Source organism: Zingiber officinale, chromosome 3B (assembly GCF_018446385.1).
Source record: "Zingiber officinale cultivar Zhangliang chromosome 3B, Zo_v1.1, whole genome shotgun sequence".
NCBI classification, from domain to species: Eukaryota; Viridiplantae; Streptophyta; class Magnoliopsida; order Zingiberales; family Zingiberaceae; genus Zingiber; species Zingiber officinale.
In genome coordinates this window covers 129,893,030-129,965,118 of record NC_055991.1, presented here as the reverse complement: position 1 = coordinate 129,965,118, position 72,089 = coordinate 129,893,030, and the positions used below count along the sequence as shown (strand labels likewise).

Sequence of the window (72,089 nt, the reverse complement as noted above, 5' to 3'; positions counted from 1 at the left end):
TAATAGGATAAATTTATCATATCTATGATTTTATAATTACTATCATAGTTATAACAATTACAATTTCATAATTATAAACTTATCTTATTTAACAATATTCATATTATTATAACTATAAAATTATAATTATAGTACCCCTCAGTATAAGTGTATAACTAAGATTTTCAATAATGAGATTAATTCAATAAATATAAAAAATTAATACAACATAAAATTAAATTATCCAACTCTAAAAATTTTAAAAAACTTTATAAAAAAATATAAGCTAAAATTTTTAAAAATTTTAAACATTAATGTAGGTTGATTTTCACAATATAAAAGTTTAAATTGTGAATTTAAAGAGCTGAAAACGAATTTAAATTCAAAAATTTTACCCTTAGCTCTTGGTTCTAATCAGTGTTCTAATTAAAAAGTGGTTGAGGTCATCACTTAAGCACTGCCTAGATGAAAGGCGGACCTCAACTGCACCGCTTTTATGGAAGGTCGTGTTTTAGGCGTAGGTTAAAAAACATTGACACTTTAGGTGATTTCAAAACAACTCACGCTCACGCCTCCTTCTGCCTCGAACCGTCATTGTTGTTGCCCCATCGTTGTTGACGCTACCATCGTTGTCACCGCCGCTTACTTGATGAGAAGTCTAAACTTGATAGTTCTTTGCATTATGTCGCTTACTTGTTGAATCCGATTTTACTTTAAAGATTCAAGTATATAAAACGATATCAATGTTATGAATGAGTTCTTAAATTGTATTGAGAGAATTTTTTCCACATATAAGGGCATGCAATCCATCATTTCTAATGATGAATTGTTGAAGTATAAAAGGAAATTCAAAAACTTTGGAAGAAAGATGACGGTCGCGGCATATGAGAAGGTTGATGTGTATCATGACTTTGATCTGAGTGCATCTCTTTCCTTTATTTTTATTCACTAATATACATGTCTCTTTTACTTATTTTTGGGTTTATTAATTTTTTATCTCTTTCCTTTTTTAAGTTAAATGGTGGTCCAATTATGATGGTGATATTCCAAACTTATAAAAAAAATGACAATGAGATTTCTCTCTTTGACAAATAATTCATTGGTTGTGAAGGAAATTAGAGCCAATTTGAAGAGATAAGTAACAATTCATAAATTATATTATCTTTTTTTCTTTTTATTAGTTTTAATAATTTTCTAATTCTTTAGATATATACTAAGGAGAGGAATAGGCTCGATATATCAACATTGAATGATCTTGAATATGTCAAATTCAACGCCGATCTTATAAAGAAAAAGAGTAAAAGAGAAATGAGCGAAGATTTGCTTCTATCCTCTTAAACCAATGAAGCTCAAGGTTGACTTATTAATGGTGGTGATGAAGATGAGGTGGAGTCGGGTTCGGGATTTACTTGGAGAATGGTGGCAAAGGTCTCAGGAACAGATTAAGTGTTATAACTAAAGAGGAGTTCAAGGAATATTCTCATTAGAGAACTTGATGAGGATTTATATACATCAAAGGAGGAGAATGAAGAAGATGTTGATTTTAAGTCTGATAATGAGAGGATTATAGTGGCAAAAGGCGAATACACTAGCCCCCAGCGCCTCCACTAACCCGTCCCAGGGCCAACACGGAGAAGGTAAAAATCACTAGCGGCTACTAGCCTTTGGAATAGTGACTAACACATAAGGAAGACATTTACTTCGACTTTGCTGAGATTCGAACCCTCAGACCTTATGGTAGCAACACCTCATACGCTAGCCACTACACCATAATGAGAGGATTATGGATATAGTTGATGGTGCATGTGTAAGATGTTAACATAGGAGAAAGAGGATTCATGCATCCTTTTACTATTTTTTATTTTTTTATATTTTTTGAGTATCTATGGTATTTTTTATATTAAGAGTATTTTTAATAATTTCTATCTTTTATATTTTTAAATTTTCAGGGAGTTTAAAGATTTTAGTAATTATAAGTTTTTTTATTTTTCTTTTTATAGGATTTTTTTTTACTTACAATATTTTTTTTCTTTCTTATAGAATTTATTTCCTTTCTTTACCAAATTGAGATTGAGATTTCTTTCTTTTATTTAAGTCTTAGTTTTTGGATCTATATAAGAGTCATGTTTAGTGATATAAAATTAACCCTCTACTATTGAATAATATTTTCCCTTTTACAAGAAAATCTAGAGGGTTGTGATTTTCTCTTCTTGTCTTTGTTGCAAATCAAACAATATGTAGCCGGAGATTTACAGGAAATTAGCTGAATCTAAATACTCGAATTAAATTCAACTCACAGTTAAGATGACCTGAGCAGATAATCTCAGGCTGCCAGCAGGGGCTGGTTTTCTGACCTCAGAGTCTGAGCAATCAAAGTGTCCGAGCAGACTGAAGGATAGACAGGCAGAGCGGGAGACCGGTCGGGTATATCAGAAGGGCGAGTGGCCGACCCAGCAGATGAAGAGTCCAACCGAGCGGACAAACAGAGCAGCGGACCGAGGCCTGCGATCGACGCAGTTTCCTTGAAACAGATTCGTCCCACCTCCGGCTGTGCTTCGAGGTTTTCTCGGATCGTCTGTTTCCCATGATACAATGGCAAAACCACGAACGCAACCAAGCACTGGTTGTTCGTGGCGAACTGAGAATGCACCTGAGTGCTATCACAAGTAGTTTAGCCGAGCGGATGCACGACTGAGAGAAAAGAATCGGGGAACGAAGGTGGAGGAATTCTCTTGCTTTTGCTTCGCTTTCGCTTTCTCTTCGCTTTGCTCAAGATCCAGCCTCCTTATATAGGAGCTCTCATCTTGCCTGCAATAAATGATCAAATTATGATCATTTAATACTAAGTTTAATTTCGTCATTAATGGGTTTAATGTCTTCATTAATGTCGAGACGTTACAGAATCATTATTAATGAGATTAATGTTGTCATTAATACTGAGACGTTACGAAATCACCATTAATGAGTTTAATGCCGCCATTAATGTCGAGACGTTACGGAATCAGCATTAATTTCACATTAATGCTTCCATTACACCCTTGAGCAAGATTCAAGTGCCAATATATTGGTTCATTCTTTTGGGTAAATTTTACCTCAACCGGTCCGACATTCGACATGCGTAAATTGTGCTCGCGCACGAGTCAACCTTAGTTCAGTACAATCTGGGCCCTGGATTTGCACCCACCCCTGCGCACTCACACATGAGAGAGTCTCTCCCCATGCATATGTTTACAATGCATGTGTCATAATTTAAACCAACAATAAAGTCAAGAAACTTCTAATGTGGGACTAAACTCATGCACAATAGAGTCTCTTCGTCTCCACCTCTTTATTCCATTCACATTTCCAACAATCCCCCACATGAATAGAAAACAGGGCATGTGATAGCATTCAACAGTTGAGTCAAGTATAGGATAGATAGATTTTACCCTTTGAACCTTCCCGTGTGAAGATCTGGTTGCTTACTGGCTGATAATAGACACAATGTCCTTGAACTATACTGTCGTCTGTGTAAGCAGTGATAAATCTCACCCAAGACTCTCCTTGATACAACTCAGTTCTCATGAGTGCATTCGTTCTTGGCCATGAACACGCCTGGTTCTGTGAGAAGCTCTAAGAATTGTGCCTCCAATTCTCTTCGAAGTGGCCCCACTTCTTTCTCACATAGGTGATCCCTCAAGAGTTACCATCTACTCGTTTTGATCATTAAAAGTCCATCAGCTTATCCTGGTCTAGTCACTGTTTCATTTGGCTCCCCCCCACAGTGTGTCTAGTCAGTGCAGATTAGTTGTCCCTTTGAACCTAGTTCTTGGGATCTCCAGTCAACATAGGTTGGGTGTTCTCTGCACTGATCGCTGACAACGGCATCAAGCTCATTCCTCTTGATGAGCTTGCAACTAACTCTCGATTTAACCCTTTGGTTAGCGGATCCGCTAGGTTATCCTTTGACTTTACATAGTCAACAGTGATAATTCCAGTTGAGAGTAGTTGTCTAATGGTATTATGTCTATGACGTATATGTCTAGACTTACCATTATACAGATGGCTCTGTGCTCGACCGATTGTTGATTGACTATCGCAATGTATGCAAATCGTCGGCACAGGTTTCGACCATAGAGGAATATCTTCTAAGACTTGTCGTAGACATTCAGCCTCTTCACCGCACTTGTCAAGAGCTACAAACTCAGATTCCATCATGGATCTGGTTATTACGGTTTGCTTAGAAGATTTCCAGGAAATGGTTGCACCTGCTAGAGTGAAGACATATCCACTCGTAGGCTTAGAGTCTTTTATGTCAGATATCCAACTTGCATCGTTGTATCCTTCGATCACAGCAAGATATCTCGTGTAGTGTAGTCCATATTCACGAGTATACCTCAAGTACCTCAGTACTCTTGTTATCCCTTTCCAGTGCTCAACACCGGGCTTACTCGTGTATCTACTTAGTTTGCTTACTGCGTAGGCCAAGTCTGGCCGAGTACAACTCATCAAGTACATCAGACTTCCAATCACTCAAGAGTACTCTATCTGCGAGATACTTTCACCTCGATTTTTCGATAGATGTTGACTCGTATCTATTGGCGTTCGTGCCAACGCAGTATCACCCTTAGTGAATTTCTCAAGAATCTTGTCCACGTAATTGGACTGACTAAGAACAAGTCCTTCTGTCGTTCTAAGAGTTTTAATTCCTAGAATCACATCAGCTAGGCCCATGTCTTTCATGTCAAATCTTGAGTTCAACATATCTTTAGTGGATTTGATTATCTTATCATTGCTCCAAATGATAAGTATGTCATCTACATAGAGGCACAAGATGACATAGTCACTCTCTGTGGCTCTCATGTAGACACATTTATCACATTCATTGATCTTGAATCCACATTCTTTCATGGCATTATCGAATTTCTCATGTCACTGCTTTGGTGCTTGTTTCAATCCATATAATGACTTCACCAATCTACTGACCTTGTTTTTCTATCCTGGCACAGAAAACCCCTCAGGTTGGTCCATGTAGATTTCCTCTTCTAAATCCCCGTTTAGAAAGACTGTCTTTACATCCATTTGATGTACTTCGAGATTCCATAGAGCGGCAATAGCCAACAATACTCTAATGGAAGTTATTCTCGATACAGGAGAGTATGTATCGAAGTAGTCAAGGCCTTCTCGTTGTCGGTATCCTTTAATTACCAATCTGACCTTGTATTTATCGATTGTGCCATCTGATTTCATTTTCTTCTTGAAGATCCACTTGCAACCTAGTGGTTTACTTCCTAGAGGAAGATCCACAAGTTCCCAAGTGTGATTTTGCAAGATAGATTCTATCTCAGATGCAATTGCCTCTTTCCAGTGAGGTCCATCAGAAGAGCCTACAGCTTCTGAGTAACTTCTGGGCTCACTCTCCAACATGAAAGTGATAAAATCTGATCCATAGGATTTTTCTACCCGAGCTCTTTTGCTTCGTCTAGGCTCAACCTCCACGGGTTCCTCGTCGTCATCATCTTCTTCTTCGCCTTGTGTTTCAGTTGCCCGTTTTGAGGAGCTAGCATCCTCACGGGTCTTATACAGAAACACATTCTCGAAGAAAGAGGCATTTCTCGATTCGATTATCGAGTTCTTGTGTATCTCCGGTACGTGTAACTCATACACACAAAATCGATAAGCACTGCTGTTATGTGCATATCCAATAAATATGCAATCAACAGTCTTTGGTCTTATCTTAATCCTTTTCAGATCAGGTACCAACACTTTGGCAAGACACCCCCACATTCGTAAATATTTGTAGGACGGTTGTCTTCCATTCCACAACTCATAAGGGCTCTTATCTATTTTCTTCCGGGGCACCTTATTTAAAAGGTAATTAGTTGTTAACACAGCTTCCCCCCACATGGACTCTGGCAATCCAGAGCTTAATAGAAGAGCATTCATCATCTCCTTAAGAGTTCAATTCTTTTGCTCAGCAACTCCGTTTTGCTGAGGAGTATATGGAGCTGTTGTTTCGTGTCTGATCCCATGTTCAGCACACAACTCAGCGAATGGTGACACATATTCACCGCCTCGGTCACTTCGAACCACCTTAATTTTCCTATTAAGTTGGTTTTCAACCTCATTCTTATAGAGAGCAAATTTCTCTATAGCTTCATCCTTACTTTTGAGAAGATACACATAACAATATTTTGTGTTATCATCTACAAAAGTGATGAAGTATTTATTACCACCACGTGTTGGTGTACCTTTTAGGTCGCACACATCAGTGTGGATTAGGTCAAGTGGTTCATTATTTTTTTCAATATGTTGAAAGGATGGCCTTGTCATTTCGCTTCAACACAAATCTCACACTTGTGTTTTGGGTCAAGGTGGAATGTAGGTATGCTTTGCATGTTTATTAATCTACGCAATACATCATAGTTAACATGTCCTAGTCTACCATGCCACAAACACGAAGACTCAAGCATCTAAGTGGAAGAGCTTTCGTTTTTATTTATCTTGGGTCTAATGGTCATTACATTGAGCTTAAACAGCCCATCAGATACATAACCTCTTCCTACAAACATTCCATTTTTTGACAATACAACTCTGTCCGACTCAAAAACAATGCGAAAGTCATGCTTGCTTAACAGTGATCCGGACACTAGATTCTTCCGAATCTCCGGCCCACGATGAACTTCTTTGCCCCTGCATCCTCCGTCTTGTATTTCTTGTCCAAGGACTCTCACAGCTCCTTAGCCGTTCTCTTCATGTTATACACAGCGTACAACGAGTCGGCAAGGCAGTTGAGGATATAGTTTCGGCAAAGGAACTCAGAATGAGTCCATGCCTCCACTGTACTGATGGTTTGCGCATCAGCATCCTCAGTGCACTTGGGAGGGTCCTCGGTCAAGAACCGAGCCAGATTGAGCGTGGTCAGGTAGAAGAGCATCTTCTGCTGCCACCTCTTGAAGTTCAGTCCACTGAACTTCTCTGGCTTTTCCCCATAACTGATTGGCACAGTTCTAATCGGGGCGGAGAGGGCCTGCACGTGTTGAGTCTGTTGCACCTCAACATTTCGTTCCGTGGCCATCTCAATAGAATCGAATCTGTTTCAAGATTGTTGTAAACCAAACAATCTGTAGTCGGAGATTTACAGGAAATTAGCTGAATCTAAATACTCGAATTAAATTCAACTCAGAGTTAAGATGACCTGAGCAGATAATCTCAGGCTGCCAGCAGGGGCTGATTTTCTAACCTCAGAGTCTGAGCAATCAAAGTGTCTGAGCAGACTGAAGGATAGACAGGCAGAGCGGGAGACCGGTCGGGTAGATCAGAAGGGCGAGTGCCCGACCCAGCAGATGAAGAGTCCAACCGAGCGGACAAACAGAGCAGCGGACCGAGGCCTGCGATCGACGCAGTTTCCTTGAAACAGATTCGTCTCACCTCCGGCTGTGCTTCGAGGTTTTCTCAGATCGTCTGTTTCCCAGATACAATGGAAAAACTACGAACACAACTAAGCACTGGTTGTTCGTGGCGAACTAAGAATGCACCTGAGTACTATCACAAGTAGTTTAGCCGAGCGGATGCACGACTGAGATAAAAGAATCGGGGAACGAAGGTGGAGGAATTCTCTTGCTTTTGCTTCGATTTCGCTTTCTCTTCGCTTTGCTCAAGATCTAGCCTCCTTATATAGGAGCTCTCATTAATGCTTCCATTACACCCTTGAGTAAGATTCAAGTGGCAATATGTTGGTTCATTCTTTTAGGTAAATTTTACCTCAACCGGTCCGGCATTCGACATGCGCAAATCGTGCTCGCGCACGAGTCAATCTTGGTTCAGTACAATGCGGACCCTGGATTTGGTGGGTTTAGGAGAGTCTCTCCCCATGCATATATTTACAATGCATGTGTCATAATTTAAACAAATAATAAAGTCAAGAGACTTCCAATGTGAGACTAAACTCATGCACAATAGAATCTCTTCGTCTCCATCTTTTTATTCCATTCATATTTCTAACAGTCTTCTCATCAAATTTTTCTTTTCATCAACTCATAGAATAATTATTATCTTGTTAGACGTCAATCCTTTAACATTAATTCGACAAAATCTTCTTGTAGCTGCTGTATTTCTATTGGTAAATCAAGGTCTAAGGCTGTTGCATTCATATTACTACTTTTTAAATGTTTTCCACCTCTATTATCACTGTCCCTAGACTTTCGTGTTGTGATAACTTCTGCTTCAGACGGCAGACGAACAAAAAAAGAAAAAGGCGCTTGCATGGTATTTTCTAAATCATGCCTAATCAACATTGTACAAGGTGAATCCGAAGGGTCTAGATGGGATCTTGTAGCAGGAATTTCATATATCGAAGATATTTCCTCCTTTAAACCATCAATTGAAGAAGCATCTGTAAAAGCAGTCACTACCGATGAAACACTAGTAACACTTAATGAAATAAAAGTTTGATCAGGTTCTCTAGAATCATCTTCAACGACATCACTGGGAAAAAAGATTTCTTTGAAATAAAAAATCTGAATGTTATTCTCTTTCACACATATCATACTAAGGATTAGAAAGTTGAGAAATATCCTTTGAATCTACAACATCTCTATCTTTAACCATCCCACTTTTGTCATCATCTTCCAAATCGTCCTTGAGAGTCAAGAATCTTACGAATAAGTAAGGTCTCATGGTTATCATCATAAAATACCTCATCAATTTCATCATCATACATGTATGGTTCATTAGTCACCTTGATCTCGTCTTTCATGCCTCCCTTAATCAACAAATTGTTGTCTTGCACGACTACCAGATGGAATGTAAATCCTGAGGATGAGTTGGCCAACGATTTTGACCGCCCTTGATCATTTGTTTTTGGTTCTATGGCTTTTTACCAACCAGGAGGTGTTGAGAACTTACATCCTACCTCAAAGTATGTATCCCCTATAAGATTCGAGAGTAATCAAAGGGAAGAAAATGACCTTTCATTTTTTAAAATTTTCTCTTAATCAGTAATCTTAGGTTTGTCTTTTTTTTTTTGTCTCGTGAGCATTGCAATTGCTCTCACCACATCGATGTTGGACACTTAATTTTGATGACAACCAACTTCATTTTTACACGATCATCTATCATGTCACAATTTCTCTTAATACGTTCTAACATTAATTGACATCGAACAGAATAATCATTATTTTAGGGCTTGTTTCCTCAGAGGATTTACAAAAAAAGATAAAGTATTTGATAAACGAAGAAGAGTCGTCTATATATTTAAATGAAAAAAAATTTTATTTTCAAAATCAAAATAAAATATTTAACATCAACCCAAACAAGTGTTTAAATAGATCCAAAAAAAACCTAAGATGCAAAACACAAAAATTGTTAGGGCCCATGAGAGGATGAATAATTTCGATCACTTCTCATAGTTGTTGTATGCCCGTCATTGAATGCGATAGAGAGGACAACAAATCGGACGGAACATTCGATGAATGTAAACTCTACGGGACGGAACCGCATGGACAACTGGATGGACGAAAAATAGGATGGATGGTAACTGAAAGAGGTAGAAAACTTGACGGATGGAAAGTACTGTAAGACAGATAGAAAATTGAACGGGCGGAAAATGTAGCTGAAAGAATACTTGACGAATGGAAATTAAAGAAGATGGAAAGTTACGCAGACGAAATGTGACTCAAAAACGAAATTAAGGAGGGAGCATCGGATGGATGAACAACTAGACGAACGAAAAGTTGGACCGATGAATGATTGGACGGAACGGTAGACGGACGAAAATTAAGGAAAATGCAAAACTTGACGGATGAAAAAACGGAGAAATAACGGAAAATCAGAAGGATGGACAACTAGAGGGACAGAAAGTTTGACGGACGGACAACTGGATGAATGGAAAATGAGAAGGATGGAAAAGGTAATTCCTTAAATTTAAAATGTATAATTCTCCTAATTATCTAACAACAGTTAGTTGCAATGGTAATTTTTTTATTAAACTGATCTATTTTTTATTAATTTAATTTTGGGAGATTATGTTTTCACTAATTTTATTTTAGGAGAAAATTACGATGAAGTAATTTGATATCGACCTGTTTTTTTTTTTTTTTGTTGCATCGCCATGTCTAAGCAAAAGATTATAGCATGATTTCCACCTTAATTTTAATGAAAAAATCTCACATGACAACAAATAAAAAAGATAAAACAAAGACGGCGACCGCAGTCAGCGCCAGCGAGATGACTTAGTAGGACACTGGATATCCTTCACCGGCATATAATTCACTGCATGTAGTAGGCCAGGAAGGAGAAGATGGCGGCGCCAAGGGCTGCTCCGGAGAGAGGGGTGACATCTAAGGAGGCGCTGGCGGCTGGGCCTGGGGCGGGGGCCTCGGAGGCGAGGGCTCCGGTGGTCATGGCGGCGGCGACAAGGACGGCAGAGACAATCTTTCTCATCTCCATTTTAACGTGCTTGATTTTGTTTTTTAATTACTTCGGATGTAATTTAGAGATGAGATGAGGAAGAGAGCGAGGGACTTTATTAGAACTATGCAAGCCTGAAGAGATGGAGGGGAGGGAGGAGGGTATTTATAGAGTGTTCCTGTGGCTTGGAGAATTAACCGGGTGCGTTATCGTCGACGAACGAGAGAGTTTGGTCAAACTTACAGCACGCGGATATTTTGGTCAACAATGTTGACTTTCTGAAATTGTGGAATCCATTTTTTTCCTTTCAAAAACATAATTTCACTTCGTGATGGTAAAAAAGATGAATACGTTCGTCCTCAGTGTCTCCATCAATCTGTCCCAAAGTTAATATAGAAGAGATAAATCACGGGCGATTACTAACCTTTGGAATAATGACTAGCACATAAGAGAGACATTTATCTCGATTTTATTGATATTCGAACTTCAGATCTCATGATGATAACACCTCATGCGTTAGTCATTAGACTCATCCGAGGAGACAACATAATTCCACTTCAATATCATTGGATGGTTATTTATGTCATTTTCATGTGAAGTGATATTGTGAAAATATCAAAGAATCTTTTGTTACACGGGATACAGTGTCATGCCTCTAATAATAAATTAGAAATCTAAAATTTAAAATTTTATATTATTAAAAAAAAAAATCTTTAATAGGTAGCAGATTTAATAATACTAGCTATGGATCTTCATGTATACTTTTTTTTAATTTATCATATGAAAAATTTTAGTAGGATTGAATTGATTGTCCTAGATTTAACATTATATGACCTTATTAATTATTTTTAAAAAAAAATCAAAGAAAGTTAGTTTTTAATTTATTTTTTTATTAGAAGAGTATCCATATGCCTTCATCTTTTATGTTTTATTAAATGGGCACATCCTGCATTAGTCGCTCTAATATATTCGATATTATTATCTCATAATATTAACTTGATAGCCCAATTATATTAATAGAAAAAGTTTATAATAAGTTACGATTTTATAATTATAACATTACAGTTCATAATTACTATAAATATAAATATGAATTTACAACATTAACATTATTATAACTAAGAAATTGTAAGTACAGTTTGAATGACACGCTAAGATTTTCAATCATGAAATAAATTCAAAAAATTTAAAAAATTAATACAACACAAAATTTAATTATCCAATTCTAAAAACTCGAAAATACTTTAAAAAAACTATAAGCTAAATTTTTTGAAAATTTTAAATATTAGTGTGGGTCGATTTTCACAATTCAAAAGCCTAAATTTAAAATTTAAGGAACTAAAAACAAACTTAAATTCAAAACCTTGAACCTTAGCCCATGGTTCAAGTTGAAACAACGATATGTCAATTCCCGAAGTTTATCTATGACTCAAAGTTGAAGAATTATTTGTGATCTCACTTCTTCGTAATATTTAACAATTTTATATATAAGACATCCATTTTGATCTAAATAATCATCCTAATTAGCAATCTAATAAAATAAATTATATATTTTACAACTCTCCTTCAATTAGGAAATATAGAAGAAGAAAGGAAAAAACTTACTTCTTCTATTATTATTGTGGTTGGACAAAGGGGAAAAAGAATTGCTCATTGAAAAAAATAAAAGGAAGATCCTTGCTTTTGAAAAAAAAATAGAGAAAAGAAATGAGGAAAAAGTAAAAGAGTATAGCTTTACCTTCTTAGTTATCAACATCGACTAGCTTCGGTGAGCTTAAAAATGACACAAAAAAAGCAACGCAAGGTAAAATGGGGTTTTTCTTACGGTGCCAATAAAATCCTAGAAAAGACGAGAAGAAAAAGAAGATGCGAGGACTACTCTTGTTGTTGGAAGAGGGCAGCAGCTGATGATGTGTTTCTTACTTGCTGGAGAAGAGAAAATATAAGAAAAGAGAGCTCTTGTGCTTGAAGAGGAGAAGAAGGAAATGATGAAGAAGAGAGGAAAAAAAAGGATGAATGAAGGTATCACTAAAAGAAACACTCAAACAATGACATTATTAGTGATAGAATATTAATTCCATCATGAAATTAATGATGCAATATTAATTCTGTTGCTAATTAGCGACCGAATTAAATATATTGTTGGTACCCCGAGATAGTTTTGATGTACTTAAATAAGTTAAGTTAAGTTCTGTGTTTGTTTGATGTCTTGTATCCAAGTGTGCAAGAACTTCGGAGTACAGGAAGTCGAGCGAAAGACGCAGCTAGTGAGAAGGATGGCACAAGAGAAAGTCGACGGACTCGATACATCTAGGGACAAGATGCCACGGAAGAGTACGCTGGCGGATAAGGAATCACACATCATTTCTGAGAGACAAGAAGCCTGAGCAGAAGACTGCTCGAAAAGGCTGAAAATGGGTTCGAGTGAGTCCTATTTCGGATTACCGAGATCACCCAAGCAAGCGGAGATGGAGCGAGAGCTCGGACCAAAAAGTCAACAAATCTGTTGACTTTGGTCCGGGCCCCAGGACCAGTCAGGGCACCCCGAGCTCACGCCCTGGCTGAGGGTTGGTTCAGCCCGGTCCGGGCGCCTGGACCACAAAACTTATCCACCGCTAAGCTGTAATCATCCGTCGTGACATGGATAAAGTTTTATTCATGCCCAGGCTTCCGGAACCCTTTCAGGTGTCCAGAATAGAGCTATAAATACAGTCATGATCTCAGTAGTTCAATATCACATGTACACGAGTTTCTTTATTGTTCTACTGCTTTGATTGCGTGCTTCCAACGCTTGTATGAAGCATCTCCACTTACGAGGAAAGGAGAATTTGACTAGTACTTCAAAGTATTGGATTAACAATCTTCCCAGTTGTAATCAAGTAAAGTCGGTAGCCTCTTTCTTTTAATTAGTTTATCAATTCTTTTTATACAAGTGCTTTAATATTTCAAAAGATCGAGAAATGTTTCAATCTCTTTTTGAAGGGCAATTCATCCCCTCTTGCCAGTTGCACGGGTCCTAACATATATGTGGCTAATTAATGGTTGGATCTTATTTAAGTCGCTAATTTAGTGACAAAATTAATATTTTATCTCAATATTAGTCATTAGTAACTAAAAATCATAGTTAATCTATTTAATTAGTGATAAAAATTTAATTCTGTCGTTAATTTAGAGACTATTAAAAATTTTCATCGCTGATTTAAAATCATTAGGGTTTTTTATCGTGAACTTTTTCTCGTTGATCCCTCTCTCCTTTCCTCTTCGATCCCCATTCTTCAGCATCCAAGTCTGATCTCCTCTCCGGCGTGAACTCGTCTCTGGCATGAGATAAACCTTTCCTCTCCCTATCGACCTCGGCGAGATCGTTGGCTCTCGCCGAGGTTGCTTGTGCTCACGAGGTTGACCGCGGCCTCACGCTGTGCTCACGAGGCCAACCGTGGCTTCATGCTGTGCTCACGAGGCCAATCGCGGCCTCACACTATGCTAGTGAGGCCGACTGTGACCTCGCGCTGTGGGTCGACGTCTCGAGCCTCTCAACCTTGGCTAACTACAAGTTCTTCCCCAGTCTCGCATTTAGGCCATTGTGACCTCAGGCCTAGCCGGCCTGGTTACGCGGTCGTGGTATGTCACGTAGCCGTGGAAGACTATGTAGTTGTAGGCAACCGATCGTGCAACCTTATCCTAGCGGGCGACAATGCAGCCTTAGTCGGGTGGGCAGCCATGCAGCCTTATCTTGGTAGCCAGTTATGCAGCCCAGGTCAAGCGTCTAGGCACGTACACAGCTATGGCTGAATGGTCGGGCAAGCATGCGACCCAAGCCAAATAGTCCGGTGCACGTGCATCCCTAGCTAGGTAACCGTGTAGTCCTGGCCCGACAATCTCTTGCATGTAGCCTTGTTCGTGCGCCTATGCAACCCTGGTCGAGTGGTCCGGTGGCTATGCGCGAGTGTGACTTGGGTGGTCATGCGTGCGTGTAGCTAGTTTTTGGGTAATCAATGATAAACACTCAAATATCGACGAAGACTTATAAACTATTAATGTTAATGAATTAGATTGTAATGATGATTAAATTTTTAAATATGTTTGCTTTTTTACATGTAAATCTTAGTAGTTCTCTCATCTCGTGTAAGATATTATTGTTTTGATTTAATTATTATTTTATATGTGCATATTTTATAATGTTATTTTACATATATAATTATGTCAGATATTGTAATACCGTGACCAAATTATTTTGACGGTTTTTATGGTTTGGTAAGTATTGATATTATTATTAATTTCAATTCATCTAATCTTTTATTTATTATTTTGATAAATAAAAAAATTATGTAGTTTTACTCTAATGGTCATGGTGTAGCTGCTTATATAAGCAAAAAAAAATCTAGTAATTTGAATATTATTGATACTATATATTATAATATCCTTTTATAATAATTTTCTCGATATTATTACAGAAAAAATAGTTGAGAGCTAGGACACGAGGCATAATTTAAAGAAACATGAATAATTATTATACAAAACTATACAATGATTTATTATATAAGTGGAGAAGGAAGGAAACAAAATCAACATTTGAGCTACAGAAAATAACAATAAAATTAATCAACTACTTGAAACAATAGAAATATTGAGCTACCTGGCCCAGCACCAGAATTTCAAATCATACAGCTATATCACGATCTATTGTAAAGCATGCAATATACTTGATAAGTTTACTATCAAGTTATATTAGAATTTTTTTAATTATTAATGAACTTATTTTATTTTATAAAAAAATTATATAGGTAGGTTGGAATTTTACAAAGACTTTCCACTTATTGGGAGATATTTCAAAAAAAAAAAAAATATGACACTTTTGTCAATGCTCGATCAAAGGTTATAAACGTAAAAATATAAACTTTATTACACTCACATTTAACAAAAATACATAGGATGAAATCACTAATCAAGTTACTCAGATGTCTCAGTCTGCTATAGAGGGAATTTTTGACTCTATGACATTGTCAGTGGAAGAAAAAAAAGAACTCCCTTTACAACCTTAACTTCCAGACAAAAGTTGCATATAATCATGTGATGACTCCTATGCTCAAGGGTCATCCCAGTTTTTCATCTACTCAAGTGGAAACATTAATACAAGAAAAACAAAAATTGAAAGATCGAGTCATGACATTAGAAAAATCTTAGGTCAATAGTGAGCAGTTGATGGAAGATCAAATCAAAACATTAGTAGTGTAAGTACCCCGGGGTAGTTTTGATGTGGTCAATCAAGTTCAGTTATGTCCTATTATATTTGATCCTTGTGTCTAAGTGTGTAGGAGTTTAGGAACACAAGAAGTCGAGCGGAAGATGTAGCCAGCGAGAAGGATGACACAAGAAAGGAGTCAACGGGCTCGGTGCATCCGAAGGACGAAGTACTGCGGAAAAGTACACCGGCGAACGAGAAGGATGCGTGCAGCGGTCTGAGGGATGAGAAGCGGGGGAGGAAGGTTGCTCGTGGAGAAGGCCAGAGTTGGGTTCAAGTGAGCTCAATTCCAAATGGTCGGAGCATCACCCAAGCAAACAGAGTAAAAAATGGTTAACAAGGGAAGTTAATCATTTTCAGATGAATAGTATTGAAGGCGCCCTCAAAGGCTTTGAAGGCACCTTCTGTAAACAATACTGAAGGCGCCTTCAAAGGCTTAAAAGGCACCTTCAATGAACAATACAAAAACGCCTTCCTACCCTTGAAGGCGCCTTCCGACAGCCATTAACAAAGATAAAGTTTTATCTTCACACGGATAAAACTTAACAGATTGAAGGTGTCTTTCACCCTTGGATAAGATTTTCCAAAAGCTATAAAATGGCCCCTGGAACTAGGAAATATAGAACAACTATAACTACAACTCTTGTACTCTTTCCTAGTCTATTTCTTGAGCTGTCAATGTCTGTAAGAGGCTTCTTTGCCTACAACGAAGGAAATCTACTAGTGCTCTTCACGACATTGGATTAACAACCGTCTAGGTTATAAACTGTTGGTGCAACCTTAGGTCAAGGTTGACTTGGTTGAACTGACTCGAGTTGGTCAAGGGTGACCTAACTCGAGTTGTATTTTGATGTTTGACAATGTTTGACGAGAGTAGAAAAGTTGTATTCTGATGTGTTGACAAGAATACGAACTTGGGAGATTGTTGGTGCAACCGTAGGTCAAGGTTGACCTGGTTGACCTGAAAAGTCCAAGCAGGGAGCTTGGCACTGGAAAAGTCCAAGTATGGAGACTTGGCACTGGAAAAGTCCAAGCAGGGAGCTTGGCACGCGAAAAGTCCAAGTATGGAGACTTGGCACTGGAAAAGTCCAAACAGAGAGCTTGGCACGAGGGAAAGTCCTAACTGGGATGTTAGGCAGTTGGAAAGTCCTGGTGAGTGAAGCCAGGCAATGGAAAAGTCCTAACTGGGATGTTAGGCAGTTGGAAAGCCCTGGTGAGTGAAGCCAGACAGTGGGAAAGTCCTAACTGGGATGTTAGGCAGTGTGGAAAGTCCTGGTAAGTGAAGCCAGGCAGTGGGAAAGTCCTAACTGGGACGTTAGGCAGTTGGAGAGTCCTGGTGAGTGAAACCAGGCAAGGAAAAATCCAGATGGATCAGGGATGATCGGACTTCTGGTGTTGGAAAGTCCAAGCAGGTCAAGGGAGTGACCAGATGCTAGGGATGATGTACCAACAGGTCAAGGTTGACCGGATGTTGGTGTGGAAGCCTTAGGTTTAGGGCTGAGAAGTTTGGATCGGTCTGGTGACCGATCCAGTGATACTGCGTTTGCCCTGATCGGTCTGGTGACCAATCAGAATCAGATCAGTGGCTCACTGATTGTAATCTGATCGGTCTGGAGACCGATCAGGAACGCACTCAGAAGCACACTGAGTGCAATCTGATCGGTCTGTGGACCGATCAGGTGATAATATCGCGGAAGGAAAATGGAGCTCGATCGGTCTATGGACCGATCCAGATCCAATCTGATCGGTCGTCACGACCGAGGGACCGAAGCCTGATCGGTCTGTGGACCGATCAGGAGGTTCCCTGATCGGTCCATGGACCGATCAGGAATCTAGCCGTTGCGACGCAACGACTAGTTCTCTGCTCTTCTTCGCAGGTATAAAAGAGGGCTACAGGACTTCGGTGAGTCTCTCTCTAAAAAGCTACTTCTTCTTCCTTCTGGAAGTTCTCTCCTGCCAGAAGCTTCTGCTTCTTCTTCCTGCTGAGCTTTGTTGAGCTCGTTGGGTGCTAAAGCTTCGCGTGAGCTTCTTCCTGTTGCTGGTTTTCTAGCTAGGCTTGGATCCGAGAAGCTGCTGCTTCACCAGGGTTCCTGCTGACTTCAAGAAGGCAAGCAAGTGTTGTTTACATTTCTGTTCTTGTTTTCTTGTTCCTATTTGTACTCCTATTGCTGTTGCAAAGATTGTGGTGAGGTTTCTCCACCCACAAGGAGTATCTATTAGCCGGGTTTCCGGGGACTCATCCACCGACGGATTGATTGGGTTCGTCCACCTTACGGACACGCCGAGGAGTAAGAGCATCATCTCCGAACCTCGTACATCGCTGTGTTAAGGTTTGATATTCTTCCTTTCGTTTCTAGTTTATTTTTCCGCTGCGCTAACGAATTGTAGGAAGAAACGCGAGCGATTTGGGGTCGGCTATTCACACCCCCCTCTCTAGCCGTACAAAGGATCCTAACATAAACAAGTTAATTTCTTAGCCTCTTCTATTTTTAGTTATTCAATTTCTTTTGTTATAATTGTGCTACTAATCCAAGTTGGAAGATCGAGAAAGTTAATTTTTATTTTACAGGCAATTCACCCCTCTCTTGCCGCCCCCGCTACCCCAACAATTAGTATCAGAGCTAGAATGCCTTAAAAGGACTAATCGCGTACTGAAGCACTGCGATGATGGCCAGACCGAGCATCTATCCACCGAAGTTCAAGGGAGAATTCGCAACATAGAAGAAACACATAGAGGTATTTTTTTAAAATAGATTTGTAGATTTTTTTTTTAATTATAAAATATGGTTTTGTAACTCCCAAAAACCTACAAGGAAATGAAAAAAGAAGAATACCAATAACTAAGAAGGAGCAAGCAGACTTCGTAACGAACGGATGAACCAAATTCCACCTGCTCAGCTTACTTCCATCATAGGAAGTCAATCGGATCAGAGATTATGAATCAGTAAAAGAACTCTGGGAGATGTTCCTGGAGCTACACAAAGGGACTTCTGAAGTAAAGTTCGGGAGATGGGACCTAGTCCGGAACCAACTAACAAACCTCTAGACAGAAGAAAGTGAAACAGTCGCACATCTGCACTCGAGAATCAAAGAACTCATCATCAAACTTACGAATCTCGGAGAAAAGGTAACGAATTGAGATTCATTAAGGTACGCTTTAAATGCATTTTCTAGGACACCCGAGTGGACCTCTATAGTCGACTCATTTTATATATCTAAAGACCTTGAAGTGAGTGTTGGTTGCTACTCGGAAAACCTAGAGGTTCCACTGTACAAAAATTTTGTACAAAGGTCTGAACCTTTTCCTAGCTACCATGTGTTCTTTTAAATTAAATTTTGGATCGCCTGCGAAACTTAACACGTTTGATCCAAAACTTAATCTATTCGTTCTTTTAGGTTTTGACTTGGGTCTCCTGCGGAACTTAACACGTTCGACCCAAATCACCTTAAGTTATTAATTCCATTAAATATTAATTTCCATAATTGGTTCCCAGTACTGACGTGGCGAGGCACATGGCCTTCTTGGATATGGGAGCAACCACCACCGACTAGACAAAACCTTTTATAGAAAGGTAATATTTAATTTCCTAAAATAACTTTAGGTTAACCGAAAAGAACAATCAAATCACAAGGAAAAGAAAAAACAAAAGAACACAACATCGAAAAACATATTCGAAATTCTAGAATCATAAGCCTCTTGTATTTGGTATTATTTCCATAAATAACTAGCATGATGCGGAAAGGAAAAATTACTAGTTATACCTTCTAAAAGACCTCTTGATCTTCTACCGTATTCCTCTTCTAACCTCGGACGTTGTGTGGACAACGATCTTCCGAAATGAGAACCACCAAGCACCTTCTTCTTCCTTACAAGTTTCGGCCACCACAATTCTCCAAGAGAAGTAGAGGTCCGGCCACCACCACCAAGCTCCAAGGGATGCAAGAAACAAAACCACCTTTCTCTCCTTCTTCTCCTAGCTAGAACCGGCCACCATCAAGAGCTCCAAGAGAGGTTGCCGCCGGCCATAAGAAGAAGAGAAGAGGAAGAAGCTAGGGCCGGCCACCAAGGAGGAAAAGAGAGGAGAAGAATAATAGAGTTGATCACCCATGAAGGCACCTCTACCCCCTCTTTTATAATCCTTGGTCTTGGCAAATAAGGAAATTTAATTAAAAACTTCCTTAAATATTTTGTCATGAAAAAGAAAATTTTATTTAATTAAAAATAATTTCCTTTTTACAAATACAATGGTCGGCCACACCATTCCACAAATCAAGGAAATTTTAATTCACACAAGAATTAAAACTTCCTAATTTGCTTTCGGAAATTTATAAAAATTTCTCAAATAATTTTTCCCTTCATGGTGGTTAATAAAAAGGAATTTTTATAAATTAAAATATTTCTTTTAAACATGTGGATAAAAAGAAAGTTATCTCTAAAAATTAAAATCTCTTTTAATCTACAAATAAGGAAAGATATCAAATCTTTTCTTAATCTTTTGTAAAAACTTATAAAAGAGAATATTTAATTTTAAACTCTCTTTTAAATCATGAACATGATTAAAATTGAAAGTTTTCTTAAAATTTAAAATCCTCCTTTAATCAACAAATAAGGAAAGATTTCAAATTTTAAACTCTCTTTTAAACATGTAGATGATTTACAAATAAGGAGAGTTTTTACCAAAAATTAAAACCATCCTTTTAATCTACAAATAAGGAAAGAGATTAATCTCTTTTCTTAATCTTTTGTAGAAAGTTATAAAAGGAAATTTTTAATTTTTTAAACTCTCTTTTAAAATCATAATATCCACATAAGAAATAATTTTAATAAAAATCCTTTTTAATATTCTAGTGACCGGCCACCTAAGCTTGGGACCCAAGCTTTGGCCGGCCACCTACATGGCTCATCCACTTGGACTTGGCAAGCCCTAGCTTGGGTTCCAAGCTAGCTTGGCCGGCCCCATTGGATGGGTAAGAAGGTGGGTATGTGGTGGGTATAAATCTCTATATACTAGAGGCTACGATAGGGACCGAGAGGAGGAATTGGTTTTGGTCTCCCGATGAAATTAAGCATCCCGTGTTCGCCCCGAACACACAACTTAATTTCATCAATAATAATTCATTCCACTAAAGAACTATTATTGAACTACCGCACCAATCCCAAATTACATTTTGGGCTCCTTCTTATTATGAGTGTGTTAGTCTCCCTGTGTTTAAGATAACAAATGTCCACTAATTAAGTAAGTTACTGACAACTCACTTAATTAATATCTGGCTCCAAGAGTAGTACCACTCAACTTCATCGTCATGTCGGACTATGTCCACCTGCAGGGTTTAACATGACAATCCTTATGAGCTCCTCTTGAGGACATTCTCAACCTAGATCACTAGGACACAGTTTCCTTCTATAATCAACAACACACACTATAAGTGATATCATTTCCCAACTTATCGGGCTTATTGATTCATCGAACTAAATCTCACCCATTGATAAATTAAAGAAATAAATATCAAATATATGTGCTTGTTATTATATTAGGATTAAGAGCGCACACTTCCATAATAACTGAGGTCTTTGTTTCTTTATAAAGTCAGTATAAAAGAAACGACCTCTAATGGTCCTACTCAATACACTCCAAGTGTACTAGTGTAATTATATAGTTAAGATAAACTAATACATAATTACACTACGACCTTCCAATGGTTTGTTCCTTTCCATTTTAGTCGTGAGCTACTGTTTATAATTTATAAGGAAACCGATAACATGATCTTCTGCGTGTGACACCACACACCATGTTATCTGCAATATAAATTAATTGAACAACTACATTTATCATAAATGTAGACATTTGACCAATGTGATTCTTATTTCTAGATAAATGTTTATACCAAAAGCTAGGCTTTTAGTATACACTCTAACAATCTCCCACTCTAAATGGTATTTTAAAAATTAAAAATATTTCACAAACTTATTTTTAGAAACGTTTACTTTTCTGTAATAGAACATGATGATTCACTATCATTATAAAATTCTTTGACATTTTTTGAATTTTCCTGGAATTATTATGAATTATTTTCTGAAAAGTTAATTAAAAAAAAAGTTTAGAAGAATTTTCAGAGTTAAAAAAATATTTTTTATTTTCACAAAATTGATTGTTCTAATAAAATAAATCAGCTAGGTTCGTTACCAATTTTTTTATGAAAACATTTCTACTGATTATTTCTAAACCATGTTAGCTTACTAATACTTTTTGTTAAGTACCCCTAGAGAAATATTTCATATTTTCTAAAAAGTTTATTTTATTTTTTTTTAATTTTTTTTATGTGATCAAAGGGGAGAAATAGATACAAATTCAGGGGAGTTAGGATTTAGAATTTTTACTTATTTGTTTGTAAGTAATTTTTTTTTTTACTTATTTTGCAAGCAATTTGTTATCACTTTTATTTTATTACAATCTTTACCCTAACTTGAACTTGGGTTAATGCACATCAAAAAGGGGGAGATTGTAAGTATCCCAGGTTAGTTTTGATGTGGGCAACCAAATTTAATTATGTTTTGTTGTGTTTGATCTTTGTGTCTAAGTGTGCAAGAGCTTATGAATACAAGAAGTCAAGCGGAAGACGCATCCAGTGAGAAGGATGGCACAGGAAGGAAGTCGACGAGCTTGGTGCATCCGAAGGACGAAGTACTGCGAAAAAGTACAACGGCGGACGAGAAGGACGTGCGCGGCAGTCTGAGGGATGAGAAGTCGGGGAGAAAGGTTGCTCAAGGAGAAGGCCGAAGTTGGGTTCAGGTGAGCTCAATTCCGGATGGTCGGAGCATCACCCAAGCAAACGGAGCGAAAAATGGTTAACAAGGGAAGTTAACTACTTCTGGATGAATAGTGCTGAAGGCGCCCTCAAAGGCTTTGAAAGCACCCTCAAAGGCTTTGAATGCACCCTCAAAGGCTTTGAATGCGCCTTCTGTGAACAGTATTGAAGGCGCCTTCAAAGGCTTGGAAGGCGCCTTCAAAGGCTTGGAAGGCACCTTCGATGAATAGTATGAAGGCGCCTTCCTACCCTTGAAGGCGACTTCCGACAGCCGTTAGCGAAGATAAAATTTTATCTTCACACGGATAAAACTTAATCGATTGAAGGCGCCTTCCACTCTTGGATAAGATTTTCCAGAAGCTATCAAAAGACCCCTGGAGTTAGGAAATATAGAACAACGGTAACTACACCTCTTGTATTCTTTCCTAATCTATTTCTTGAGTTATCAATGTCTGTAGGAGGCTTCTCCGCCTGTAACGAAGGAGATCTACTAGTACTCTTCACTACCTTGGATTACAATCATCTAGATTATAACCAAATTAATTTCTTAGCCTCTTCTATTTTTAGTTGTTCAATTTCTTTTGTTATAATTGTGTTACTAATCCGAGTTGAAAGATCGGGAAAGGTTAATTTTTATTTTGCAAGCAATTCACCCCCCTCTTGTCGGCCCCGCTACGGCAACAAGTAGAGTAACAAATGTAAGAATTCTTCTCTTGCTTTTCATTAATGAGTCATTCTGTATTTTCAACGTCGCATGATTTTAGCCCACAGGAGACTCAAGACATGAATGATATTGATAATTAGCTCATGGTTTTGAGATAGATTTTTTGTTTATCACTTGTTTTGTTAATTTTAACATTATATGTCTCTCAAATTATATTACATCTTTTTGTAAACAATGTAGATAAAGGTATATTCTATTATAATTATTATTATTAAATATTAAAACTCTTATTAAGGTATATTTTTAAAAATCATTTGTTTCTTAGTTTATATATATTTCTGATAAGTAGGTTTTCCTTGCATATATTTATTTTAACTTTAGGTTTACCATAAGAGTAGGATTTTTTTATATATATGAGTAGTTTCCTTTTTTTTTTTAATAACCTATTGTATAGTACTTGTTGTAGGATTGATTGATGATGAATATATTAGGAATCGTAATCTAGGATGGGATGTATTGGATTTGGATGTGTTGTGTTTGTTTTTGTGATAGAATTGTTTTAGAACAATGCATGATGTTTAAATGAATGAAGGAATTATTTTTGAATGTATTGTGGATGGATTATGAATTGTTGGTGGATATTTTTGATACTGTTTGTGATTCTTTTTTTTGGAATGTTTTTGAATTGTTTGTTAATATATCGTGAATTATTTATCAATGATAATGATTTTTGAATGTTAATGTATAATAATGGTTTGTAATGTTATAATTAAAATTTGGATGTAAATATGTTTTAAATCTTGAAATTAAAGGGGTGCTACCAAAATTTAACCTAAATCAACGACAGTTTTTTTTTTTTTTTAAAAAAAAAAAGTCATTGAATTTTATCCTAATTTAACAACTACTATTTTATTTCCATCGCTAATTTAGATACGAAATTAAAATACTCATCGCTAGATTTAACAACAGAACTAATTTTTTCATCGCTAAATTTAGCGACTACAATTAATTTCCATTGCTAACTTTAACAATGGAAATAATTTTTTTTTAATTAGCAAAAAAATAAAATTTTGTCACTAAATGATGTCGACGCCCAAAAAATAAGTGACTAAAATTTTCGATTGCTAGCGGGTGTTTTTGTGTGCATAAGGAGGGAAAAAAAAAGCAAAAAGAAGATTTCCTTAAAAATATCATAATTCATTTTAAATCAACCAAAATCATTTAAACCTTAAACTTAATTCAATCATGATCAAATTAATCTCAATTTGAACCAACATAATCCTTATCTTAATATCTACCTGTTGGATTTAATTCGAACCCGATCTGATTTTAATTTTATACTCTCATTTTAGGTTCTATAATTTAATTTATCTATTTATTATTATATATTTTATTTTATAATTTCCTTAACATTCCAAATCGTCATATTTTCTTGTATCGTAAATTTGATTAACCAGAATATGAATTTATCTAGTTAAAAAATAAATTAAACTAGTTAAAATTTTAATTAAGTATTATTAATAAAAATTAATTAGGTATTATTTTTAAAATTAAATATTTAAATAGGTAAGAAAAAATATAATTGATTCATAAAATATGGTATTATTTAGACGCCTTTAATAATAACTCTAAAAATTATTAAAAAAATTATTCTTGTAAATTAAATTCTAATTATTTAGCATTATCCTTTCTTTCGGATAAAAATGATATCATTTGATAACTTAGAGCATCCACAGTGGGAGCTCCTTCAAAGCTCCCACTGTGACATGGCATAAATGAGAAACCTCCCTCCCATAGTGGGAGGGAGGTTTCTCACTTTGCATGACGAAGTGGCTCCGTGGTTACGGAGCCGCTTCGTCGTGTTTTTTAATTTTTTTTTATATTAATTTTTTTTAATAATTATAAAAAATAAAATACAATGGTCAGAATAATACCCTTCATGTGCTATGCCGTTGAACAACGGCTATTTTAGCCGTTGTTCAACGGTTAAATTTATTTTTTTTATTTATTTTTTTTTATAAATACATGATCGATTTCATTTTTTTTTCATTCATCTCCTTGTTATCTTTGCTTTCGATTTTTTTCTTCAACTCTCTATATTTTTCAACCACAAAAATATCTTGATTTATTTCAAATGACTCAAAATCCAGATCGATCTATGCTCCATGAATTCTGGAGAAATGAATTGGCGGAAGATGCGGAGGATATAGATGAACGAAGAATGCTCCAACTATATGAGCAGCAACAAACGGTACGTCAAAGAGCTCAAACTTCTTCCGATAGAACACAGAGGAGAAGGTATTTGAATCGGGATCGTGAAGTTGGACATGCTCGTCTTTTCAATGTCTACTTTTCTGATAATCCGGTATATCCTGATGACATATTTCGACGTCGATTTCGAATGAAAAAAGAGTTATTCCTTCGAATAGTTGATGCCGTGAAAAATCATTCCGAATATTTTCAATAGAAGGTTGATGCAGTGGGGAAAAAAGGTTTGTCACCACTTCAGAAATGCACAGCGGCTATTCGTCAATTGGCGTATGGAGTCTCTGCTGATCATTATGATGAGTATCTACGGATTGCTGAAACAACTACCATCCAATGTTTATTCAACTTTTGTCGATGTGTAATTGAAGTGTTCGGGGCCTAATATTTAAGAATACCTAATGTTACTGATATTCAACACTTGCTTGAAATGCATGAGCAGAGGCATGGTTTCCCTAGCATGTTGGACAGTCTTAATTGTATGCATTGGCAATGGAAAAATTGCCCCGTGGCTTGGAAAGGTCAGTTTACTCAAGGAGATCATGGCGTCCCAACAATTATGTTCGAAGCCGTTGCATCTTTGGACTTGTGGATATGACATGCCTTTTTTGGGATTGTAGGGTCACGCAATGATATTAATGTGCTTAACGAATCACCGTTATTCAATGATGTCTTACAAGGGAATGCACCCGAGGTTAATTTTACGATTAATAATACACAATATACAAAAGGATACTATCTGACCGATGGGATCTATCCAGAATGGACTACTTTCGTCAAGAGCTTCCATGTCCTCAGGATCCCAAGAGAAAAATATTTAAGGAACGACAGGAGGCCGCGAGAAAGGATGTCGAGAGGGCATTTGGGGTGCTCCAATCACGATGGGCAATGATAAAAGGTTCAGGATGATTTTGGTACAAGGATAATTTGAAGGACATCATCTATACCTGTATTATTTTGCACAACATGATTATTGAGAATGAGAGAGATGCAATAGTCAATTGGTCGGATGATGAAGGCTCCACTCAAGAATTCCAAGCATACATCCGCAGAAATTATGAGGTACGTGATAATCAACTACATCATCAACTTCGAGCCGACTTAGTTAAGTATATCTGGGCACGCTATAATTGTAATCAGTGAAAAAAATTTTATTAATTGTGATATATGTATTGTGATATTTATGTAATTTTTTAATTATGAAAGTTATTTTATGTTAGTAATTTATGAATTTAAATTTTATTAAAATTTAATTATATAAAATGTAAATATGAAGAAGAGATAATGAAATATATATAATGAAAAGTGTATGATCCATGAAAAAATTGTTGAGAGATTTTTTATAGTGGAAAAGGGTGTGAGATTTTTAACTTTTGATGTGGTACAGATATGATAACGAAAAAATTTTCAATGGGTTCTAATAATTGTGGATGTCCTTAGGTCGGTGGTTTTTTTTAAATATGTTGTTAATTTTAATTTTTCGATGATAAAGGGTGAATCAATCGACCAAACTGAGGTGAGATTTTGATATTAATTTCTTTAAAAAAAATTAAGGAGGGGCAGTCGTACTCTTCCATCTCCACGGTCGAAGTTATCAACTGCTGTACGGCTCTTCTCAATTCCCATGTGATTTTATTTGTTCCTGGGACGTTGATATTCCAGTGCATCAGAATGGGAGTCCTATTGAGATGGATCGACGGGAAAGATGCACTTTGATGAGATCGAACGGCAGACACGTGTAGTCGCACAATACTTGCTCCGCGGGCGTCCGCACGTTTTGTTTCACGAAAGCGCCTCGAACGAGCACCAATAAGATGCACTGGAATCGCAACCTGACTCCACCCCTCGCGCTTGCGTTCCCAGCGCTACTTCTCTGTCTCCGAGAAAAGAGGGCAAAGAAGAGCGAGGCGCTTCGGAAGGGTAAAATCCCTGATCCAGCTTGTAAATCGAGGATTTTTTCTTCTTCTATTTCTATTTGCCTTTCTTTTTTTGGCTATATTGAGAGATCTGTGCGGATCTAATGTTATTTTCATGTTTCTCTTGTGGTTTTATTTGATACGTTTTGTTTTCTCCGAAATCGACGCCCTAGTAATAGTCGGCATCGTTGTTTGAACAATTCTCGGCTTCTGATATATAGTGCCTCACAGATCTGTGTATTCCTCCCTCGTCGTCGTTAATTGTATTGATTCGTTTATTTAGGTTGGAATAAGGTCAGTGTAATTGTTGCTTCTATGTCTACAAACTGCTAGACTGGTAGATCTGGTGCGTTTTATGCTGATCTATTGTTATATGTTCGGGATTTACACAATGTTTGATTACATATCTTATTGAATTGGTGGGTAATTCTATCGAGAGATTCAGATCTATTGGGGGATTTCAGATCATTTTTAGCCTGTTTATCATCATGCTTTTATTGATTTACGAATGTAGGAATTGTGTACAACAGTTGTACTATCTGGATTTAGCTTAAACACCCATGGAGCTAGTTATGTGTTACAGAAATCCTAGTCACGAGGTGCTTACACCGGTGATTTTCCTCACTTTGCCTGCGTTTACGAAGTTTTAAAATAAATAGTTAGACCTTATGCGAATATATAAATTTTAGTAGATAAGTACACTTTAAGAATCCAAAGACATTTTGGGAGAAAAGAAAGCTTGGCAAATAATTTCAAGAAAACACATTCAAGCTGGTGCGCTTAAGACCTTTGTGTGTGTGTGTGTGTGTGAAAACACATTCAAGCTGGTGCGCTTAAGACCTTTGTGTGTGTGTGTGTGTGTGTGTGTGTGTGTGTGTGTGTGTCTCTCTGTCTCTCTGTCTCTGTGTCTCTGTGTCTGTGTCTGTGTGTCTGTGTCTGTCTTCTGATTGTACTTTATTTTTTTGAATTCGTTGCTTTCTTTTGTTTTTTCATTGTTGTTGTTTTGCCCTTATTTGGATAGGTTTTAATACATTTGTGGTGAATTTTAGACAAGAAAAGAATATTTAGTATGTACAATGCTGTGAGAAAGTAATGCATGCAAATTGTAGTTTTAGTGCTGCAACTATTGGTATAATATGATTTTTCTATATAAGTTTACTCAAGGGCCATGTTTGTTATTGTTGGTTTACATCAAAGTTCAGCTTTATGTCAATCTTTGTTTATGTTAGCAGTTAAGTATTTGATGAAGCCACCAATCATTTGCAAGAAATATCTTCTTGTGTATGACTATATGTTAATTAGAGTAAGGTTAAACCGTTAAAGATTGAATCAACAAGAAAAACTTTAGAAATGAAGGATTTTAAGTTAAACAGAATTAAAACTTAGATTGAATATATTAATGTACTTTTTAATTATAAAATAATTCAAGGAAAATTGTGATTGATGGGCATTTAATTTGTGTAAGAGTTTTAAATATCTTTGATCTATTTATTTAGGAGATTTATAAAGATATGAATAATAGAATGAAAAATGAATTGATGATGCAGAGAGGAGTTTCTAGAGTCTTGTTAATTGTTGTGCGTGCCTCAAATTTTAAAATTGTGATTGGATCCATCATATTTTCTGGATCAGAGTGTTGGGAAAGATTTCTTTACTGGCTCTTACATTTCTATCACCTGTGTTGCTACCTATCCAACTCCTAGACAGTTAAATCTTTGAATAACAAAGGGTCCTTGACTAGAGAGGCTATGTATGGTAATTGTTGAATCTGCTAGTCTATGCTGCTGATCTTTGATTGTTGCTGAAATGTAGGTCTTTTAAGTCTGTCATGGCTGATCAGGTCAATCACCCAACTGTAATTCAGAAATATGCTGGTCAACTCCATCTCAAGTCCAGCTTTTTGCAAGATCCTAAAGCTCAGAGATGCAGTTTGTATAATCCTGCTCTGTATGAGAGGCACTTCACGACTGTAAACTACCTAAATGGAGGTTTTCAGAAACCATTCATGCAGGTGGGCAGTTGTAACTATGATGCCTCCACTGTGCTCTCTGTGCATCCTGTTTATGCTCAGGCTCCTGCTGAGAAAGGCTTTAAAAACTTTGCTATTGATTTCCTCATGGGAGGAGTTTCTGCTGCCGTCTCCAAGACAGCTGCCGCTCCCATTGAACGTGTGAAGCTGCTGATCCAAAATCAGGATGAGATGATCAAGGCCGGTCGCCTCTCTGAACCTTACAAAGGAATCTCAGACTGTTTTGGCCGAACAATTAGAGAAGAAGGTGCTTTGTCTCTGTGGAGAGGAAACACAGCTAATGTCATTCGTTATTTTCCTACTCAGGTATTTCATATGTGGTTATCTTTAACGTGTTCCTTCATTTTTCTCATAAGTGGCTATTAAGTTGCCTAAAAAATATAAAAAGGGAATCTTCACCTTTTAATGTCATCTTGTAGGGTTAACATGGTACAGTTTGTTTGTTTCTCGTTACTGAGATATATGCTTTTCACTTTAAGAAACTTTGTTTGAATTTGTTGAGTATTTGCTTTTACTGCAAGGTTCTGTTAATTAGATATTTAACTATCAAATTGCAAATATATTTATTTCAGTGTTTAGGATAACTTCTACTGTTGTAACCTTGATATAGTTCAACTATAACTAGTTTGTCAGCATATGTGATCAAATCAATTCTCAAATTCATGTGTGCGTTGCATAGAACTCATGCTTTTTGAGTTTTGCTGACAATGTTTGTAGAATAGGGTTGGCAAATTGAGGTTCACATCGGGAATTATTTTGGTGAGTTTTGAAATCATGAATCTTTAAATTATGGATTATAAGTCTTAGATAATAATAAAAAAAAAAGGGCAGCCCGGTGCACGAAGCTCCCGTCATGCGGGGTCCCGGGGAAGGATCCATTGTACGCAGCCTTACCCTGCTTTTTTTGCAAGAGGCTGTTTCCAGGATTCGAACACGTAACCTTTTGGTCACATAGCAACAACTTTACCGTTGCGCCAAGGCTCCCTTCTATAAGTCTTAGATAATAACTTATAATTTTTGTTTTGGATTAGATTGACATTTAGAATTATGTACAATAATGGAATATTTGATTTAATAGCATAATAGCAAAGAGGAAAGTTAATTTTGATTCATGAAAAAAAATAGTCTCAGATCTTATATTGATGACAATATACAAATTAGCATTTATTTCATTTCAAACGTATCTCTATGTGTTGTTTCCCATTCCATTTATTATTTTAAGATTCTACTCTCCACAGCCTTAATGTTAATATCATAATATTTGTATTGTATAAAATTTACCCTTTTTTCTTTCTTTCTATAATGGTTTAGATTTAATTTTTACTATGTTGTGTTTAATTTTAATTTTTTAATGGGTTAGATATAGTTTCTATTAGTTAGATTTAACCTTTATTACTTTTCTTTCTTATCTTTAGAATCATATAAAATAAAATTTGTATTCAGTCCTATTAAATGGAATCATAATGGTTCTTTTAATTTATCTTATGTAGAATCTTGAATCATAACTAATTGTATGATTTTGATTACTATACGGTAGAACTTTTGCTTTGACCTTTGACATATTTTAACAAGTAATTATTATAACTAAAATATTGATATCAGCTGTTTGATACATCGTTGTTGGTGGAACAAATTTCATTATTCATATTTAGTATAACTTATAGGAAAATGTGTCTTGTTTATGCATTAATATGATACTTATGAAACAAACAGAATGTATATGTTGCCTTTTTCGTTTACTACTCAACAGCTCAATTGGATTTTTTAATCTTTTTGTTTCTAATGGTAAAATCAATAAATTCTTTGCCAGGCACTGAACTTTGCATTTAAGGATTATTTCAAAAGGATGTTTAACTTTAAGAAAGATAAGGATGGATACTGGAAGTGGTTTGCTGGCAATCTCGCTTCAGGTGGTGCTGCTGGTGCTTGCTCTTTGTTCTTTGTTTACTCTCTGGACTATGCCCGTACCCGTCTTGCGAATGATGCAAAAGCAGCAAAGAAAGGAGGAGGAGGAGCAAGGCAATTTAATGGTCTTATTGATGTTTACCGGAAGACCTTACAATCTGATGGCATTGCTGGACTTTACAGAGGATTTAACATTTCCTGCGTCGGGATTATAGTGTACCGTGGTCTCTACTTTGGAATGTACGATTCATTGAAACCAGTGCTCCTTACTGGAAAGTTGCAGGTAATTGTTTTTTTTTTGGAAAAAGAGTAAAAAGAAATATATGTAGGTGTACTCTAGAGTCAAATTGCCTATTCTTCTTATGGGAAAAAGACAATGTAGTCCAGGCTTGGTAAAGCCACCTCCACTCACTAGCATCAAATTGTCTACCGTTGTGATTGCAGGATAGTTTCTTTGCGAGCTTTGCATTGGGTTGGCTAATCACCAATGGAGCTGGTCTTGCATCATACCCTATTGACACGGTCAGAAGAAGAATGATGATGACCTCTGGAGAGGCCGTCAAGTACAAGAGCTCATTTGATGCTTTCTCACAAATTCTGAAGAACGAGGGCGCCAGGTCCCTGTTCAAGGGTGCTGGTGCCAACATACTACGTGCCGTTGCCGGTGCTGGTGTGCTTGCTGGTTACGACAAGCTGCAGCTGATCGTCTTTGGCAAGAAATATGGATCCGGCGGTGCTTAGAGACGCAGCGTTTTTCCAAGATAATGACGAATTCTATTTAAGTGAACCATCAGTTTACAAGAAATTTTTAGACTTGAATAATTTTTGGCAGTGGGAGAATTTTCCGAGCATTTTTCTAGTGGAGTTTTGTTCTCCAAAACCTCGTTTAAGTTACCCTTGTCGGATGCTTCTTTTCTTGTTTATTGGCAGATGGGTGCATGCTCCCATGCTCTGCCTCTCATTTTTTTTCTACAAAATGACGTTGTCAAGATATCTCTAGATTTTTATATTGCTAATTATGCTTGTGAGTTTCTCTTACATCATTAGCTAAATAAAGCCGTTTGTGTCAAAATAATGTTTTTTAATATAAATTGTATATTTATCTTATACTGTTAATTGGTTTTCATTCCCCAGCAAATTTGATTCTCCATAGTCAAAGCTACGAGTATTGATCATTTTGATAATATAGATAGTTGAGAATTTTTTCAAATATTTGTTGATTTTTTAGATCAAAATATTGATTTAGCAGACAACAGAGACTGCCCCCCCCTATCCACGCTCGCTCATGGAGGATTCTCAGCAACAAATCAAATCATAAATAAATCAGATGAGCTGCTCATGTTGCACAAATATGGATCCCACAAACTAAAACCAGAACCAGAACCAAGATGCCTCCTCTCTCAAGAAGTGGCCTTCATGCCTTATTTTATGACGCAGGAAATTTCTCAACTTGCCAGCTTTTGTTCTTCTGATTCAATTTTGCATTAGTGGGAGGGTTGAAACTTAACAATGAGACCCGGCCCCTTCCTCCTGACTTATTCTGTCATGAGGAAGGGGAGGTGCATGCCGTGTCAATAAGCCTTCGGAGCTGTGTCTAACTCTAAATTAAGATCATGGCCTCCGAGGACACCAGGAGCGCTGCCAAGAAAGAAGATAATTTGATGGGGAAAGATGGAGAGGAAGAGATTGATAGCAGTGAGGAGGAGAGGTTCAAGAGGCAGATGAGCGAGGCCGCTCTCTATGCTACAGAAGACGAGGATGATGATGAAGGCAATGGAGCTCAAGGCATTGACTTGGGGCCAAGAATTAGCCTCAAGTCTGAGATCGAAAAAGATAAGGTCTGCTTCCACTTCTTCTCTTCACTTACATCTATGTTCACTTGTATCTGAAACAATAATTTGGTGCAGGATGATGAGAGCCTTAAGAGGTGGAAGGAGCAGCTATTAGGAAGTGTTGATCTCAACTCAGTTGGAGGCAGCTATAATCTTCCCTCAATAAATATATATAATCTGTAATTATCAATATCTTACTGTATATGTTTTCTTTTGTTTTGTTGTAGAAACCTTGGAGCCAGAGGTTGAGATCCTGAGCCTTTCAATCGTTTGTTCTGGTAGGCCGGACATTGTTCTGTCAGTTCCTGTGCCACCACCAAACCACAAACGTCCTTGGTTTATTCTGAAAGAAGGTAGCCATTACAAGCTCAAGTTCACCTTCATGGTCCGCAACAACATAGTTTCTGGATTGAAGTACACTAACACAGTTCGGAAGGCCGGCATCAAGGGTGATCATATGTTAATCTTTTCAAATGATATATTAATTTGTTCAATCTAAATCAAAGTTAATGTTATATGCAATGTCAAAATTAATTAAGATTATTATGGTTTACAGTGGACAAAGCAAAAGAGATGCTTGGTACTTTCAGCCCTCAGCTTGAGGTATACACATTCGAAACATCAGAAGAGATCATCCCTTCTGGCTTCTTTGTTAGAGGATCATATTCTGCAAGAATGAAGGTATAATTAATATTCTTGTCTACACATCATTAAAGGTACAACAGCTAATGACATAAAAATCTCTCTTTGTTAATGTCGTTCAGTTCGTCGACGATGATGGCAAGTCTCACTTGGTGATCAACTACAGCTTTGACATCCGAAGAGAATGGCCATCGTCTAGTTGAGAATGAACTATTTCCTTTTGACAAATTCTTGATTATTTATGGTTTTAAGCTGAAATCTAAACTCCTCCGATAGAAAGGCTAAATTTCTTGAGTTACAAGATGAATGAGTGTACTCCTTTCTTTTGTTTCCTTTATTTCTTGAGGCTGGAATTCCATCTTTGCTGTTTCAAGCATCATTTTTTCTTGTTATGAGTACTTTACTACTCAATTAAGTAATCGTACAGTACAGGCAGATGATGATCGTTGAACTCATTTTAATTTAGGACCATAGATTTTAAATCCCATTTGTGTCCTTTCTCTTAGCATAATGATACGGGACAAGAACGAATAGTAGGAGTTGCTCTCGGAGCATGATTAAGTAGTAAGTACTTGGAATAAGACTGTAATGATTGGGGGGGGGGGGTCAAAACTCAACAGAGGGTTTCATAGCCTCTGTACACTTCCGCTCAAACACTTGCCACTTGAATTTCCCTATTTAACTTCCCTCTCAATGATAGTAAGCGATCTGGGGGGCCGTTAATGCTATAATTTGTTATAATTGGAGAATAGTAAGGGTTGCCCTCGGGAGGGGAGGGCATGATTCAATGGTAAATACTTGGGATAAGACTATAGTGATCGAGGGGTCAAAACTCAGGAGAGAATTTCATTACCTTTATAGACCTCCATCCAAACACTTGCCACTTTAACTTTCCCATTTTACTTCCCTTCCAACAGTAGTGGATAGCCTGGGAGGACTGTCAATGTGACAGTTCCATAGTTTTTGAATAATAGTAGGAGTTCCATATTTTTTTGAAGAATAGTAGGAGATACTGTAGTTTTTTTTTTTTAAAAAAAATTAAGAACAAATAATAAAGATAAAAAGAGTGATAAAAATCATGATTCCAAAATAGTGGTACAAAAATGGTTTAATGCTCGGCAGTCATGTCCGTAGCGCGATGGACCATCGTGTTTGTTTTTAGAAATAAGTATCAAGTGCAATTGCAAAATACCTTTTTTCGACACTGAATTTTTCTTAAAGCAAAGATGTGTCCCACATAACATTGTGATGATTATTAATTTTCACAACTTGTGAGAAGCAAAGCCATTATGGAAACCTTCCATGCTAATATTTGTATAGTAGAAAATATTTTAAAGCGAAAAGAAACTTTTACGCATTCATACACACAAAAATATAATAATAAAACTCAAACGACCTAGTTGATAAAATTGAATTAGTTATGAACTATTACTCAATGTTGATTGTGTGATCATTTTGCATGCACATTACTAGGTTATTTGAAGAAAAAATTGATGCATTTCTTCCAACTGCGATCAATGAATTTGATATTTTATGATTGACTGATGCGTAAACCTTTGATGTACTACGAGATGCATTGTGACGGACAATTATCAACTTTCCCGCATGCCATGTTCTCTAGATGAAGCATAAATTGAAGGTCGATATTCCCATATCACACGGGGAGTAAAATATTTTCGATTGAACATAGTAAAAAAGTCTATTAATCTTGAAATTTACCACATGACATCCGTTTAGAGGACATTCCTACAACGAGATTCATATTCATCCCGTGATATGGATGACATTCCTACAAGGATATTCATATTCCATAGAGATTCATATTCATCAAGCCATCGGATCCACCTTTTCACACAATTTATTTATCTATAATCTAATTGTTTTAGATAATGACTTCAGCAGTTGTATATTTAACAGGGACGAAATGCAACCTTTCAACTCTTGAATTTTGGGATGAATGGAATGGAACAGCTCAGTCTTTATAATGAGTAGTTTCAAATTATTCTTCCCAATACCGAAATGAAATCATAGAAGGAATAAATCACTCCCATTTCATTGCATCCTACCCCCTACCAGATCCACCAACAGAGAAACGCACACAATTATGGAAGTATCAGTCGAGTGGACGAAACAAGCTGCAGTAGACAACGCTGTGGTATTACAATAACTTATTCAGATCATTTTCACAAACACAACCAAGAACCTCCACGTTCATTTCAGGATCTGATGGCAGAATCATCTTATTGCCTTTGTAAATGCCAATCGCATCTCTGATAACAACCACCAAAGGTTACTTGCATTCAGAAGATCTCTCCAGCCACTAATGGTACTGAGCACGCCAACTCAATTTGCTAACCAAAATTACCATTTAGTATGATCATCTTCTCCTACCATGCGAATGATAGTACCCACTAGATGGATGTGGATGTTGTCGTGGCCGCAAACCCATCCTCATACCATCCCAATTACCTCGGACTGCAGTCCGGTTACCACTGCTGTTCCCAGATTGCATCCAGTTCCCAGCTTGCAATGATGCTCCACTTAGTTCCTCTTCTTCCCTCTCATTATATTCCAGAATCCGCTTCTTCAGATGTTGTTTCTCTTCCAACTCAGCGGCTTCCTTTTGTTTTGTACTTTGCACGAGAGTGCAGTCATGGGGGACATACATTTGCTTTGTTTGCTGCTTGTTGCCTCTTTTCATCAGCACTTTAACTCTCACCTTGTTTGGTCCTCCACCACCATCTTCCTCTACAGTGTCTTCACCACTCTCCCCCTCGACAAACCTCGGGTCCTTAGAACCATCAAAAACATTCATTGGTATTATCATATTAATAGTAGGCCTAGCCCTTATGTCCAGCTTTCTTGATTCCAAGCTTTCCTGCATCAGAGTCTTCAACTCACGGTCAAAGTCCTCTTCTTCATTGGGATCCACCTGCACCAATTTCTGCCTAACGTGGACATTGTCTTCCTCATCAGATCCAACTGCACCATCATCTTCATCATCATCCTCATCACCATCCGACCCATCATCCGATTTGTCTTCATACATTGGTTCTTCCTCGTCTTCATGCCCATCGTGATAAATGCTACCATTGTCAGAGTAGCTATCACTATCCCCTGCTGCATCATGAACCCTACCATTCTCTATTCCATTTGTTGTACCTTGTCCATTGACATTAATTGTTGAAACTGACTGAGATTGACCTTTTTGAGATTCACCATCTGAGTGCTTCTCACTGTAGATCTTATCAGCTGAGAAAGTTCGCTCATGTTCCTCAAGTTCAACAAGTGCGATATTAACTTCCTCAATTGTTGAGTACCTAGTCATATCAGGTCGTAATTCTGCAAACATGTCCTGCAATGATGTTCCAGTAAGCAAATCTAATTTCCTGAGTAGAAACAGACAAATCCTTAAACAGGATGACTCAAGCAAGTAGTGGACTAACCTGAATGTCAAACTCAATGTCGAATGGTATTGGACCTTTGCTTAGAACATACTGTTGAAAATATATCAAGAATCTATCAAGCTTTCTCTTGGAAGAACCTCTATCAAAATAGTGACCACACGTCTGAAGAAGTGTAACTATCAATCTGATACGGAAACAATCTTCTGGTGGATCCAAAGTATCTTGCTGAAAGGAAAACATCAGTCAGTCTCATCTTCCATTGTTATCATTGATAACTAAATTGATACGCAGCTTTCTCAAAATATTCCACTGTTAGATCTAGCAAACCTAAGATGATACATCACCACCATGGGGGCGGATCCTCTGGTTCGCAATTGGTCCAGCCTTTGCATTGGTGGGAGGCAATGACCCCCACCTGTTAATAGGTGGGGGCCCATTACCCCCCACCAATCCCCTTGTCCCGGTCCAGGAGCGGACCAGGACAAGGGGACCAGAAGATCCTGTCCCCACCACCATATGCCACAATTACAAGAAAAACAAAGTAGGGAAATACATAATACCATATTTTTTTTAGACAGCAGATTTATGCATAGTCTGACAAAAGTTGGGTATAATAACATAAATGACCTCCATAACCAAAAGCTAATAATTGCTCCCTCTTACTATCCATCTTTGGTGACAGATGGAAAGTTAGCAACTCCTTAAACTTGAAACAATAAATGAATTAGATGTGAAGAAAATAAATAGCAATGCTGATTTCAGTAGGGACATCATGCTTTTTTGGATCATAGAAGTGCCAATGCAGAATTACCACTTTACTCAAACATGGGCACTGTTAGCTAATAGCCAAGTTAATTCATTTGAACTGAAGTAAACACAAATTGGATTTAAAAGATGCATATAAATAACTTGTTTCAGCCATAACTTCCCCAGATTAAAGTAGATGGGAAAGAAGAGAGTGAGGCTACACCAAGGGAGAAACAACAGATGTAACTGCTGAACTACAAATGGTTATAAAATCCTACATAGGAAAGTGTCAACTTGACCAGCCCAGGTTAAACTGAGTTTTGGCAGGCCAAGACAATGCTTAACAAATTGAACAGTGGAACAGGTCAGGAAATGCAGACCATTGATCAAATTGAAAAATTGGGGACCCTTACCTATATCCAGATAACTGTCGAATTAAAATCACTAAGGGTCTGCTTGTTTCACATAAAACATTACCTGTATAAAAAATTGACAGTAGTAGGGGCACTCACAGATGAAGGCTTATGGATGAGGGAAGAAGGTTGAGGGCTCACAGACATGTGGGCAAAAAAGAATAGTACTCATTTAAAGTGGAATTCACTTTCCCCTAAAATGACCACATTTTATGTTAGCTATGACAAAAATCCGACCAAAATTTTTCATCACTCCAAATATTAGAAAATTAAAAAAAAATCCAAGTAAATGTTTTCTATGAAACAAATAGACCGTAAGAGTAACATTTCATAATTTTATGTTGATCACATAATGATATCATGAATAAAATCACCAAACCCTAATGCCAGATGCTTACTTCTGATGATCCATAACCATAGCAAATAATCAGGTAAAGTGTTTCAAACACTACGGAGGAATCAATGTGCTCATAATTGTATAGCTCCCCAAGCAATCTCATATGAGCAAGCCGCCGCTGCTGCATCTCATAATCATTCAATTCTAATCCCAGTCTAATTTCCTCAAGTACCTACGATATGTTCAATTGGTATGTTAGCAACTTGTTAAGCATCAAACGGAGTATTTGGATGCAACGAAAATAAAATACTAAAGATGATGGTTTTTCTGCATCTCTATAATTGAAAACATACTCATTGCATACATATTCATAAAAAAACCTCAAATTTATTGCATCTATATGATTCATTAATTGCAATAATTTACACCTGCCCATTGATCCATTACATAAACTTAGTATTAAGAATTAAACGGCAGTCAATGTGTTGACTAATAACTTACAGACTTTTCGGAGGTGAATATTTTTGCAAAAGGCAAAGCTGCCAATGCTGATTCTAAGCCAGAACAAAAGAAGATTGAGGGTCACATCAGACCAAGTCAACCAATGTTAAAAAATGCCCCTAAACCCTATAGCCATGGATCTAACTAGTTCAGTATATAATGCTAAATTGTCAAAAGGTGATATAACCTTGTGCACAATTCAATGGAGGAGATAAGATCCATTTAGAAGACTCCAACTAATAAGGCAAACATGCTATGTAAATCATTGTTCTAATCAAAACAATCACAAATTCCACTAAAAGTGGCAAACGGACTGAAGACACCGATACACGCACTTAAGCTCACTTGTTCTGCACTTAGCCCACATGATAAAGAGGTCAACTACTAACTACTAATGCAATTATTCATGTAACTCTGCTTCTAGGTCAAAATTAAAACTATGTGAGATCAACACAAATGTTCAAACCCTATGAGCATAAATTCCAAACGTATTTGGTGCTAACGTATCAAATGGTGATTTATCCTAGAGCACAATTCAATGGACGAAGTGTTTGATCCAACTTCTAACTACTAATACAATTATTCATGTAACTCTGGTTCAGTGCAAAATGTATTATTTATGACTAACACAATAATCAAGGATATGATACACTATTTGGCATAATTAAATATTAATACATAACAATTTGTTGCGCAACAATAAAGTTGCTGCCATGTGACCTAGAGGTCACGAGTTCGAGTCTCAAAAATAACCTCTTGCAAAGAGGGATAAGGTTGCATACAATAGACCCTTCCCCGAGCCCAGCATTGATAGGAGCTTCTGGCTGTCCTTTTTACATAACAATTTGTCAGATGCAGCAATGTTTATCCAACGCAAGGATGTAAAGACAACCAGTTGGTAGAAACTCACTTTTTTCCACCCTTTTCCTTTTAATTGTCAATAACATAAATGATGCAATACCAAAATCAAACTCCAAACTTACATACAGAATAGGAACAGAATTGACACAGTATCAGGAATAACTATCAAACAGAGAAATAAGAAACACATATTGAGATTAAACAAGAGAAATTTTTATTCAATTGAAAGGCAAAATAAACTTATGAATTGGATGTGTTTTATAGACTCTAACCTAACCAAACCAAACTAGAAAATAATCAAATTGCAAAAAACTAAACCAAAATTAAACTCCTACAAAAACTATACCATTTTCTAAATTAAAACTTACCAAAACTAATTAACACACCTAAAATAAAACAATAAATTTCCATCATAAGACTTAAAAGCTTATTTTTCTAAAGAGATCTTACTGAAATAAACTCTTTGAAAAATGTAAAACATTTTAACTGAAACACCGTGTTTGCATTAGTAAGTTTGAAGGAGTAAACTCTGAGCACATTTAATATTGAATCTCAAGTAGGAATCATAACATTACCTTTTCATTTTTATAAGTCCCAAGCAACACAATGGTGCAACATTATTTGGTCAACAATCGAATCATACTTTCTTCACACAGACAAGCACATGTGGTGAGCTAAAACATATTCATAATACAACTACAAACTATTTCTAAAAGGAATTTAACATGATCTTGTTTTTTGTTAGTAAACATCTGATATGCAAACATAGCACAAATCTTTAACTTGGTTCTGTAAGAATTCCCAGCAAATTACTTAAGTATTTAGTAGCTCTAAAAGAATACAATGACTAGATGAAAACTATTTTGAAGTAGAAAAGCAAAATACTCAGCTATTGAATTTTTCTAAAGATGATACAATGAACAAAACATTGTAGTAGAAATGATGTCAATCAAAGACATGGCAAGTATGTGAATTTCCAATGCCAATATCTACTAATAATTGCAGAAATATTATCTTCCAACTGAATCAACATACATGATCCAGATTAAACACCATAAAGAGTCCAGAAGCATGGGCTTCATAAGCAATAAATCACCAAAAAATGATATTCACCTAAAGCAGTTCATCTCATCCCAGGTTTTCTGATTGCATGAAAAATAAAATCAGATTTTTAAAGTGGCTTTAGTACAGGGGGAAAAACGACAGTCAATTTATAAAAATGTTGAAATGTGAAATTTTCTATAGTTCAAAATACCAAGAAACAAAATAAAAAAATTCTTTGTTTTTCAATAAATACTGCAGTGAAAGTATTCAAGCCCTTAAGAAATTGACCTCATCTATAAGTGCAACTACAAATTCGTCATGGTAGCGACCAAGCCCTCCAGTGAGAACAGCAATAAGATGTACTTGACTATATTTCCCCTTGTGAACCTTCAAGAAGCACTTTAATATGTATGGTTCGCATTCAGACCAAGGTAGTTTGCGCAGCTGACGCAGAACATGCTCCACTGTCGACTTGTCAAGATCTGAGAAAATCAGTTTTCTGATATACTGCAAAGGGAAAAGAAACTTCCTTAGTGCAGTTCATATGAATGAAAAGAGAAAGGTTCAACAAGTAAAAAAAAAAAAAGCAAACCTGATGTAATGGAGGACGGACTTTAGTAACTCGAGCAGAACGCTCAGGAGGTTTGCACAAGTAATAGGCATTTTCAACCAATGTACTATGACGGGGATCCAAATTCTTCACATTTTTCAGTCGCATCAGAATCTCCAACATGTTTGCCATGCGTATGGTAGTTTCAGGTGATCGATACAAAAACCGACCACAAGTTTCAAGAAGATTGCAAGCAACATCAATGTTATGATGAGTGAAATCATCAAGACAGGCCTGAATAATATTGCAGTAAATTAAATTACAGAATTTTCAAATGAGCCCCGCTTCCCAACAAATTGAGGTTACATTACAAGACTGATGAAAGAATAGAAATCGCAGGTATGCCAAGTCAAATCATGTTATCTGTTACCTATTCAACATTCAACATGTATGACTCACAAAACATAATGCCTATGTAATAAAGGATTTGGTGAAATCAAACAAGGAAAAAAAAATCCAAATCTACCACTATTCTTGCATATTTTAGGAAAAAGTACAAAAATAACAAGAACAATATATAGGATTTGTTTTCTTAGCAATATAAATTCCTGCAGGGTTATTAAACTAAGTAATTCCAGCATAATACTAAATACTAGGAATATTTTTTCTCCTTGATTCCTACATAAAAGTAGGACATTTAAGAACTTAATACAGATGCCAACCATAGAGCCGTGTCGAGATTTCGGTCCCAACCGGAACGATACGGTTTCAATACCGTATCATGTCATGCCGACTTAGTTTCAATATTTTTTTAAATATAAAATATATTAATTAAAAATAAAATTTTAATATAAATATTTAAATATAAAAAATAAAATATTATATATATATTAGGAAAATTTTCTTAAGCTTAAATTAAACCTATTTAAATTATCTCAATCATAGCTAGAGTTGATTAAAATTATTTAAACTTGGGCTTCCCAGCTTTAGCTTCCTCCCAATGGTAGCGGACGACCTAGGGCCACTAATGTCGTGGTTCCACAATTTAGAGTTGATTAAAACTATTAACATAAGTTATTTAATTAAATTAAAACCTTCACCCGCCCCCACTGTTCAAGCCCACGCAATGCGTTTGGACATGTCGCCAGGCAGCACAAGGCCTCCGGACGTGTTGTCGGGCCCGCACAACGCGTTTGGACACGTCATCGAGCCAATGCCTTCGGATGTATCATTGAGCCTGTGTGACACCTCCGGAAGCGACGCCAGGCAGTACAACACCTCCGGATGAGTTGCCGAGCCCACACGATGCCTTCGGACGTGTTGTTGGGCCAGCGCGACGCGCCCACGAGGCCTCAGAGCGTGTCAGCACCAAAGGCATGCTTGTGCTAGTTCATGAGCGGAACGAAATGTTTCTCCTATCGGGCAAAAAGGAACGAGATTTTAATCCATGATGCCAACCACCAACGATCTCTTGGAGTTTCATGTAAAGCTACTATCTTTTACCTAACTCATCCTAACTTGGCACCTAATAGAACTCTTTTTGCCCCGAAATAACATTAGCGTAAACCAAATTAAACACCACACAGAAGTGGCCAGACAGATTAAACTCAACATAATCTAACCTATCACATCATAGTGCAACACTTTCATCAAGTCTCTAACATTGCAATCTCAAAAGAGGTTAATTATTTTCTCCGGTATCCTCTTTCTATTCTCCCGATTAGACATCAGAATTCAAACTCATCTATGACATCTAGTCCTAGTCCGTTGGATTAATATCGAATATTACTTAATCTCTCACATGATACTTTTCCTTGTTTATGTCACAACAGTAACTACTAAACCTTATCTCATTTACTCTACAATGCTTCATAATTCAACATTCCATTTATAGAAAACTTCAATGACATGGAGTATTTTCAATTTGAAAGAAATAGAGGAAGAAAATTATACTCGACAAAGATTTATTTCTGGAGATCTACTCAATCACAGTGTAAACCATTGATCTTCAACCATTGAACCAATACAGTATCTTCCTTGTGTCATTCAGTCCTGTGTTTTTGATTTGTGGGACTTTTGGCAGAACATAAATCAATATCTACACTGCAGCTTGAAAAAGGGTACTAGAGTTAATAGTTTAAATCCACATTGGTTCTTTTGTCATCAGGTGTTATAAGCTATGTTAGAGTCTAATAAATATCTAAGCAGAATTTTACCCTTCTCTACTATCTGGTACTTTTCCTTGAGTTCCCAGCTTTTGGGCTCAATCTAACATGGAATGTGTTAGATCGTGAAACACAACTAGGATAACTAGATCCTCACTTTTCTTTCGTGTGTTTGTCTAAAAATTAGTTTGTAGACAGCGGGAAATATAAAATAACACAAACATAAAATCACACACAAACTAACGATTGGACAATTTAAATGGCTTGAGACTTCCATCACTTACCAAGCTTCCAATGGTCCCATCACTTGTCAAGCATCTAGTTCACTTTGACCTGCTAAAGTTCCACTGCCACACATCCGGTCTCACTGACTTGCTTGAACTTTCACTACCAATACCTATTCCACTTTCCTCTTGCCAACTTCCTGTTGCACTTTTCATTTGCCAACTTCCGGACTTCTCCATCTACCAAATTTTTGTTTGACTTGGACCTGTTTAGATTTTATCCAATGTCAAATATTTGGTTGACCTACTTGACACATCTACCTAGAACAACATATTGGACATATATCAAAACACTATAATCCCATGATTGCACCAACAGAATGTAAAGCCATACATTCCTCAACTTTTAACCTTATCTTGGTTTATAGTTGATGAACCAACGGTATATGAGTTTGCACCTGAATAAATCTGCATGTCGACCTCTAAATCTTCCAGCCATCTATTGACTCATGAATTAGTAAATCTCAGCAAATTAACAGTGATTTTGTACCAGCCAGTCATTAACTTAGTTCTAGCATCATGAAGAAAACTCTCAACTTGATTAACCACATAAAAATGGTTCTTAAATGTCAATGGAAATAAACACAAAGTATACTTGGAATATATAGCCCACAACAAGCATACTAAGGAGTCCATCCACACACAGGATCCAGGTTATTAAACACAAAGTATACTTGGAATATATAGCCCACAACAAGCATACTAAGGAGTCCATCCACACACAGGATCCAGGTTATCAGCGTGCTTCCAATAAAAAACATTGCCATCTTCCATCTGGCATGAGAAAGTTGATAACCTTTGAAAATTGGCTAGTAATGCTCTAACATTTGATACCCACAAGGGGAAAAGCCACCAGACATAATGCTGATTATAGCTGAGCAAATCCATAAACCTTTGTGCTTGCTTATCAAGTTGATCTAAGTCATTGTCACCATCGTCAACTTTTGTTTGTCCCAAGTCCCACTATTTCAGGTCAACTACACGAACCTTATACCTCAAATTGAGCTCTATGCACAACTATATCATTAATAATTTTTCGAATTAACTAAATCATATATTATTACATTAACTAATTGACCCATTATGCCTTCCAATCTATAGAATTTATCAATATCTTTTGCATATATCCAGAGCATAGAACCTAGTTTCTTTTATTTATTCATTTTTTGGAGCCAGCCTAATTGCTCCAAAATAATTTATCCAACAAAAATCCCTAAAAATAGGTATAATTTGGAACATTATAAATATGTTATTTTTCATGCTTAATTTCTATCTTTCAATTCCAAATGAATATTGATCAAAATACCATGGATGTGAGTGCAATTCAAGTTCAAATTGAGTCTAAATATTAAGCAGTAAAGAGGTTATGTTCTTTGGGGCCATTTGCACTTCAAACAAGACTCCCACCATAGCTTAACTAACCAGTATGGCTACAAAATGACTTCTGAGAAATTGTTTTCCCCAAAACATAATCATTTTTCCTGTAGACTCTTAAAAGGGTTAAAAAAAAGATATCAGGAGGCAGTCACCTAACAAGCACTATCCACCTAGATAGGAAATTTTGATTTTACTGTTATAGAATCATGAATCTTAATAACAAATGAACAGTGCAAACTGCAAAATAATAAATAAAGTATATTGGGCAACCAGACTTACGATATATCGAAAATCTAAACAAGACTTGCAATTTCAAGCATACCTTCAAGCAAGTAAATACAAGACCTGCAGATGCAATTTTGAACTTGCTTAGTTCTCCAATAAACCTAATGTTCTTTATCTTTGTCTCGATATTGGTTTGATCCTAAAAATGGGAAATCACAACTTAGAATATTAAGTGTTAAAAATATTTGTACACATGTTTCAACAGAACAAATAGCTGACATTGAGAATAACTCTTTCTGATCTGAAATTTAGCATTCAACAAGGTTGCTGTGAAGCTCCAAATATACCTTCTTATTTATGAGAAAGTTGAACTCCTCTTCTAGCATTGACAATAGCATTGGTGGCACATCCTTCATACATGTTGACAATGTTGCCACCATTCGAGAATAGTATGGCAACAACTCTAAGGAAGTCCTTGGTACATTGAAGAGTGCTCGAACTAATTTCTTTCTATTTGTCTTAGAATTCAAGTAACAAAACTCTACCTGAGAGAAGTCACATAGTTTTATATTTTACATCAGTTCTAGTAGCAAACAACATAAAGCATAAAACAGAAATGAACCAAATGGCCTCACCGTCAGCTGATCAATAAGATCACGGCTTACACAACCCGGAAGTCTCTGTAACAGACTATCCAAACTCGTTCCATCAAGACCTTTTATCTTATCCTTGTCCCCGTCTTTCTTTTCAGTGTCATCTTTAGGTTTTTCTTTATCAGAATCTCTCATTTTTTCCTTATCTTTTTCATCTTTATCCTTTCCCTTTACTTCTGTTTTACACTTTGGTGAAGATTCTGGATCAACACAAGTCTCAGAAGCATCTTGTGTATCAGTGTCTAGCTCCAATGTATTTTCCTAATAAAACAAAATACTACAAAATTAAACTCATGAAAGAACAATAACTTATATGATAATTTAAACATGGTGAAGGAGTGACCAACATGACTCCCCAGCTTCTAGAATTTAATAGATATTACAAACTATAATTAAATATATAATCAATCTTCTAAGCATTGTCACTCAACAAATCTTACTAACTTCAATAATCATACCCAAAAATATTTTGGAACAAAAAAGGGTTCATATACTTATATATGCATTCTTTTTATGCCCACTGATGGTATAGCTTATTACATGAGAAAAATTGGAATGCATTCGAACATTTTAGTAATCCAGACCAAAATATGGTAAATGTTAAATATTAAGGTGTGCTTAGCTAGCAAGAAAAAGTAATCCATGTATTGGTAACAATTCCATGAAATCATTATTCTTTGATGATCCTTCTTAAATAGTACTTCCACCATTTTAAAGAATGCATATTCATAGTATCTTCCATCTTCCAAGGAAGAAAAAAAGAGGGTTGAACAAATCAGACAGGCCGGAGCAAACAAAATGAGATTGGGGAACTGGCTGGGGTGAGTAGGATAGATGGTTTGAGCAGGCCAAGAAGATTAGGCAAAATGACTAAGTCGAGTAGGACAACTAGGATCAACAGGTTTGTCAAATTTGGTGAGACAAATGAGTCAAGCGAGCTATTAGGCTAGAGCATCCAGCAGCATAGACAAGTTGATGGACTAGAGTCCTAGACAAACTACAAGAGCTGAGAAAACCAAACATATCGACAAATAGAGTAGGTTGAACAGTCAAAATAGGCAATAAACCAAAACGGTAGAGATGGCAATTGGACCAAGCCGGTCAGCCTAACCATGCCATGTCATGCATGACCTAACCATAGACAGGCCGACTTTGTAAATAGCGATAGGCGGTGGTGGGACAGTTAATGAACACCTACGGCCTAGGCAATTGAATTTTTTTACTATTTTTTATAAATGATATTATACATAATCATTATTCTTTATAATATTTACTTTTAATAAAATATATTAATTAAAAATTAAAATTTAATCTAAACATTTAAAAATAAAAAATATATATTTTAAAAATATATATATATATATATATATATATATATATATATATATTAAATTAATGTGATAATTTTATTATGAATTAAGTTTATTTAAATTATCTCAATGATAGCTAAGAGTTGATTAAAATTATTAATCTAAAGTTATTTAATTAAACTCAAACTTACAACTTACCTGTGTACCTGTTTCGGTCGGGCGATGAGTCTAACAGGTCATCGAGACAGCGCGACGAGTTAGGATGTGTTGCCGGGACTGCGCAATGCATCCAAGCTCATCGTCAGGCCTGTCATGGGGCTCGGGTTACACATCCGAACTCGTCGCTAGGCTCGAGCGATGCGTCTGGCCCAACAACATGTCCGAACTTGTCGCCGAGCCCAAGCGACGCGTCCGGACCCAATGACGCGTCATGGTGACGAAACTACGGTAATGGTGACAACGGTTCCAAGCGCAGCGATGGCGGAAGGAGGTGAGTTACCGCCTCAAGGCGGTGAGGTTGATGCCAACCTCCCGCCTAGGTGGCGCCTAGACAGCTGCCTCAACAGCCGTTTAGAACACTGGCTTGGCCTAAACCGCACACCTCAAACCAAGCATTGACCTTGAGGCCTGGCCATGTTAGGCAAAACCTGGAACAAACCTGTGCTAGGCACATAACACAAATTATGTTCAACACGAGGCAAGATGAGGCTTGCTAGCTGCAAGAAGGGTCAGACAAAGGCCAAGTGACAAGTTTGAACACAACTTATTCATTTACCCCTATCAAAAATTTACTAAAAAGGCCATTTTACTCTTCAACACTTATAAAATTAAAATCATGAGAATATTTCTATCAATTGATCATATAGTTACCAAAATGCCTTGAAAAAATCTTTTAAAAAATCCTATAAATACTCCCTCCCCAACCCCACACCACTAACCTAAAGCTTCATCTAAAATTCCTAGAAATCCCTCTCCAAAGTTTGATATATAAATTTAAATGTCCAGTTTTATCAGTCAAAGTTGGGAAAGGATCAAAATTTTCACTTGTGAAATTAGGTGAGGTTCATTTGTGAAATTGATGATGCCACTGATTTCACACACCTCAGTATATCAGTCAAAGTTGGGCAAGAATCATAGAGCCAAAAGTAGAGTTTATGATTATGTAGATCCACCCATTTTTTCTAAGCGCACATATTTCATCTCCATAGTTCATTCAGCAACAGCAACAGTGAGTTGAGCTGAGCATGAACTCTCAAAGGAAAGTATAATGTTTGATTACAAAATGGAATTTCTCACTTCTTAAAAAAAAAATTATTTTCGATCTAAATTCTTTAGTGTCTTACATTTTTTGTATAATTTTTAAATGAATAAATAAAAAATCCTAGAACCACAAGTCGAAGCTAGGATGGTTCACTGAAATCCATGCTGGCCAGGGCACATCATGAAAATGACTGGGTTAGGTTTGACTCCATGCAGTGTTTTCTAAACCATTCAGATTCATTCAAAGGCAATCATGTCCAAAAAGATGCAATTTATAATATATTTAGATGGTTGTAGTTTTATAAATGGACCTGTCATTGCTCTCTATCTAAAAGATATATTTCTGAATCCCACTTGCAACTTATGCTGATTCATGCCGGTAGAAAAATGGAAGGTAAAGAAAGAAAAGGAATTGTACTAGTTTTCATTTGGATACATGGGAACTGGGAAGGATGACAATTACAGGGTCCTTAAAGTTGTATTTTGTCAGAATAGCCTTCCACAATTAACTCAGGATATAACATCTAGAAACCTCACTTCCATGATTGGCATGAATTTTCTGAAGAAACTACCAACTCAATAGTATTAATGGTTAGCTGCGATGGAAGATTAATATAATATCATTATTTAACATATTTCTTTGATTATTAGGTTTGAGAAAAATAATTTAGCATTCTCCAAGTGTCCAATATAGTGTTTTTGAGTTAAACTGCATAATGCCATAATAATGGTCAAGATTAAAGTCCATGCTAGCTACTAATGCACTACAAGTTATATGCTATTATGCATATCATACAGAACATCCTAGATAATATAAGCCAGGCGAACATGCACTATTGAGGCACGCGCTAGATTCCCCATACCAAGGCATTCTTATCCAACTTTCAGGCACTGGCATAAATAAAAATAACGAGTAGCATCCATCTTTCTGGTTAAAACACCTCAGGAGAACTTCCCCAGATGAATTTGAATAAAAATAAATAAATGTAAAGGCCAATTGATTCTTACACTTTGCTGATCATGTGCTTTCAGTTGTTGGTCATTCAACTTTGGTTCAGCTTCTCCAAGTAAAACAGCAGGAACAAATGCTCTGACGAGTAACAAAACACAATAAGATTCCCAACTGATTGTTTGATAAAATTCTTAAACCATGAGAATAGACAACATAATAACAACCAATAAATTACACTATAGCATTTCTGTAGGTTTAAAAATTAATGATGACTACTTCCAAACAAACCTGAGGTCAGGTAATGACTCATAAAATGCCCTTGTATCTTCATCATCCCATACAGGTTCAAGAATAGATGCCTCTTTCACTGAAGTGGAAGATGCTGCATCAATTCCTGTGGTAACTCGAGTTGAATGACCATCATCTGGCATTACAGGAGGTTGCACATCAAGTGCTTCAGCTAAACTGTATATGAAACAGAAGATTAAAATGTGAATAAATGAATGTGCTGAATACTATTGATATAGATATCCACATAACAACAAGATAAGAAACATCAAAGAAAAAACATACGAAGAGACACCACGGAATAATTGATCAAAAGACTTCCTGAGTTTCTCGTATGATGCAGTATTTTCGTCACTAAGCTCCCCTTTAGCATTCAAGACCTTTGCATTCTCAAGTTCCATTAGCCGAAGTGACTGAAACAACACCATAAACAAGTCATAGCACAGACGTAGAGAAAAAAATTAGAATAAAACATTAGAGAGAGAACACAGAAAGAATAGTAAATGCATATAAATTACTTGATTTAGTCAAACTTACATTATGTTCCGACAGAAGTAATTCAGTTACGGCATCATAATATGTATGTAATGCTTTCTTGAAAAACTTTTTCTGATCTGCAGTGACATTAAGGACAGCAAAAAACTGCAGTAGACATGACAAGAAGCTATTAGTTCGATGGAAGGAGAATTATGGTCCACTAGGTATCAACACAACTTTCATGTCAATGCAAACAAAAAAAAACTAAATTTCTTTAGGTCCAATGTAAGTGTCTGTATTAATCAGTCAATAATATGCATATGGCAGTAATATGCACTTACATTGAACAGTAAAAAAATATTTTATATATTTTTGTTTGCATTGGACAGCACGACCCAATATACTGAAATACACCAACTGAACGTAGCCAGCATGAGTCATGGACCAACTATGAATCATGGCACCAATATTTCTGAAAATATTAAGCACTTAAACATTCATTAATTTAGTATGCTAATACCAACACAAGTGTAATAAAACCACCTACAAAATATACATAGCAACACAAACATTACTATAATATCATATTAGTGCAAGCATCAAATTTATGGATAGCCAATATGTTACCTCATCATAAATTTCTTGTCCAGCTAGTTGAAGGCCCAAAAAAAATCTTCCTTGTCGGGTAAAACTTGTGAGAAGTGACAAATTAGTCTGTGTTGTTTCCCTATCCTTCAAATGGTCCAGAGCAGTAAGATCCTTTATAATGTTTAGAAGAATGCTGCAATCATCAACCACCCCAACAAAATAAAGTTCAACAAGAAGTTTCAGAGTACTCCTTTTCTTCATAGCCCTTGAATTCCTATCGGCATCTAAATCATCACCGGTTTTTCCAGGAAAGAAAATTTTAAGCAGGCCCTGAATTAGGGAAGGTGCAAAGTCATTGTATCTTTGATGAAGCAAAGAGCAAACCTGCATGATAACAGGCATAAAAAGATTAGGGCATCAAACAAGGCCACAATAGGCGGGTCCATGTAGAGGTTCCTGTTTACATCTGATTGATTTTGTCTACAAAGAAACAATAAAAGCATGACGAATACTACCAAACGAGCACTCAAAGTTTACTCCAAATACAGGTCAGCATTAGATGAGTTACAGCAGATGCATAATAGAATTCTTTCAAGATTGAAGAACATCAAGATCAGCATTTAGATATTCGAAAAGAAGTGCAATAATCATTTCTCAAATACAAACTAAACATTAGCAACCAAATTATCTCAAAGTCAATGAAAAGATAGAGAAAAGATCCAGTGCAGTGCCCCAAGTTAATAACATCAAGACTAAACCAGTGATTAATATCTCAAGATGTGTTGATAGGCACACACGCAATTTTTAGTTCTGTCAGCCAACCAGGCATGTGAGAAGCTCCAAAACACTCGGAATATGAGCAAATGAGCAGAACTTAAACTTTGTGCCTTCATTGCAGCTGAATCGCTCATCCTTTAAAGCGAGAAGCTCTGAAACATTCATTCTTGCAAGAAGCTCCATGTCAGCTGCTCCTCCACTCCAAAACCCTTAAGCTTCCTCCTTCAACACCAGCTTGCAAGGGAGATGTTGAGGGTGTGTCATGAGTAGCCAAGCCAAGCCGTGCTCGAGCCAGTCTAGGCTCGAGCTCGGCTCGATTTATACGGGCTCGAGCTTGAGCCTGTAGAGTTGAGCTCGAGCCTGTAGAGTTGAGCTCGAGCTCGATATTTAATTATGGGCTTGAGCTCAAGCTCAAGCTCAAACTTGAATTTTTTTATTTTTTTATTATTTTTTAATAAATAAATTAATATATTATATATTATAAAAATATATATTATTTCTGGCTCATTTGGCTCGATGAGCCACCGAGCCCATAATAATTAGGCTCGAGCTCAGTCAACTTCGAGCTGCTCACAAACGGCTCACGAACGGCTTGGCTCATTTGTACTCCTAGCCATGACTAGTGTTTCTCTAGCATTAGCAACACCTCCCAGGAAAAGCTTCCTCTACAACCTCTTCTTATACTTTATCCTCATCCTCTTATTATTCAGCTGAAACGACACGAAACAATTTGCTGCGATTGGGGACTATAGACCTAACTTAGAATGAGATTAAAACCTTGGTCTAAACTATCATTGAGGAGCCCAATTTTAATAACAAAAGCACAATTTCACATTTACATCTTATGGAAGAAAAAGTTTATCAACTTTCCTTGGTAATAGCAGGTACAAAAAAAACATGAAATTGAGATAGTTTACCATAGAAAATCACATATATGACCTCGACCAAATACATTCAGTTTACCAAACAGTCATTCAACTACCTGCTAATTACACAAGTTGAAACAAATGCATCCAATTATGAAGCAAATTAACAGCTTACCCATTCCACAAAATGATGCAACAGATTAGAGAATTAATTAAGTATAATTTAACCAATAGTTCATGAGAACTGCTTGATTCCATGTAAAAGGATCTTAAAGTAGAAATTTCATTTATGACAAGGATATTGTCTAACACAAAATCGAGGTTTGCACATGTACAAGTTAACCAAAACAAAATACTGAGTAAATAGACAACAACATCCTTTTAACAGACACAGACTCAAGATGCATGTCAGTATAATTAGCAATCACAAAAAATGGATACTACCTGCACTGCTGCTTGAATATCTGAAGCTCGAAGCTTGGCTTCACAAATAGCAGTAACAGCTTCACTAACAAACTTGCTCATGTTGACACCTCTCAGCTCATCCAATAGGGCTTCTCTTTGCTCATCATTTATCTGCCTAAGCTTTTTGGTAACAGCAGTATTACGTTTGATACTGGAGTCTAATGTCCTGAGGAATCCAGAATCTGGAACAGAGATACAAAAGAACTTTCACTCTTAAATCACCAAGTTGTCGATAAAAGTAACATTGCATTATTTCTATGTTTTAGTTTTCCACATAGCTTATTAATAGATAGTTCAAAATCTTGCAATATTGACTATTAAGAACGGTCTTGCTAGGATCTGTGGCATAGGTTCATTGGACAGTCTACGAAGCTCATCCACAAGAAAGACAAATTAAAAAAATGATATGTTACTATAAGAAAGAAATACTGAGATGTGTAAGTTTTACTGAGATAAGCGATCATTGTAGAATTACAGGAAAAATACATGAACCAAGAGGTTAACCAAATGGTCAAGCAGTTGGCCAAAAAAAACAGCCCAAAAATCTTCATGATTAAGACTAGGATTCCTTTACAGTGAACTGAAAAATACCCACAAATTGTAGCGTTAATACAGTTTTGAGTTGGCTATTTCCAAATCAATGTATTTGAAGTAAATATAAAAAAAAGGATCCTACGCAGTCTTACCCTGCTTTTTGCAAGAGGCTATTTTCATGATTCGAACCCATGACCTTTTGGTCACAAAGTAACAACTTTACCGTTGCGCCAAGACTCCCCTTCATTTGAAGTAAATATAATCATCCTAAAATTCCTGATTAAAAATTGGACCAAAAAGATCTTTAACGAAGCTGAGTTTATCAACAATCCAGACCATGTTGCTAGACCAAGACTACAATTTTACCAAATGGCATAAAATAGCTTAGCCATGGACCTGAATTAGCAAATTTTATAAGTAGCAGAGAGTTAGTCCACTAAATACTTGCAGAATGACTAATTTATAATTGCTTAGACTAAAATGCCTATATTGGGCTAAATTTAAGTACTAAAAAATCTTAACCAATTATATGGATGTAGTTGGAGATGAGTCCTGAGAACACTCGTTTGACTTTTCGCTAGGAAGAAATCTCTCCTTGCATAAAAGTTCCTTTTTTCCTGTAGTTTTACATAGGCAAATTGCCCTCTTAATTTGACAACATAATTCTTTTTTCTTTATTTAGCTCCTCCAAAGTGTAGTACATCTCACTTGAACTTATTTTTCTTATAATTATACAAGTTTGCATAAAAATCTATTTAATTGATTTCTGCTTTCTTTCCTGTTCTGAATCTGATTGTAAATACAAGAGATTCATAAACAAATACCAAATGATACAAGGTGCAAAATGTAGTTTTTATATTGTTGAATAATAAACATATGTTCGACGGACACTCGATACCTACCAACCTAACTAAATAACCAGTCCAGCACCCCCTTGCGACAACCCCTGATGGCATAACAAATCAAATATATACAATCTAGTCATTCAATATTTCCTTTTATAGAGGATAAATTATGCATTTAAATTATCTATCCAATATACTAATACCCTATCCCTTCCATATGGAAATCTTGGTCCAAATGCTTCAATCCCAGATCCAGCATGTTCAAAAAGAGGGATATTTATGATAGGTAACTCATGGCACTTGACAGTTTTTTGGATGGACCAGGAGTTAATATAGGCAAGCTTCAATAAGGATCAGTAAGCCAAGGTAACCAACCAATTCAGCCACAACAACCTCATAATCTCGCTTGCAGGGAAGGTTGACATAACTTGCAGGGCAGGAGTTCTTCGTGCTTCTACCTGAGAAAAAGCACCGCTTTGAGATGTTCTTCGAGCAAGAGTCATTTTTCTTCACACAAGAGCTCTTCACTTCCAATAAATTGCAAAGTGAGATGGTTCAAGACAGGAGGGAGACCATGGCCTATCCTTACTAGTCACTCGGCACCACATACTCACAATGGTCAGACAAGCCGGAATGATGCCATCCCATAGGCCTCACTAAGGAGACTCTTAATTGACATGGACCAAAATGTCATTATGAACAACAATCCTAAGTGCTTGTAAGCTGTAGTCTGTCCTCACCCTCAGTCTCTAAGTTCCACTCCAACTTTGACACCACCACTCTGCCAGTTGTGGGACAAGGAGTAAACAAACACTGTGAGTTTGTTGCCCAAACCGACAATGGGCCAAAAAGAGGGAGTACCAACAAAAAAACAAAGGTTCAAGTGCACCAACTAAGGAAGTTTGGGCATATTTGTTTCGCCTTCATGGCCATGCACCTAGCTATCCCCAACATGTCAAATTGGAAAGTTTGGGTATATTTGTTACTCCCTTCAAGGCCATGCACCTAGCTACCCCCAACACATCTCCTAGCGGAATTTTGTAGTTGACATGCTTGAGAAAACTACTATATTAGGAGCAAACCCAATTGATATCCTATAGATCTCAAAGTGAAACTGATGATCTTTCACAGCAACTTGTAAATTCTATGCTACCTAAAGAAATTCCAGGGAAAGCTCATCCGTATTAGGATAAAAGTCATCTTTGGATCATGGTGTACATTAATGTTGATTGGGCAAGTGCTCCCACAAACAAAAGCTTCATAACGAGATGTTGCATGCTTCTAGGGTAGTTTAAACTTTTAGAAGAGCAAGAAGCAGCATGTCTAGTGCAAAGTTGAAGTGTAGAGCTACGACCCTAATAATGCATGAACTTATCACAATTAACTGAATAATAAAATTGAGATATGATTCTAAAGAGTCAATGAAGTTATATAGTAACAACTGCAACACAATGTATGTAACCTCTAATTTAGTGTTCCACAGGAGCACAAAACACAGACAACAATTGTCAAAGAGAAGATGCAATCCAATAAAATTATCTCAGAATTTGTCTACTCTAATAATCAATTTGTGGATTTGCTATTTGCAACAAGTTTGCCTTAGATATTATCTTTAAGCGACTACTTGGGTTATCAAACCCTATTACATTCCAATTTTCTGACATAAAAAAGGCGCAGATTCAACATCATGAAGGTTGGTCCTTGCAATCCAGTGATGAAGGTTGGAGACTGACATTAGAATAAAGGCCTCAACCAGATCTCGGAAACTCTAAAGTGTGTTTCCTTGGAAATAAACGATAGAACCAAAAAAAAGGAAGGAGAAAAAAGAATGGGCATTTGATTTGGATGGAGAAGATAGGTAGGAAAAGGCGTGGGAATTTTTTTTTCCTTCCCTCATGAGTATTGGATGAAAAGTATCATTGCAGCTGTCTCTATAAAGCAGTATAAAACTAGAAAGCACTGCATCCCACTGTATGCTTACCTGGTCTTTCAGGATTCAAATTACTATGGCGGAGTGTCATTTTTGCATCAATTGATTTTCGATGTTCCTCAAGGCGTGCAAGACTTTCCTGCAAATATATGAAATATTGTAAATATGATAATCTCGAGGTCTAAACTCCAAATTTAGTTTCAAATGAAAAGTAAAGATAAAAAGTCTCCATGTAGTGAGAGCTAAAGAAACTCCAAGTGAAAACACACACACACATAAAATGTCTGTTCTTGGCAAACTGATGACATCATAAAAGAAATGGAAGAATAAGCTAACTGTATAATATGAGACCAATCAAGCACTGAATACTAAATGTATCCGATCCTTTGTTCTTTGAATGCCAAGACAATGATATCAGGCAAATACAGTGTATATTGCCTGATTTTTGTAATGTGTAGCCATCCAAACAACATATGGCACTTTAGTACTAAGAGTATGCTTGTAGAGCATGTCATTTGGTTTCATTTAGATCCAGCACCATACCATCCTTATTGACCAATGCTGACTGATGTTTCTAACAATCACCAAGACCTAGTGATATAAACAAAAAAGAAACTCCAGTCAAATTTCATTTCTGGGATCAATGTTGGTGGATGGAACAGAATTTTCAAAATTGAATTAGAGTATGGTCAACTTCTAAATTGATCAGAATTTGACTGAAAATCTTCCTGAGGATATATAATATACCATCTGCATCCTATCAATTCGGAACATGATAATATATCAGTTCAAATCAGAAAACTATATTTCTGAGGCTTATTATAATGTTATCAAATGAAAATGACACAATTAGATGATAGGGTTATTGGAGGGTTTCCCACATCATTGTTTTAGATCTGGAATTATGCATTCACATATATGCAGATACCCCTTTACAATAGAAACAATAAAATATTTTCATTTCCCCAAATTCTACATGATATTAGATCCTCCTTACTGGAGTTAAGGTTTTCCAAAAAAAACCTAACCTAATTTTCCTGTTTCATCCACTGGTTTAAATCATCCTTTGAAATCCAACTCTATTTGTGTGGCACAATTGTAATGCCTAAAAGCTGGTGGAAACCTGAACAAAGAAAAGTACTCATTCTGTGAGGCAAAGGTGAGAAGTAATTTCCATTTCTAGCGAAGACTTGAACCTGTTTTATTTTGCTCCTGGTAAAGGGATGAATTATGCTTTCCATCTTTAATAAAGATCTGAATAAAGGAAACATTATATTCTCATTTTCTACTACTGGCAAATGGTCAAATAGTGTATTCCATTTCCAGTGAACATCTCAACTGAGAAAATGCAATGCTATCATTTTGTTGAATCTAACAAAGAATCAAACCCCGCTATATCCATTTTCTTCTAGAGCCTTCCAATGCTCTCCTTTTCCCTCAGTCTATTGCTTAATTTTGTATGGAAGAAGCCATGCAAGATTAATTCCTAAGAGTGAGACCTCTCTATTTTCTCATTTTACTTCATCCTCTCTTCCTTTACTCTCTTTTACCAATGAGTTGGCTAGTTTGAGGATGAAGGGATCATCTCTTCCATGCTCCAGACACTATTTCCATAACTTTTTAATTTGTGATTGGCAAGCTTTGTTGTTTTACAATTGAAGAAATCATTGATGGTACGCTTCATTACCTCCTTAAGTTTTGTTCCACTTAGTGAAAATAATATGTTTGTGGTCATATCTTAGTCTACACTTTTAGTTCATTTAACAAGCTAGACATTAATACTATCTATGCTTCAACTTGAAAGTGAATGCTAAAATTATTAGGCAATTAGAGTTATTGGAGTAGTGGATTTACTCCCACATTGGTATCTAAGATCTAAGGTTTCTACATTGAGACATATATACATGCAGTTATCCTTTATAGCAAAGCTGAAAGAAAACTATTCTTTCCCTAAATTCTAGAAATAATACATGACTTCTTTATTTTATGGAATCAACTCTTCTGTGATTAGACCTAAAGAATTCAGCTAGAGTAAACCAGTCATTTTTCATGCCACTGTTGAGCATACATGAATGACTACAATTTAGCATCATAGAGTTCTGCCACAATCAAGGTCCAACATGAAAACAATCTAAAGATTCCCATGATTTAAACGACTATAATTTAAAGAAATGTAATTACAATGGCAATTTTTCTCTTATCTTGAATGGAATAAGATATTTTCCAAGAGATAATTCAACAACAACCAAATTAAAAAACCTACCTCATCATCTTGCTTCCCCTGGTGATCACTGACCATACGACACTCATCTTCAGTGTGCTCCATTATGCAATGAACTGCATTATCAACATTCGATAGATGATTTGATCATATAATAATATAAAGAACAACACAAGACACGTGAAATTCATTGAATCATCTGGACAAACTGAGATCACTATTTCATGGAACCAGGGAGGATTATAGCCAACTCCGAGAATGAGGCAGAACTGAGAACATTTTATATTACTTCAACAAACAAATATGCGATTAAGAATGCTTTTGCTTTCTTTGCGAGATGGTGGATGGGAAGGGCAATACAGAAAAGGAGAGACCTGCGGTTGTGAACGATATTGAGCAAAGAAGATATAGTAGGAAGGAAAAGGAGTGTAGCGTAATGGCAAGAAGAGAGGGAGAGAACGAGCAATCATGGCATAAGCATGCCTAGCAAGGAAGAGAATGCTTACCGGACAAGCGGCGTTCCACCGACCCAGTTAGCGAAGAAAGATATCAAACGCGATTTTTATTCTTCGATTGATCAAAAGAGAGGAGGAAGTGGACTACTTGTATGCGAAGATGACTTTTGTGGCAACAAGGAAGGGGGCGAGTGAAGGAAATACGTCCAGTCGCTGCAACGAGCTCCGTTGAGAAAAAAAGAATAATCAAACAGACAGGGCGACGAGGAAAGACCTGCCAAGTGTACGGAGACAGCAGTACAGGAAAACCCTAGCACGAACCCTAGGTTTGGTAAGGAGGAAGAGAGGGTAAAGAAGAACGCGCGCATAATTGGGTAGCGACGGCGGAGAAAATAAAGGACGGCGGAGAGGAGGAGATACCAGCGGCGAATTCCGGCGTCCTCCAGCGACGATGACGCAGGCTCGAAGGACGGCGAGAAAAATAACCGAGCCTGGTATTATTGAAGAATTTATAGAAAATTAATTATGTACTTACTGTTGTAACTTTTTGCAATATTGACAAATTTTGACGGGTAAATTGAAATTTGGATCATAAACATGGGAAAATTTGCATTCGGTAACGCAATTTTACATGCAGTTCTTATTGAAAAAAATTTATGTTTCCACTTTTACTCAAATATACTTACCTAATTATTTTTAATATTTTAAATATAAAAAATTAAAAATAAATATAATTTTTTTAAAATTCAATATAAACTATAATCTAATATATTTTCTATCAAATTAAGTATGATTCTTTTTCCACATCAATTAGATGAAAAATATACTATATTTTTTTAAAACGGTATCCAATTGGATTAAAAATATAATAGATTTTCTTTAAATGATACTGAATTTAGGAGAAATTATATTAAGTAGGAAAAAAATCGTGCTCAAGCTAATTAAAAATATACTTGATTCTAGTTTAAAGTGTTGAATTTAATAGAATTATACTCGTTTTTATATTATTTGTACCTGAAAAATATGAGGGATAATTTTAATAAAAAATATATTTGATTCTATTATAAAGTGTCGACTTTAAGAGGAATTATACTCATTTTATTATATTTTCTATCAAAAATAGCACGATTTTTTTTCAATATACTAGATTTTCTTTAAATGATACTTGGATAAAAAATATACTAAATTTTCTTTAAATAGTGTTAAATTTAGAAGGAATTAAATTCAAACAGGAAAAAAATCATATTTAATTTAATAGAAAATATATTCGATTCTAAAGTATTGACTTTAAGAGGAATTATACTCATTTTTTTACTTTTTGTACCTAAAAATCTTAGGAGTAATTATGTAACAATATTTGTATAAAGGAGTTGAAGTAAATAAAATTTTACATACAGAGAGTAAAAATAAAATTTTTTAAGATGGGATATTGTATGTAAAATTAAAGCTATGATTGAAAATTTTCTCTATTTTATCGCATAAAAATTCGTTATAAATATTTTTCTTTTGCAATATCAAATTAGTTTTCTTTATAAAGATAATTTTGAAATGTTAACTGCATGGGACGAGTAACATATAGAAATAGAACGGTGGAAATTTTTCAAAGGGCAAATTGAGTAAAATTGTATTGATACAAGGTAAAGGGTAATGGTGAGATCCAGACTCTAAAAATAATTTTAGAACAATATGGGAGCCAAGTGAAATTTTTGTGGCTGAAAATGAATATTAACATCTATCCATATATTGTAATTACATTTTCTAATTTTATCAAGGAGGAAATTAGAATATATCCGATTGAGTAAAATTTTGATGATGAAATTAGAAATTATTAAATATAAAAGTGGATAATATTAGATATAATTTTACTTCATAATTTATTTCTAACTACCCAGCTCTTAATTCAAAAGACCTTTTCTTATAGCATTTTGCTTAAAAATTTCTTCCTCCTTGGTAGGGATTAGGTTGATTCAGTTATTACGATAAAAAATTATATGATTTTATTAGATCGGATAATATAATATCAGGATATAATGTAATATCAGGATCTATATCCATCTTATATTCAATAATTTTTATGTATCAGATATCTGATAGATTGTCAGATATTTTGATATTCGACTTTATATCAAATAAAATTTAAAATATAAATATAATAAAAAAATTAAAATATTTTAAAATGATAACAGACGTTACTCATTACACAATGTAACAGATAATCGGTAGTAGTTATTATTGTTGAATTTTGTATTAAATTCAAAGTATTTGTTGGTAGTGTTTTTAGTCCCACATTGCTAAGTGGAGAAGCTTGGAAGGGCTTATATAGAAAGCTCTTCCATCCTTTCTTAGCAATGATAAGGGGACCTACACGCATGCACGGGCCAAGCCCAAATCGAGTGGATTTGGGGGGTTCGAGCCGGAAATCCATAAATCGGGTGTCACGTACGCGATTAGGTGCAAATCCCTAGCCCGTGGGCCTTACGCTCACGGGCGGCCCGATCTATTTTTGCTAGTTTGGTTCAGTCTGGACCAAACCAGTTTGGTTTCCGGTTCGGTTGGTTCGAACCAAACCAGAGTTTGGTTTTTGTTCCGCGTAAGGAACGGACGCAACACCGCGTGAGAGGAGACACAGACGCGACACCGCGCGTGAGGAGACGCGGACGCGTTTCCTCGCTAGCGAAGCAGTGCTTTGTACCTCCTCAGAGTGAATAAAAGGGGACAAGCAGTGCCTCTATTCTTCACTCAATCTTCCTTCTTCTCCCTTCTCTGTGCGATACATTCTGCACAGCACCTCCTCTGTTTTTCTTTTCGAGTTCGAGTCTTTCTGCGCCTTTGTTGTGTCCTGAGGCTTGGTCTTTCGGCGATCTGAGGTTGGGTCCGAGTGTCGCGTCCGTTTTGGAGTGCACCTACGGACAAGACGAGCGGTTGTCGGATCTTGGGGGAATTTTGCCGGGGAGCCTTTGTTGGTTGCTACTCGGAAAACCTATAGGTTCCACTGTACAAAAATTTTGTACAAAGATCTGAACCTTTTCCTAGCTACCATGTGTTCTTTTAAATTAAATTTTGGATCGCCTGCGGAACTTAACACGTTTGATCCAAAACTTAATCTATTTGTTCTTTTAGGTTTTGACTTGGATCTCCTGCGGAACTTAACACGTTCGACCCAAGTCTCCTTAAGTTATTAATTTCATTAAATATTAATTTCCATAAAAGGTTCCCAGTACTGGCGTGGCGAGGCACATGGCCTTCTTGGATATGGGAGCAACCACCACCGACTAGACAAAACCTTTAATAGAAAGCTAATATTTAATTTCCTAAAATAACTTTAGGTTAACCAAAGAGAACAATCAAATCACAAGGAAAAGAAAGAAACAAAAGAACACAACATCGAAAAACATATTCGAAATACTAGAACGTAAGCCTCTTGTATTTGGTATTATTTCCATAAATAACTAGCATGATGCGGAAAAAGGAAAAACTACTAGTTATACCTTCTAGAAAGACCTCTTGATCTTCTACCGTATTCCTCTTCTAACCTCGGACGTTGTGTGGGCAACGATCTACCAAGATGAGAAACCACCAACCACCTTCTTCTCCTCCAAGCAAGGTTCGACCACAAAGGAAAAACTTCACCAAGGAGGAAAACCAAAATACTAACCAAGCTCCAAGAGATGCTAGCTTTCTCTCCTTCTTCTTCTTCTTCTTCTCCGAGTAGTATCCGGCCACCACAAGAGCTCCAAGGGAGAGGGAGAGGTTCGGCCACCACAAGAGGAAGAGAAGGAGATGATGGCCGGCCACACCAAGGAACAAAAGAGGGAGAGAAATAATAGATGTTGTGTCTCATGAAGACACCCTCACCCCTTCTTTTATATTCCTTGGCCTAGGCAAATTAGGAAATTTAATTACAATAAAATTTCCTCAATTTCCTTGACATGATTTAATTTAGAAAAATAAAATAAATTTTCCAAATCAAACTTCAATGGCCGGCCACATCATTGGAGAACAAATTGGACAAGTTTTAATCAACAATTAAAACTTCCTAATTTGTTTCCGGAAATTTTAAAAAATAAAATTTCTCTTTAAAATCTCTTCATGGTTGATAAAAGGAAATTTCTATAATTTTAATTTTATCAACATGTGAATAATTTTTAAAGAGAAAATAAAACATCTCTCCAATCTACAAATAAGGAAAGAGATCTAATCTCTTTCTTTAATCTTTTGTAGATCTTTTACAAGAGAGATATTTTAATTTTAATTCTCTTTAAATTATATCTTCCACATAATAATAAAAATTAAAATTAAATTTCTTTTTTAATTTAATTTGGCCGGCCCTACTAGCTTGGGTTCAAGCTAGGGCCGGCCACCCAATTTTATACCTAGGCCGGCCCTAGCTTGTTCCCAAGCTAGCTTGGCCGGCCCTATTGGGTGGGTATAGAAGGTGGGTATAGGTGGGTATAGAACTCTATAAATAAGAGGCTACGATAGGGACTGAGAGGAGGAATTGGTTTTGGTCTCCCGATAAAATTAAGCATCCCGTGTTCGCCCCGAACACACAACTTAATTTTATCAATGATAATTCATTCCACTAGAGAACTATCATTGAACTACCGCACCAATCCCAAATTACATTTTTGGGCTCCTTCTTATTATGAGTGTGTTAGTCTCCCTGTGTTTAAGATATCGAATGCCCACTAATTAAGTGAGTTACTGACAACTCATTTAATTAATATCTAAGTCCAAGAGCAGTACCACTCAACCTTATTATCATGTCGGACTAAGTCCACCTGCAGGGTTTAACATGACAATCTTTATGAGCTCCTCTTGAGGACATTATCAACCTAGTATCTCTAGGACACAGTTTCCTTCTATAATCAACAACACACACTATAAGTGATACCATTTCCCAACTTATCGAGTTTATTGATTCATCGAACTAAATCTCACCCATTGATAAATTAAAATAATAAATATCAAACATATGTGCTTGTTATTATATTAGGATTAAGAGCACACACTTCCATAATAACTGAGGTCTTTGTTCCTTTATAAAGTCAGTATAAAAGAAACGACCTCTAATGGTCCTACTCAATACACTCTGAGTGTACTAGTGTAATTGTATAGTCAAGATAAACTAATACCTAATTACACTACGACCTTCTAATGGTTTGTTCCTTTCCATTTTAGTCGTGAGCTACTGTTTATAATTTATAAGGTACTGATAACATCATCTTCTGTATGTGACACCACATACTATGTTATCTACAATATAAATTAAATGAACAACTACAAACAAATGTAGACAATTAGACCAAATGTGATTCTTTATTCATAATGAATGTTTACAAAGCTTAGGCTTTCAGTATACACTCCAACAGCCTTTGCACCGTGAGGCGGCAATAAATTCTCTAAGGACAGTCGGCGTGCCGACGCTTCAACCGGATAACTATATTCTAAACCCGACTACTTTATTTATCTCTCTATTACATGCTATTTTGTGTCAATATAATACTGCTGTTTATATTGCTTTAATACATTACCAACATTCTTAGAGAATTTATTTGCCTGCATCTATAGACATGATGAATGATATGCTAGACCCGAGAAATTTTACGGGCAAAACTTCAGACGTTGGCAACAACGGATGAAATTTTGGCTTACTACCCTAGGGTTATTCTCCGTTATAGAAACAGACCCTCCTTCACCTACTGAAGAGGAACCTGCCCGTAGTGCTGCCTTAGAGAGGTTTAAGCAAAGGGATTATCTCTGCCATGGGAGAATCCTGTCTGCCCTCTCAGACGCACTATTTGATGTATACTGCTCAACCTCTTCAGCTAAAGAGCTGTGGAAATCTTTGGATAAAAAATATAACTCCGAAGATTCTGGTTTAGAAAAGTATACTATGGCAAAATTCCTGAACTTCAAAATGGTTGAAGGCAAATCTGTGGTTGAGTAGACACATGAATTCCAAGTTCAAATTCATGGTCTTGCTTAAGGAGATATGTCATTACCTGAAAAATTTCAGGTCTTGTCTATCATCGAAAAATTGTCTCTGAGTTGGGAAGATTTTGGCATAACTCTTAAACATCGGAGAGGTAAAATCTCTCTAGAAGATTTGATGATTGCCTTAAATATCGAAGAAGAACATCGGAAGCAACATAAAAATGATGATACAAGAATGCCTATGGATTTTATTCCAAAGGCAAATGTAGTAGTCTCATCTGACAAGAAGAAATTCAAAAATCAGAAAATGAAGAACAAGATGAAACTCAACCCAAAGGTTCAAAAGAAAACTGGAACTAAACCTAAGCCTTGCTGGGCATGTGGACAGGTTGGACATTATGCCAAATTCTGCCCTAAGCAAAAGGACAAGAACCAAAGCAATACGTCCAACACCAAGGCACAAGTAAATGTCGTGACTGCTAGTGACGACACCAGCGATAGGTTTGTTACCTTCAAACCTGAACTAAACTTGATCTATCAACCCAATGAATGGTTAGTTGATACAGGTGCTAATGTACACTGTTGTGCTGATCGATCTGCCTTCCTTACTTATTAGGTAATTAAAGGCACTTCCGTGACCATGGGGAACCATTCTGCAGCCAGAGTGTTTGGGATAGGACAAGTTGACCCGAGGTTCACCTCTGGAAAAGTTCTGTCACTGCATGAGGTGCATCATGTTTCAGCGGTCCGTCAGAATTTGATTAGCGGATCAAAGTTAGTTCGTGCTGGTTATGAGTTGAACTTTAAATGTAATAAAGTTGTAATATTACATTTAGGAACCTTTATTGGAAAAGGTTACCTTAATGAAGGTTTATTTAAACTCAATGTAGAAAATGCTACTTTAAATAAAACTTCTGATATTGGTTGTTCATATAACATTGAGTCTTATGATCTGTGGCATGACAGATTAGGACATGTCAATTTTAATACCGTAAAAAGGATGATGAATCTTGACATGATCCCTAAGTATGCTATAAATGATAAGAAAAAATGTGAAATTTGTGTGCAATATAAACAAACCCGTAAACCCTTCAAATCAGTTGATAGAAATTCTGATATTTTAGAATTGATTCATACTGACTGTTGTGAGTTTAACGGTGTAATAACGAGAGACCATAAAAGGTATTTCATTACCTTCATTGATGATCACTCTCGTTATTGTTATGTTTATTTGCTAAAAACCAAGGATGAAGCTTTAGATAAATTTATGATTTTTAAATCTGAAGCTAAGAATCAAACCGATAAAACTATTAAGAGGTTAAGGTCTGATAGGGGTGGAGAATTTACCTCGAACCTGTTTCAAAAATTTTGTCAAGATACAGGTATAATCCATGAGGTAACTGCTCCATATAGTTCTCAATCCAATGGTATAGCAGAACGAAAAAATCGAACCCTTGAAGATATGATTAATTCCATGTTAGGCAGTTCTGGGTTACCCAACTTTATGTGGGGGGAGGCTCTATACACTGCATGCCATGTGCTAAATAGAGTCCCAATGAAGTCAAGGGATAAAATCCCATATGAGCTTTGGAAAGGCCGAAGGACAAGTTTGAAATACCTTAAAGTGTGGGGGTGCCTTGCAAAGGTACTAATACCTGAACACAGAAGGAAAAAACTTGGTCCAAAGACCGTAGATGGTATCTTCTTGGGTTATGTTCAAAATAGTATTGCATATAGGTTCCTGATTATTAAATCAGAAATTCCTGGAATAGATGCAAATACTATTGTAGAACTTTGCGATGCTACATTTCTTGAGGATATATTTCCTATGAAGACGAGAACACCTCAATCTAGTATTCCTACTAGAAAAGAGTCTTCTTCTGTAGAGGTCCCATTATCCGTAGTGGGTACACCTTCCTCAAGTCACTCTAGACTAGATGAATCTAGTGAGTGTACAGAACCGAGAAGGAGGCAACGTGTGTCTACGGATTTAGGCCAGGACTTTATCACCTATAATATAGAAGGTGACCCTGTGACATATAGAGATGCTATGGCTTCTCCTGAAGCTAAGTACTGGAAAGAAGCCATTAAAAGTGAAATGGACTCTATTATCTCTAATGCTACTTGGGAGTTAGTAGATTTACCTCCTGGGTGTAACACTATAGGATGTAAATGGGTGTTTAAAAGAAAACTAAAACATGATGGGTCAGTAGATAAATTCAAAGCCCGCCTAGTTGCTAAGGGATTCAAACAGAAAGAAGGGATTGACTATTTTGACACTTATTCTCCTGTTACAAGAATTACTACAATCCGAGTATTAATAGCATTGACGTCCATATATCATCTTGAGATCCATCAAATGGATGTTAAAACGGCATTCCTTAATGGAGATCTTGAAGAAGAGATATATATGGATCAACCTGAGGGATATGTAGTTTCTGGAAATGAGAACAAAGTTTGTAGGTTAGTCAAATCTCTTTATGGTTTGAAGCAAGCCCCAAAGCAGTGGCACGAAAAATTTGATAGAGCTACGCTATCATTTGGCTTTAAAGTGAATGACTCTGATAAATGTGTATATGCTAAAATGAAAGGTGATAATTATATTATCCTATGCTTATATGTAGATGATATTCTACTGTTTGGAACTAACCTTTCTATTATAAATGAGACTAAGACCCTCTTAAGTGGTAAGTTTGATATGAAGGATATGGGTTGTGCTGATATGATTTTAGGGCTGAAGTTGACTCGATCAACTGATGGAATAGCAATTTCTCAGTCACTCTATGTTGAGAGAATATTAGAGAAATATGGCTATAGCCAAGTTAAATTTGTAGTCACACCCTATGATCCTTCAAAAACTCTTCACAAGAATAAGAGTGGTGTGGCAGTGTCTCAATTAAGATACTCACAAATAATAGGTAGTCTAATGTATTTAGCAAATTGTTCTAGACCTGATATTTCTTTTGCTATATCGAAATTGAGCAGGTTTACCAACTGTCCGGACAGAACGCATTGGGATGCATTAGACAGAGTACTCAGATATCTGAAAGGCACTATATCCTTGGGCTTGTGGTACGGGAGATTCCCTGCAGTCCTGGAGGGATATAGTGATGCTAGTTGGATAGCTGACACTGCTGAGTGTAAAGGCGTTACTGGTTATGTCTTTATACTTGGAGGCGGTGCAGTTGCTTGGAGGTCTGTTAAACAGACGATTATAACCTGGTCTACATCTGAGGCAGAATTGTGTGCTTTGGATACCACAGTAACTGAAGCTGATTGGCTTAAGGGTCTTCTTTCTAAAATTCCCTTGATGATGAAGTCAATACCTTCTATTTCAGTACACTGTGATAATCAAACAACAATAGCTCAGATTAGAAGCTCCAAGTATAACCAGAAACAGAAGAGACATGTACGAATAAGATTAAAGTTTATTCGTGAGCTAATGTCTCTTGGAGTGGTGTCATTGGACTTTGTAAGTTCAAAAGACAATATTGCTGACCCACTCACTAAAGGACTTGATTCTGAGAAAATCAAGAGATCCAGTAAGGGAATAGGACTGAGGCCTGTCCTGATTTCATCTATAGCGGTAACCTAACCTATCTGATTGGAGATCCCAAAAAGTAGGTTCAATGTGGTACAAACAAGCTATAAGGGTGAAACGTAAGCATCAAATTGATTGAGATGTAATCTCATAGTCTCTTCCCTGGATAGATGCTTGACTGCTAGTAAGGATGAACTTAGGAGTTCTTAATGAGTTCAAGGTCTTAATGACAGGATGCTTGCAGTACATCCTTGGAGAACTCACCTATGTAAGTGTAACTGTGTGGCCGCAGTGTGGGGGGTCTAGGCAACTCCCCTTAGCACTTATGAAACAAGATTCGGTGGCATGGCCGTAATGCACCAACCCAGAAGGATTCAACCGTCGCCCGTGATGAGTTGTTACCAATTGACTTCACATATAAAAAAGAAGGTTTAAGTTCAAGACCTAGTTCACTTCAAACCTATGTGAATAAGATTGGTGTACTCAGGTGAAAATTCAAACCGGAAGGTATTTTCACTAAAAGCTCATTGCAACCTAGCCTCAGGACATATTTTATCTTTTAAACCGAAATGATTTGAATTTGTGGGGGACTCTAGTTTGGTTCGAACCAACTGAACCGGAAACCAAACTGGTTTGGTTCAGACTGAACCAAACTAGCAAAAACAGACCGGGCTGCCCGTGAGCGCAAGGCCCACGGTCTGGGGATTTGCACCCCCCTGCGGGCGTTAATCGCGTACGTGACGCCCTGTTTATGGATTTCCGGCTTAAACCCCCCAAATCCACTCGATTTGGGCTTGGCCCGCGCATGCGTGTAGGCCCCCTTATCATTGCTAAGCAAGGATGGAAGGGCTTCCTATATAAGCCCTTCCAAGCTTCTCCACTTAGCAATGTGGGACTAAAAACACTACCAACAAATGCTTTGAATTTAATACAAAATTCAACAATTATAACATGTAGTAGCTTATCGACAGTAGCTACTACAACGTATAACAGCTTATCGATAGTAATTGCTATAAGTAGGGGTGATCACGGATCGGGTTGGTTCGATTATTAGGATAAAAAAACTATCTGATCTTACTAGATTAGATAATGCAATATCAGGACCTTACATCTGGCTCTGCATCCGGCGAATTTTTTTTCTGTTCGGTTTGTGTCGGTATGAGTAGGTTGGACGATTTGACGGGTTGACTGTTCACCCTTAGTCCTCAGGATTATAGTATAGTAGTAAGAAATTTTGATTGTCATATAGAAATTTATGATTCCATCCCTAACTATAATAAATTTGTAGGAATCTAACTTATAAAATGATATCAATTTTACAAATAAAATGACTATTTTTGTAATTACAAAATAATTTTATTTCTATTCTCTCTATCTTAGTTAATGCATAGATTTAGAGAGCCCATCATCTTCTCTTTATCCCTATGGATGTAGGTGTAGAGCTTGTCATCATATAGGCATGATTTGATTTCCAACATATATAAGTATTGCTTCGGATTATTTCGTACCTCATGTCTAAAAAGATCATTTATTTTGTGCCTCATGTCTAAGAAGATTGTTCAACTAAAACTGAATAAACTATCGTGATTTAACTAAGATGATAGCTTCATATTTTACCATGAGAATTAATTCATAAATTTAACATTTATATCCACATAAATATAAGTATATATCTTTTATTGAAAAATAAGTCTCCTTGTCTAAGCCAAATGGAATGTTCAATCTTTTTGCATTCTTATCTTGGCACTGGAGCTTTGATTTAAATCTAATATAAATTCATAAAAAATAAAGATATCTAAGAATATCCATTGATACAGCGTATATTTGGCAACCCCATAGATAGTTAAGGTGATGTGATAGTTAAAAATTAAAAAGAGGTAAAGGTCAAGGGTAAGGACTACGTGTCTAAGCAGGCCATTTCTGAGGGCTCAATCCTCTCGTTCATGGGCAAGGCTTCCAGTCTACTCTCGGCCGACTCAATGTCGGTCAAATCCCAGGGCTCAGTCCCCTCACTCATGAGCAAGGCTCTCAGTCTACTCTCGATCGGTTGTATGTCGGTCGGATCTCCAGAGCTTAGTCGCCTCACTACTCATGGGCAAGGCTTCCGGTATACTCCTGTTGACTTTACGCTGATCAAATCCTAGGGCTCAGTCCTCTCACTTCTCATGGCAAGCCTCCTAGTCTACTCTAAGCTGGCTCTACGCTGATCAGACCTCAGGGCTCAATCCCCTCACTCATGGACAAGGCTCCTAGTTTACTCTCGGTTGACTTTAAGCCGATCGGATTCCCAGAGCTTGGTCCTCTCACCACTCATGGGCAAGGATCTTAGTTTACTCCTGGGCAGCTCTACGCTGGTCGGACCCCAATGCTTAGTCACCTAACTTCTCTTGGACAAGGCTCCAATCTACTCCCACCCGGTTCTACGCCGGTCGAACCACATCTCAATCCCCTCACTCATGGGCAAGACTCTCAATCTACTCCCAGCCAGCCCTACGCCGGTCGGATCCCAAGAGCTTAGATCCCTCATTTCTCATAGATAAGAATCCTAGTCTACTCCCGGTCGGCTCTACACTTGTCCGATCCCAAGGCTCAATCCCCTCACTTCTCATGGACAAGACTCCCAGTTTACTCCCGGTCGGCTCTACATCGATCGGACCCCCAGGGCTCAGTCCCCTCACTACGCATGTGCATGGCTCCCCACAGACACCCAATAGGTCCTAGTATCAGCCTGACTTTTGCTAGGGGATAACATAGTCAGGGAATCACAATAACTCGTCAAAGAATAACGTATATTCTATTGGATCATGAGCATGTGAGGAAGGCAGGGGGGGTGAATCACGTGTTTTTTTGGAAATAGAGTAATTTTATTAAAAATAAAATAAAATTACATTGGGAGTATTAAAACTTAACAGAACACACAAGAAAAACTCAGTCGACTTTACTTGGTTCAGAGCTTTCGGCGACTCATACTCCAAGACCCAGGTCTCGCGAACCTATCAATGAGTAATCCACTAAATGACTCTTCCAGAACATCCGGAAGAGGTAATCAAATACAAAATATAGGGGCAGTGTAACAACCTACATTTCCCTTTTAAAGAGTAGTATAAAAATTGCAACACTAATAAAACGTTATCAACAATTTAGAGAGTGCTCATGTATTGTTATCGGTCTTCTGGAGATGATTGAATGATTCAGAAAAGCAGTTCGATGGTAGAATGAATTCTTTGAAGCAGCAATAGGAAGCTGGAGCAATTGGAACACCAACCGAACATGTAGAAACTTGTAGACTGAGTTGTGTTGAAGGGCTGGTCAAGATGCTCTTTTATGGAGTGTGGAAGGCGCCTTCTATAGCATTGAAGGTGTCTTCAATGTGTAAAATATAATCTCGAACAACTCGCTCCTTATCATC

At 36.7% G+C, this 72,089-nt stretch overlaps 4 protein-coding genes across 5 annotated transcripts; 3 read left to right on the top strand and 1 right to left on the bottom strand.

Moving 5' to 3' along the window:
- Positions 1-25,239: 25,239 nt before the first annotated feature.
- On the top strand, positions 25,240-26,255 carry LOC122055231. The gene is made up of 5 exons (XM_042616600.1): positions 25,240-25,446; positions 25,549-25,707; positions 25,789-25,867; positions 25,967-26,040; positions 26,145-26,255. Exons 1-5 carry the CDS (start codon positions 25,240-25,242, stop codon positions 26,253-26,255), a joined length of 630 nt encoding a protein of 209 aa, XP_042472534.1.
- Positions 26,256-27,138: 883 nt separating this feature from the next.
- Positions 27,139-32,234, top strand: LOC121967733 (ADP,ATP carrier protein 1, mitochondrial-like). The gene is made up of 4 exons (XM_042518141.1): positions 27,139-27,266; positions 29,075-29,597; positions 31,102-31,479; positions 31,641-32,234. Exons 2-4 carry the CDS (start codon positions 29,091-29,093, stop codon positions 31,935-31,937), a joined length of 1,182 nt encoding a protein of 393 aa, XP_042374075.1. The 5' UTR covers positions 27,139-27,266; positions 29,075-29,090; the 3' UTR covers positions 31,938-32,234.
- A 132-nt stretch (positions 32,235-32,366) lies between these two features.
- On the top strand, positions 32,367-34,034 carry LOC121967734 (rho GDP-dissociation inhibitor 1-like). Its single transcript, XM_042518142.1, has 5 exons — positions 32,367-33,034; positions 33,104-33,170; positions 33,256-33,477; positions 33,585-33,709; positions 33,793-34,034. The coding sequence occupies exons 1-5, from the start codon at positions 32,810-32,812 to the stop codon at positions 33,871-33,873; spliced, it is 720 nt and encodes a 239-aa protein (XP_042374076.1). The 5' UTR covers positions 32,367-32,809; the 3' UTR covers positions 33,874-34,034.
- Positions 34,035-35,592: 1,558 nt separating this feature from the next.
- On the bottom strand, positions 35,593-59,689 carry LOC121967732 (regulator of nonsense transcripts UPF2-like). 2 transcript variants are annotated; one of them, XM_042518139.1, is made up of 17 exons: positions 59,623-59,689; positions 58,790-58,863; positions 56,578-56,665; positions 53,197-53,399; positions 51,149-51,493; positions 50,582-50,686; positions 50,330-50,457; positions 50,045-50,221; positions 49,813-49,894; positions 46,217-46,495; positions 45,929-46,126; positions 45,679-45,780; positions 41,573-41,824; positions 41,269-41,487; positions 38,636-38,806; positions 37,117-37,302; positions 35,593-37,025 (listed from the first exon to the last, which is right to left on the bottom strand). In XM_042518139.1, exons 2-17 carry the CDS (start codon positions 58,850-58,852, stop codon positions 36,048-36,050), a joined length of 3,576 nt encoding a protein of 1,191 aa, XP_042374073.1. In that variant the 5' UTR covers positions 58,853-58,863; positions 59,623-59,689; the 3' UTR covers positions 35,593-36,047. The 2 variants fall into 2 exon arrangements, with proteins under 2 accessions (XP_042374073.1, XP_042374074.1); XM_042518140.1 differs by lacking the exon at positions 59,623-59,689 and adding an exon at positions 59,254-59,318.
- Between the last annotated feature and the right edge of the window lie 12,400 nt (positions 59,690-72,089).

What these genes read in the sequence shown, in the direction of transcription:
- LOC121967732 (XM_042518139.1), bottom strand. Translation starts at nt 58,852, where the DNA reads ATGGAGCACACTGAAGATGAGTGTCGTATGGTCAGTGATCACCAGGGG. An exon ending in TTATTCCGTGGTGTCTCTTC is followed by an intron (nt 50,222 to 50,329) that starts GTATGTTTTTTC and finishes TTTCATATACAG; the next exon opens with TTTAGCTGAAGCACTTGATG. An exon ending in TAGTTGCACTTATAGATGAG is followed by an intron (nt 38,807 to 41,268) that starts GTCAATTTCTTA and finishes AACATATCGTAG; the next exon opens with GTACTTGAGGAAATTAGACT.
- LOC122055231 (XM_042616600.1), top strand. Translation starts at nt 25,240, where the DNA reads ATGCTCCATGAATTCTGGAGAAATGAATTGGCGGAAGATGCGGAGGAT. An exon ending in TATTCAACTTTTGTCGATGT is followed by an intron (nt 25,708 to 25,788) that starts GTAATTGAAGTG and finishes ATGCATGAGCAG; the next exon opens with AGGCATGGTTTCCCTAGCAT. An exon ending in TACAAGGGAATGCACCCGAG is followed by an intron (nt 26,041 to 26,144) that starts GTTAATTTTACG and finishes CCATGTCCTCAG; the next exon opens with GATCCCAAGAGAAAAATATT.
- LOC121967734 (XM_042518142.1), top strand. Translation starts at nt 32,810, where the DNA reads ATGGCCTCCGAGGACACCAGGAGCGCTGCCAAGAAAGAAGATAATTTG. An exon ending in CTGAGATCGAAAAAGATAAG is followed by an intron (nt 33,035 to 33,103) that starts GTCTGCTTCCAC and finishes AATTTGGTGCAG; the next exon opens with GATGATGAGAGCCTTAAGAG. An exon ending in TCGGAAGGCCGGCATCAAGG is followed by an intron (nt 33,478 to 33,584) that starts GTGATCATATGT and finishes TATGGTTTACAG; the next exon opens with TGGACAAAGCAAAAGAGATG.
- LOC121967733 (XM_042518141.1), top strand. Translation starts at nt 29,091, where the DNA reads ATGGCTGATCAGGTCAATCACCCAACTGTAATTCAGAAATATGCTGGT. An exon ending in TTCGTTATTTTCCTACTCAG is followed by an intron (nt 29,598 to 31,101) that starts GTATTTCATATG and finishes ATTCTTTGCCAG; the next exon opens with GCACTGAACTTTGCATTTAA. An exon ending in TCCTTACTGGAAAGTTGCAG is followed by an intron (nt 31,480 to 31,640) that starts GTAATTGTTTTT and finishes TTGTGATTGCAG; the next exon opens with GATAGTTTCTTTGCGAGCTT.